Below are 72,089 nucleotides of genomic sequence, written 5' to 3' on the forward strand. Positions count from 1 at the left end.
TAGAAATAGTCCCAGAATAAAAGTACTAAACTGAGGGAATGGCAAATAGGGCAGTATTAGGCAGGAGCTAGGGAATGTACAAAGAACAAAGAAAAGAACAAAGAAAAGAACAAAGAAAATTACAGCACATGAACAGGCCCTTTGGCCCTCCAAGCCTGCACCGACCATATTGCCCATCTGAACTAAAACCCCCTACCCTTCTGGAGACCATATCCCTCTATGCCCATCCTATTCTTGTATTTGTCAAGGCGCCCCTTGAAAGTCACTGTTGTATCTGCTTGCACTATTTCCCCCGGCAGCGGGTTACAGGCACCCACCACCCACTGTGTAAAAAACTTGCCCCATACATCTCCTTTAAACCTTGCCCCTCACACATTAAACCTATGTCCCCGAGTCATTGACTCTTCCATGCTGGGAAAAAGCTTCTGACTATCCATTCATAACCTTGTAAACTTCTATCAGGTCGCCCCTCAACCTCTGTCGTTTCAGTGAGAACAAACCAAGTTTCTACAACCTCTCCTCATAGCTAATGTCCTCCATACCAGGCAACATCCTGGTAAATCTTTTCTGTACCCTCTCCAAAGCCTCCACATCCTTCTGGTAGTGTGGCGACCAGGATTGAACACTATATTCCAAGTGCCTAACTAAGGTTCTATAAAGCTGCAACATGACTTGCCAATTTTTAAACTCAATGTCCCGGCCAATGAAGGCAATCATGCCGTTTGCCTTCATGACTATCTTCTCCACTTGCATTGCCACTTTCAGTGATCTATGTACCTGTATGCCCAGATCCCTCTGTCTATCAATACTCTTAAGGGTTCTGCCATTTACTGTATATTTTGCATCTGCATTAGACATTCCAAAATGCATTACCTCACATTTGTCCAGATTAAACTCCATCTGCCATCTCTCCGCCCAAGTCTCCAACTGATCTATATCCTGCCGTATCCTCCGACGGTTCTCATCGCTATACACAATTCCACCAACCTTTGTGTCATCCGCAAACTTACTAATCAAACCAGTTACATTTTCCTCCAAATCATTTATCAATATTACAAACAGCAAAGGTCTCAGCACTGATTCCTGAGGAACGCCACTAATTACAGCCCTCCATTCAGAAATGCACCCTTCCACTGCTACCCTCTGTCTTCTATGACCGAGTCAGTTCTGTATCCACCTTGCCAGCTCACCACTGATCCCATGTGACTTCATCTTCTGTACCAGTCTGCCGTGAGGGACATTGTCAAAGGCCTTACTGAAGTCCATGTAAACAACATCCGCTGCCCTACCCTCATCAATCATCTTCATCACTTCCTTGAATATAGACAATGAGCGAATGTTTGAGGGTAAATCCACATCCGATATGTGGGAGTTTTTTAAAAGTCAGATGTTAACAATTCAGGACAAGTATGTTCCTATAAAATTGAAGGATAAAGATGGCAAGATTCGGGAACCTTGGATGACAAGAGAAATTGTGAGCTTAGTGAAAAACAAAAAGGAGGCATACATGAATTTCAGGAAATTGAAAACGGATAAGGCTCTTGAGGAATACAAAGATAGCAGAAAAGAACTTAAATAGGGGCTTAGGAGGACAAAAAGAGGCCTTGAAATGTCCTTGGCAGGCAGGATTAAGGAGAGTCCCAAGGCTTTTTATGTGTATATAAGTAGGAAGAGGGTAGCTAAGAAAAGGGTAGGTCCACTCAAGGACAGTGGGGGGAATTTGTGTGTGGAGCCAGATGGGGTGGGTGAGGTCCTTAATGAGCACTTTGCATCATTATTCACAAAGGAGAGGATGTGGTAGATGGTGAGTGTAGAAAGGGGAATGTTGATATTCTGGGACATGTTGAGATAAAAAGTGAGGAGGTATTGGAGGTTTTGAAAAACATTAAGGTGGACAAGTCCCCAGGGCCAGATAGCATCTATCCCAGAATACTGAGAGAGGAGAGGGAAAAAATTGCTGAGGCCTTGGCCATAAGACCATAAGACCATAAGACATAGGAGCGGAAGTAAGGCCATTCGGCCCATCGAGTCCACTCCACCATTCAATCATGGTTGATTTCAACTCCATTTACCCGCTCTCTCCCCATAGCCCTTAATTCCTCGAGAAATCAAGAATTTATCAATTTCTGTCTTGAAGACGCTCAACGTCTCGGCCTCCACAGCCCTCTGTGGCAATGAATTCCACAGACCTACCACTCTCTGGCTGAAGAAATTTCTCCTCATCTCTGTTCTAAAGTGACTCCCTTTTATTCTAAGGCTGTGCCCCCGCGTCCTAGTCTCCCCTGCTAATGGAAACAACTTCCCTACGTCCATCCTATCTAAGCCGTTCATTATCTTGTAAGTCTCTATCAGATCTCCCCTCAACCTCCTAAACTCCAATGAATATAATCCCACGATCCTCAGATGTTCATCTTATGTCAGGCCTACCATTCCTGGGATCATCCGTGTGAATCTCCGCTGGACCCGCTCCAGTGCCAGTATGTCCTTCCTGAGGTGTGGGGCCCAAAATTGCTCACAGTACTCCAAATGGGGCCTAACCAATGCTTTATAAAGCCTCAGAAGTACATCCCTGCTTTTGTATTCCAAGCCTCTTGAGATAAATGACAACATTACATTTGCTTTCTTAATTACGGACTCAACCTGCAAGTTTACCTTTAGAGAATCCTGGACTAGGACTCCCAAGTCCCTTTGCACTTTAGCATTATGAATTTTGTCACCGTTTAGAAAATAGTCCATGCCTCTATTCTTTTTTCCAAAGTGCACGACCTCGCACTTGCCCACGTTGAATTTCATCAGCCACTTCTTGGACCACTCTCCTAAGATCTTTGTACCCTCTTTAGCCACAGGTGAGGTAACAGAGGATTGGAGAGTAGCTAACATTGTTCCTCTGTTTAAGAAGGGCAGAAGAGACAATTCAGGAAATTACAGGCCTATGAGCCTTACATCAGTGGTGGGGAAATTATTGGAGAAGATTCTTAGGGACAGGATGTACTCACATCTGGAAGAGAATAGGCTTATTAGCGATAGGCAGCATGATTTTCTGAAGGGAGGTCGTATCTCACAAATTTGATTGAGTTCTTTAAGGAAGTGACAAGAAAAATTGACTAGGGCAGGGCAATGGATGTTGTATACGTGGACTTTGGTAAAACCTTCGCTAAGCTTCCTCATGGCAGGCTGATTCAGAAGATGAAGTCATATGGGATCTGAAGTGAGCTGGTAAGATGGATATAAAACTGGTTTGGGCCTAGAAAGCAGAGAGTAGCAGTGGAAGGGTACTTTTCCAACTGGAGGTCTGTGACAAGTAGAGTTCCACAAGGATCAGTGCTGGGGCTTCTGTTGTTTGTAATATATATAAATGATTTGGAGGAAAATGTATGTGGCCTGTTTAGTAAATTTGCAGATGATACAAAAATTGAGGGAATAGCGCATAGTGAGGAGGATTGTCAGAGGATACAGCAGGATATAAATCGGCTGGAGAACTGGGCCAAAAGATGGCAGATGGAATTTAACCTGGATGTGATTTGGAAGGTCTATTGCAGAATGAAAGTATACAGTAAATGGTAGAGCCTTAGAAATATTAGCATACAGAGGAATAAGATGTATAGAACCACCCCTGAAGGTGACAACTCAGGTAGACAAGGTGGTCAAGAAGGAGTATGGCATGCTGGCCTTCATCAGTCGGGGTATTGAGTCTCAGAATTGGAAAATCATGTTGCAGCTGTATAAGATTTTGGTTAGACCACATTTGGAGTGTTGTGTATAATTCTGGTTGCCACACTACTGGAAACCATTGGAAAGCCTGCAGAAAAGATTTACCAGGACATTGCCTGGTTTGAAGGATATGGACTTTGAAGAAAGGTTGAACAAACTTAGATTGTTTTCATTGGAGCATCGGAGGATGAGGGGTTTCCTGATAGAAGTTTACAAGATTATGATAGGCTTGGATAGATTGAATAGTCAGAGCCTTTTCTCCAGGGTCGAAGGAGCAATTATTCAGGGGCATAGGTTGAAAGTGAGAAGGGAAAAGTTTAAAAGAGATGTAAGGGACAAATTTTTCACACAGAGGGTGGTGAATGCTTGGAATATGCTACCGGAGGAGTTGGTGGAAGCAGTTTCTATAACAGCGTTCAAGAGGCATCTGGATAGATGCGTGAATAGAAATAGTAGGAGTAGGCCAGTTGGCCCTTCAAGCCTGCTCTGCCATTCATTTTGATCATGGCTGATGATCTAATTCAATTTCCTGATTCCCCCCCTATCCCTTGATCACTTTAGCCCCAAGAGCTAGATCTAATTTCTTCTTTAAATCAGACAATGTTTTGGCCTCAATGTTTTGGCCTGGTCGTGAATTCCACACATCGCCACCCTCTGGGTGAAGAAATTTCTCCTCACCTCAATCTTAAAAGTTTTACCCCTTATCCTCAAACTATGACCCCTAGTTCTGGACTTTCCTACCATTGGGAACACCCTTTCTGAATCTACCCTGTCGAACCCGGTTAGAATTTTATATAATTCTATAGGATTCCCTTTCACTCTTCTAAACTCCAGTGAATATAATCCTAACTGACTTTGTTACTCTGCATATGATAGATGTGCCATCCCAGGAATCAGCTTGGTAAACCTTTGCTGTACTCCCTCTATAGCAAAGACATCCTTCCTCAGATAAGGACACCAAAACTGCACACAATACTCCAGATGTGGCCTCACCAACACTGTATACAATTGCAGCAAAACATCCCTATCCCTATACTCAAATCTTCTCTTGATGAAGGCCAACATATCATTCGCCTTTTTTACTGCCTGCTGTACCTGCACGTTTACTTTCAGCAACTGATGCACGAAGACTCCAAGGTCTCATTGAGTATCCACCTCTCTCAATTTACACCAATTCAAGCAATAATCTGTCTTCCTATTATTGCTACCAAGGTGAATAATCTCACATTTATCCACATTATATTGCATCTGCCATGCAAATGCCCACACACTCAGCCTGTCCAAATCACACTGAGGCGTCTCTGCATTCTCCTCACAGCTCACACTCCCACCCAGGCAGGGAATAGAGGGATATGGACCACATAGAGATAAGAAAATACTAGATTAGAGAGGCATGTGTGTAGGCACAGACTTGGTGGACCAAAGGGCTTGTTCCTGTGCCATACTGTTCTTTGTTCTTTGTTCTCAGAGGAGGTGGATGTCACAGAGTCAACATGGTCACATTATCCAAGCTCATCCTCTAACCAGTGCAGATGCATTTTCATTTTGGATCCTTAAGCATGATTGGAAAGGATGACACTGGGTGAAGAGTATGTCATGGTGAGCAGGGGGAGGTGAAAGAGGCAGACGTAGCTGTGGGCAGTCCCTCCTAGAGGACTGAGAATGAACACAGCCACGCTCAGCTTGGTGCAGATACAAATCTTTGGGAGTCACAAGCAAGACAGCTCTACTTTGATTCGCAATGTATGATGTATGTCCACATGTCAGAACTCCTTCTGACAGTATGGAGCCATGGAGTAAGAATGGAAGACTTCATTTGACTCATGTGCGTGGCTATTGCTCAGCATTTCAAATTGTTGAGGTCCCCCATTGAGAGAATAGCCAATTTCATGGAGAACTATATGCAGCAGATTTCTGAGTGGATGCAGGAGCAGCATATTGACAGGCACAGAACTCATGCTGCATGTAGCCTTTTCCACTCAGTGGTACTGATGGCATGTAGATGCATGGAATTGATGCAATTGTGCACCCCAGCTGATGGTCCTTTCCAGCCGTCTGGGTGCTATCAAAAAGCTGAGGCAGTCACCGATGAGGATGAGGATGCCACCCCTCACCTGGCACTATCATCATCATTGGCCTCGATGGCCCACTGACTGAGGAACGAGCAAGCTGCCTCCGCCTCATCTGATGCAAAAAGAGGAGCAGCAACTAAAAGTGGCCAAAAGGAAAAGCTACTGTATCATTCTGAATGGTTCTCTTGGGTGACTGTCATCTACGCTTGTGAGATTTGTTAATTCATTAATAACATTGGAAATGTTCAGCCCATTTCCCACAACAGTGTGCGTCTATGTTTGATGCAAGGGAAGCAATGTTTTGAGAATGGGGACACTGGAATTCCTGGAGAGATGTGTACCATCCACTATGGATATGTTGGCATAATCAGATCACAATTCAGAACATGCAGTCCTGCTGGGTGAGTAGCACTGGGTTAAAAGTGCCTGGGTCAGATGTCCCAACTGATTCCATCCTAATGATTTGTGAGCTGGCCCCAGTAACATCTCTGCTCAGCTCGGGCAACTTTCTGCTCTGCATATTCATCATCCTCCTCTTTCTCCTCCTCCTCAGGTGAACTGTGTTGAACTAATACTTCACCCTCTTCAAGCTCCACAATTTCTCTGGAGGGTCATGTTATGGAGAGTGTAGCAGACCATCACAATGTACAATGACTTTATAGGATTGTATTCCAGGATGCCATTACAATCAAGACAATGGAATAGCATCTTTAGCAGCCTAATGATCTGATTGTTGCTGATCAGTGTGAGCAGATGAGTTTGGTTATAGTGCCACTGCATCCCTGTTACAGTAGGAGGAGGACTAATTTAAACCACATTAATTTTTCATCTTACCGCCCATCTGTGAACAGAAAGATGTTTTTGATTTGCTTCTCCCTTTAAAAGTGGTGGCATATCTCCCAACCCCTCATTTTTGGTGTGATCAATTTTTTATTAGTAACTCCACAGTAAACTTGAGATGGAATGAACCTAAAGGGTTAGTTCATCTGCACATGCTCAAAAACATCGGAGTTGGATTGCAATGTTTCCTCCTTTGCATTCATGCAGTAAAAGAAGGATAAGGAAAAGAAAGGTATATTATTTCACATGGGTCCAGAGTCCAGAATCCAGAATAAAATCCAATGAGATATTCCTTCATGGAGACTGGCTGGCTGGAAACAGATGTAATGTAATTCACTATTCCAGTGGTGTTGACTTCACTCAGTGAGATAGGCTTGCAGAGATAAATCAATCTTGTTGGCAATGGTACAGAAGTTCCAACAGAAACAGATTAGGCCAGGTATTCAATCTGGGCAAAGTTCCTTTTCGGTGACTCTGCTGGTTCGGTGGTAAAATGGCAAACTGTGTTTGCAGTATACCAAATCAATGTAGCTGGTTCTACCAGCTAGACACCCATGTCACATGACCCCTACCTCTCCACATTATCTTTAATAAGGGGTGTGTATCCCTCATCAGGGTCCCCAAGATAATCAAATGTCTCAATCTTTAAGACTTGAAAAGAATGCTGCGTGACCCTTCTTCCAAGCAGATGAGTAAACTAATTAGGGGGTTTTCAGTAACTTCATTGCAGTGCTAATGTAAGCCAATTTGTGACACGAATAAATAAACTTTAAACTCCGATTGGCCAGCCTTGGTTTTGAAATGCAGATGCATATCTCTGTTAGGAAATCATGATAAAATTAAAATAAGGAATCAAAGTAATTGGGGATATGTTCTGGTGGTTATATGATTAAAGAAGAGCAAGCTATTTTCGAATGGAAATTGTAGAAAGACAGGTTGGCTGAGTTGATGGAACTAAGGTTTTAGATAGGTTCAGTCTTGCAACACTATAAACAAATGTTTACCAGAGGCAAGTTGGTCACAATGGAGAATAGATTAAGTAAAGTTTTTTAATTAATCTCATTACATTTACTCTGCAATGAAGTTCCTGGGAAAATCCCCGAGATTCAGACTGCCAAAAGTGAAAGAAAAGTTGGTAAAATTTCAAAGAGAAGATGGGGTGAATTTTGCCCATCCATTCTGAAAGTTGAACTCGCATAATAAAAGTGGTTAAGAGTGACTTCTGAGAAGGTTAGTTCAGATCAGGGAAGATCAAAAGGAAAAACAGCCCATCAGAGGCAAGTTCACCCGATGCAGGGCAGCTAATTTGAGACAGCAGCAAGCTATTTCCACGTCCATCAAGATATACCTGGAGAAAGGCTATTTGGGAAGCTAGTTGTCTCTACCTTAAATCAGAAACAACCCCAACAGATATAGGTGCTTGGTGTGGTTACGATTGCTGAATTTGGCTTATAGTTTTAAAACATATGCAATAGTGTTTGGGGAAGTTTAGCTCTGAGGTGAGGAAAGCAGAGGAATTTGGAATTGGGTAAATTTTAAAAAGATTAATGTAGTTAAATATGTTTTTAGTTGAATTTCTTGTGTGTTTTATGGTTCAATAACCTTGTTTAAAAAGCACAGAAATGCCTGTGACATCTTTCACTGACCTTTATATCTTTCCCCAATTTACACCAAGTCGCAAAATACAGTTGAGAGCAGGCATTCCGAATTTTCCTTTAGGGATTTGGAATACCCTAGCATTTAACATTAGCTGTGATCTTAACAGCTCTCTTTGAATTTGGGTTGTGCAGCCAACATGGGGGGCGCAATTCTCCCCCAAAAATTCTAAGTGTCAAATTTACCTGAAAACTGAAGTAATTCACACTTTTCTTTCAATGGGAGTTCAGGTGGAAGTGGGGGCGGCGGAGTTGCTAGCGATCCCAGAGTCTTCAGTCCCGGGCCCGCTAATCACATTTAAATCATATGCAAATGAACATTTAAATAGTCTTGTGCCTCCCCGCTGATTTCTGGCGTGGATCTGACGCCACCAGAATTCCGGCACTGGGAGGTGCTACCGGGGTGTGAACGAGTGTGCAAATCACGCAAATCGGCTGATGCGAGAATCTCCCGGCAGTGAAAAATTAGCATGGTGGGATGGGAGAATTGCAGCCAGAGTGTTCGTGTCTCTTTAGGGATAATGAGGTGCAAGTTTCTTTAACATTGCCATGGTAACTCCTTTTGTTCAAGGGTCACAGACAGACATATCTTCAGCCATCTTAAAAGATCTTTGCCCAATATTTAAAATTTTAGAAGTAGTCATGAGGATATCTAAATATAAAAGTATGCAATGTGAGGTCTTAGTTCTCTCAGTCTCTATCTTGGGGTCACATGAAGGTGCAAACAGCCATTTCTTCAAGGAATATCCTACGTCCCTTCAAATCATAGGATCATAGAATCTCTACAGTGCAGAAGGAGGCCATTCAGCCCATCGAGCCTGCATCGACAACAATCCAACTCAGGCCCTATCCCCATAGCCCCACATATTTACCTTGCTTATCCCCTGACACTAAGGAGTAATTCAGCATGGCCATTCAACTTAACCCACATGTCATTTGACTGTGGGAGGAAACCAAAGCATCCAGAAGAAAACACTGCAGACATGAGGAGAATGTGCAAACTCCACACAGACAGTTTCCTGAGGCCGGAATTGAACACAGGTCACTGGTGCGGTGAGGCAGCAGTGCTAACCACTTGCCACCGTGCTGCCTATCAATCCATGGACTTTCGGTTGTGTTATGATATCCTTGACCGTTAGATGATGAAGGCATCATGACAATGGCCATAGCAAGTGCACACATCCATAAACACTTATGGTCACATGACAGCTGAGTATTTAGTGAGTGAAAGCCCTTCCTGTTGATGAATATCACTGGCCACTCACTCGCTGCCATGATAGCCACTGGGTTCACTCAATGATGCCCTGCATCTGTGAGAATCCAGTTCTGGAGGTGACCCCACTGTGTTTTGTGCCTGAAAGGCCCCATTTATTTGAAATTGCATGTTCTACCCAGTTCTCACAAACAAAGTGCAAGTGTCCAGTGAGATGCCGCTTGAGACACACCATCAGGTTTCGCTGCCAATGCTTGGAATGAACCAGAGGTAAAGATATTCAATGCCACAGTGAATTAAATGGCTACTAGCAAGGCATGATAATCAGTACAATACAGTGGTATGATCCCCATAGAGAGCGATAACTTCTAGAAAGAAATTCAAACTTCTAGTGAATGCTTGAAAGGATAACATGACAAGATTTCAAGTTTTAAGAATTTTACTGCAACACAAAAGCTACAAGCAACATTAACTAAATACTGTTTCAGTCAGCAATGTTTTCTCAAAATTACAAGAGAGGTTCCATGCCTCACATTTAAAATGACTGAAAATCTCCCTCCATGGTCATGGCAGGAAGTCCTGTCTTCCCTTCGTCACAAAAAAACTGCTGACTCTCAGAATGGCATCAGATAATAAGCACAGCACCGCTATCAGGAAGTTACATGCCCACTTGACTCAGTCCCCACCCACATTTTCCCCACTCCTGCCCCAGGAGTCCCAAATAAATTTTCTTCCTGAAGGTTAACGTGAGAAGGCACAATGGTTAGCATGGCTGCTTCACAACGCCAGGGACCCAGGTTCAATTCAGGCCTCAGGTCACAGTCTGTGTGGAGTTTGCACATCCTCCCTGTGTCTGCATGGATTTCCTCTGGGTGCTCCGGTTTCCTCCCACAGTCCAAAGATGTGCGGGTTAGGTTGATTAGCCATTCTAAATTGACCCTCGTGTCAGGGGATTAGCAGGGTAAAATATGTGGGGTTTTGGGGATAGAGCCTGGGTAGGATTGTGTCTGGTGCAGACTCGATGATCCGAAGGGCTTCCTTCTGCACTGTAGGGATTTTATGATTCTATGATTCACTGAGCGCAACGAATAGTCTATACAGACTTGAAAATCTGACAGGTTTGTGAATTGAAGGGTGCAAGATTGTGGCAGAGATTAATTCAAATTGGGGCACAAATGCCAAGGGAAATGTTGAATTGCACATGAACAACTGGGTAGAAATGACTGGTTACAGAGAGCAAGATAAAATTGAGTGGGATGTATTAACTCAAAGCGTCTCTTCTCATTCTACAGTTTGTGTCCTGATACTTCCCTTTCACAACAAGCATATCATCTACCTTACATCATGACAATGTTCCCTCCCAGCCAGAATTATATGACAACTAGAGTGAACTTGAGGTTATGTAGAATGGTTTCTTGAAATGGATCTCACAAAGCTTGGGTTTAGTAGACTTCGGAGTGAGATAACTTTCACATCAATGTGCAGCTGAAAAGATTATGTGCAGATATGAAAGTGACAACATAATGTGCCCAGAGGGGACATTATTGCAAATCTCAGACCATCACTATTGCCATGGAAATAAAGCCCTTTATGTGCTCTGAATTTAAATCACTCTTGGAACTATAGGCATTTCAAATACACTAAATATTAAAGGAAAGGAAACATTTTTTCCAGGCAGTTCTAGTCCACACATGCCTCAGCTGTAAATAATATTGCTGAGGGACACTGACTTATTGTTTCCACATGAAACAGTTTTTTTTCTTGAGGTCAATGCCTCAGGCTAAGAGTCCTGAATCAGAGATAGATCTTGGAATCTGCCTTTCTCCTACCTGTTCTTCAATATAGCAGTGGTCTTTCCTAAAGGTGAAGAGAAAGAAAATCTATTTCCAATGTCCAAACTTCAGTAGAATTGAAGTATTTTTTTTGCTTCATTTGACAGCTCCCTAATGGTTTCACTTGCATCGCTTTGAGTGAATCTCTTAGTAAATTCAAATCTGTTCAAATGATGCACTATTAATCACTTTTGCCTTGCCTCCAGAAAACTCTGTCACTTGCGGAGAGATCATTCTTCTGAAATCTTATTCCTTAATAACTTCAAAGTAACTGCAGCATGAGTGAAGAATGCACATGCACTGTGGATGTTTTTTCAAGAGAGAATTGACATATACATAGAAATTAGAATTCATATGAACGTGTAGGGTTCTCAAAGGTTAAGGTGAAATTCTGGGTTCCATTTGTCAGCTAACCTTCGATTAGGATGATGTCTACTCAGGGCTGTGGTTTTCTGCCTTGGGTCTTTATTTAAGTGACTGAACTGGCAGATTCATGATACGAAGATCTTTAAGCAAATGGAGCAGGATGTCCCACAAGGTAGTGGGATCCGGAATGCAGGATTTACTTCCTTTCCTTTGCTCCTCTGGCAACAACACTGTGGTCATTCACAATTGTAGACCATGTATATTTATGGAGGCCAGTTTAGTTTCAGCACAGAAGCAACTGAGGGTAAAGAATTTTCTATCTATATCTTATTTAATGCTGAAACCAAAGGGCAGTTGATCTTTGATGAGATGAATAGTGAACGTCAGATAAATTGTAAATTATAGGGGCTTTGGCAAAGGCTTGTTTGATCCCAGTCCAGATTTAAAAGCCATCTGTTTCATGTTTCCCACTCGTGATACTTGTAGTCATATCATCATGAAACAATTGCATGATTGTGATGAAGTTCTTTAAGCATCCAAATCGTTGGAGCACCTTTCACAGAGCCTCATGATTTATTGGATCTGATGCTTTGGTCCGGATGATGAATGAAATGGAGAGTTTCTGTTGTTGGTTCTCAACATTTTTCTTGGATATGTCCAGCAACAAAGACAAGGACAGAAGTTCCTCTGGAAATTCTAAAGCCACACTATGTTTCCAGGAGGATTTCCTTGGACTGGGGAGGGCACAGAGGAGATTCGCCAGGATGCTGCCTGGGATGGAACATTTAAGTTATAAAGAGAGATTGGGTAGGCTTGGGTTGTTTTCGTTGGAGAAGAAAAGGCTCAAGGGTGACCTAATCGAGGTATACAAGATTATGAGGGGCACAGGGCAGGGTGGATAGGGAGCAACTGTTCCCCTGAATTGATTGTGTTCAAGGTGAGAGGCACAAAGTTTAGGGGGAGATGTGAGGAAAAACCTTTTTACCCAGAGAGTGGTGATGGTCTGGAATGCACTACCTGCGAGGGTGGTAGAGGCGTGTTGCTTCACATTCTTTAAAATGTACCTGGATGAACACTTGGCACGTCATGGCATTCAAGGCTATGGGCCAAGTGCAGGTAAATGGGATCAGGTAGGTCAGGTGTTTCTCACGTGTCGGTGCACACTTGATGGGCCGAAGGGTTGCTTCTGCTCTGTGTGATTCTGTGATTCTGTGTGACACTGAAAGTGGGTAATTCAGGAGAATGTGCTTCAGCAATTTCCCTGCATTAACAAGTGGGAAATACTTCAACAGTTTGCATGGCATAATCTATCACCATTCCTGAAGTTGGGTGGGAATTCTTCTTCTCCCAAATCCACAGAATGGATATGGATTCTTGTTGCGAGCAAACATCAGCCAGCTTTGAAGACCTCAGCTGGAATACCATCAGAGCCGCAGGACTTTTGATTTTTCATCTGTTTTATTGCTCATTGCAGCTCTCCCATCGATGTTGGTTCAGCAATGAATTTTACCACAGGGCATTGCCCTTTAATCTGGGGAGTATCAGCTGTCACTGGAGTTGTTCAAAAAGTTTTCTTTTCTAAATTAATGGATGACATTGTCATTCTCAAGAAGGGAAACACCATGCTGTGAGTGAAGGAGAATATGCCCATGTGACCTAAATCAATCAATAGCCCTAATGGCTTCAAAAAAGCTTTGCATGTCATGATGATAAGCATATTGTTGGATCCCTTGGGCTTTCTCTTCCCACCCACTTGTGCTTTCTCTTTTGGCTTTGTCTTTGAGCATCGGCCTTGAGACCTTGGAATCCTGCCTTCTTAAGTTGTGACCTTGGATTGTCCTGCTGGGCTGTGTGTTCTTGTTCTAGGAGGTCAGATAGTTGATCAAATATCACCGATCAAACATGTTGATGATCTGCCCAACAGAGAGGCTGCATGGATTGAGTGATACAGACATCACTTAGATCTCTAACCCAAAGACATAATCCAGGAGGTGCCAATGCTTTATCTCAGATGCCGAATAAAATAAGTGATTTTTTATTTGTCCTTCTGGGGAAAGAGGGTGTTTGTTATAACTAGGCCATGCTATACACACTTTGTCAGCAGGAGAATGCCATTTGCATGGACTTTTCCAATACTGTTTTTCCCAATGGTTCTGCTCAAGATACCAGAGTCACCACCACCCCGGCATTAAAGTACCCAGAGAATGATTATTTGTTTGTTTGAGATGGCAGTGAGGAGGCCAGAAAAGAACTTTATCCTAGCAATTTCATTGGAGTCAAGGGTTGGAGCATAAGCACTGATGACAGGAGCATATTAGTTACGGCTGAGTTGTAGCTGAGTTGCCATGAGTCTTTCATTTATACATTTGGGAGCTCTGGCAGTACATCCAAGATCCTATTTGGAATGGCAAAACCAACTATGTGAACATGAGGGTTGCTATTAGCCTTTCCTTTCTTGTTGAAGGTGTATCCTCTACTTGTTCCTTCGGCTGCACCTCCCCAAAAAGGGCGGGTCTCAATGAGGGCAACAGTGTCAATTTGGAGTCTTTATAGTTCATGTTCTTGCAGTTCTTCTTTCTGGATGATCATTCTTGATCTATGAATGTTCTAACATTCTAAGTTGCAAATTTTAGGGTTGCCTTTATTTGACTAGGGGCTCCCAGGTTCACAGCCCTGTCCCTGTTGCCAATCTTCAATTGCCAAAGCAGTTGGCAGCTGCATCATGGTAAAAGCCTACATGTGATTTTGTTAAACGTGGGACCTTGGAGTATGTTCATTGTCTATATGACCTTGCTGGGTTGGTGGTCACGATTTAAGTGACAATGTCAAACTACGAGACTGGCACCACCTTGACACTGATGTTTTCTTCTAGCTTTGCACACAATGAGATAGAGTCTTCCTTTGTCTGTTCTGCCTTTGAGTAACAGGCCAGATCTTGCTATCCACCAAGAGGTCAAGTATACTTCTCACCTTATACTGCTGTGTTGAGTACATGGTAATTGGCACAATATTAAGTAAAGTATAATGAAGAATTGTGAATGCAGGTTCAGCATTTCTGTACGTTAACAAGAGCTAAAATCACATGGAATGCAAAATGGTTTCGGGCAATTCAGACTATCATAAATTTTGCAAGAATTCTACATTCAAAGTTTATCAAAGATATTAGAATATATTAGATATTTTTCTGAAGCTATTTTTAAAAATTTATGCAAATTATGAATGCCAGTTGTAAGTTATCAATCCTGATAACATTAACCTCTGTTTACTTAAAGGGCTTTGTGATGTTACAGATTGTTTATGTGGATCCATTAAACTCTAATATCAACTTATGAAACTCCAAACTCTTAATGAGCTGTGCACCATTTACTGACGAACTCAGGGATTGAAGGTTGGGATTCAGTAATGGAATTACTCCACACAACAAGCTTGCATTTATGATTCAACTCTATTCCTGTCAGTCTTCATTATTAGTAACTATATTAATTTGGATTTGGAGAGAAATAGTATTCCTTTTGAAACAAAAAAATCAAAAGACATATGAGCCCTGTGCCTGTGAGGCAATGCTTCCAGTGTTTTGCAAATTAACAACTGATTGCACCCAAAATGAAGGGATATCTTCAGAAACGCTTGGGGCAGAGAATTGATTGAAAGCAGTAATTCTTTCTATCTGAGATCATTCAAAAAGGATAGGATGCTTCATCAAATGGCCTCTTCTGTTTCCTAAAGCAAGTCTGCTTAGCTTTGATGATAACTGTCGTGCATCTGGGTTGTAGAAGTTGATCCTCACATGAAGACTTGAATGCATAATCTTCGATAATCGTCCAGAGCAATGCAGAGCGGTGTTAATGGAGTTGCAGCCCTTTGAAGGAGATAATGAAACAAATACCCTGTCAGCCTATTCAGGAGGATGCTGAAAATCCTGTGGTACCATTTGAAAACAGCAAGGAGATTTCTAAATGCCATAGTCAACCTTCTTCACCCAACCAAAGCAACCTAACTATAGATTAACTGAACATTCAATGTTTTGCAGTTTGAGGCAATGCTTGCACATAATAGTTTTTGTGTTTGCCTACTTATAAATATTCACTGTATTCCAAAAAATAATTAAATGTGTGAAAGTGCCATGAGCTGTTGGGAAACTGTGAAATACTACATAAATACAAAACACCTAAACTTGCATTCGCTCCTAAAAATATTGATTTAAAATTGTCAAAAAAAGAAAGAAACCTTTTGATTTAATGGAGCATGGATGCAATGCTTTGATATACAATAGAAGCATGATTATAATCCACTATGTTTTAATGCATTATAAAGAGGACATATATCAACACTTGGTAATTTTCCAAATACAAGCCTCTGAATGTCACTGCGATGGTAACTCATGTGGCTGAAGGGTGTGTTAAAAACACCACAAATTGGTCGTTAAGTTCTTATTGAAGTATTAAGTTCTCTGTGAAAGGAAAACTTGGATAACTCGCACTGGGGTCCTGATGCACAATTAACCCATGTCTATGAACTAATTAACCCATGTTACCTGTTAATTTAAATTATAATATTGAGCAGCCCAGTTCAAAGCATGCTGTTGAATGATTGCGTGGCTTAGCAGGGTATCCAAGTTCATATGAGGCCAGCACCACTTAAAGTTAGCCTGCATGACATAAAGATAGCCTGCTTCTCTTAAAGGGCAAGTAGATTCTAGTTGCACCAGTGTGGCTGGCGTTGGGAGAATGTTGGTTACAGAATGGTGTCTTTTTAAAAAGTTTTCAAAATCTCCAACAGGTTAACTTTAAGGACCTGATTTTACCATTTTCATTCTAAGTGCTGAATCTGGGCGCAATTCAGATCTGACTTGGAAATCTGCTTTCAGGCGCTCCCATATGCACTCAGCCTGAAAAAAAAATTGCAGGTCTGAATCGCGCTGTGGACAGGGCTTGGCGTGCTCGAAACGATCGAAGCTCTAAACAGCCGATGCGTAGTTAGGGAAAAAATTGAAAAAACGTGCCCGTGTCAGATCGCTCCCGGGCTGCAGAAAGCAGAGAAAGTGGCCTGAGAGCGAAAAGCGGGAGCGATGGCCCCTACAGACATCACTGTCCCCCTTATCCACCCCTCCCCCACTACCCAGACCGACCACAACCCCCTGCTCCCTTCCCCTCCCAACCACCGATCGCCCGCAGAGCGGCAGTGGACCCCCCTGCACCCCACTCCCTCCTCCACCAGAGATCCATCTGCCCCCCACCCCCACCAGTGAGCAATCAGGCCTCCCCCCTCACTCCCGAGATACATCTTACCCGCTTCCCTCCTCCTCCCTCCCCCAGAACGATCTGGCCTCACTCCCCCCCTCCCCCAGAGGAATATCTAACCCGCCTCCTCCTCCCTCCCCACCCCCTCACCAGACAACGATTGGCCCTCCTCCCTCCCCCAACCAAACAACGATCGGCCCTCCCCCCCCAAACCCCAGCACCAGAAAACGATTGGCGCTCCCCCCCCCACCCCCCACCACCAGACAACAATCGGCCCTCCCCCCCCACTACCAGACAATGATCGCCCTCCCCTCCCCCCCCCACCAGACAACGATCTGGCCTCAATCCCCCCCCCCTCTCCAGAGAATGATCTGGCCTCACTCCCCACCCCCGATGATGATCTGGCCTCATTCCCCTCCCCCCCCAACCAGAGACTGATCTAGCCTCCCTCCCCCACCTCCCCAACCAGAGAATGATCTGACCCGCCTCCGTCCTCCCCCCCACCACTGTTCTGAGTCAGAGAGCCGTTGGAAACACTGAACTCGCCTCTTCAGCCGCTGGAGCACTCGATTCAGACTTTTATTCAGCAGGTCCATTTCGGAGCGATTCCGGATCGGCTAACGCGGTGGTAAAGGGGGAAATGCTGATAAAGTTGGGCGGGCAGTTCATTAATTCAATTTAAATGCATGCAAATGCATTTAAATCGCCGTTGCACCCGTTTCGGGTGCGAATCGGATCGTGGCCATTCCCGGGTCTCAGTAAAGTGGCCACCTGCGCGGACATGGGCGCGGATCGCGTTAATAGCCTCACACCCGACTTGACCACGTTTTCACACCCAAAAATGGGTGCGACGCAATGGTAAAATAGGGCCCTAAGTCTTTATGAACAAGTAGAACTATTTACACACATACAGTAAAGAACATAAGACCATAAGATATAGGGGCAGAATTAGGCCATTTGGCACATTGAGTCTGTTCCGCCATGGATGATATGATTCTCATCCCCATTCTGCTGCCTTTTCCCCGTAACCCTTGATCTCCTTATTGATCAAGAATCTATCTATCTATCTTAAAGACACTCAATGGCCTGGCCTCCACAGCCCTCTGTGGCAATGAGTTCCACAGATTCACCACACTCTAGCTGAAGAAATTCCTCCTCATCTCAGTTTTAAAGGAGTGTCCCTTCACTCTGAGGTTGTGCCCTCGAGTTCTAGTCTCTCCCACTAGTGGAAACATCCTCTCCATGTCCACTCTATCGAGGTCTCTCAGTATTCTGTAAGTTTCAATTAGATCCTCCCTCATCCTTCTAAACTCTCCTGACAGTATAAACCTAGACTCCTCAACCGCTCCTCATATGACAAACAAAAGGCTACAGGTGAGGAGCTTTCTCCATGTTTATGTCATTACCTGTCCCGGCTCAGCACCATGCTAACCCCGGGTCTGGATCATGAGTCTTGTTACATCACTGTGTGGGTGGTACTGTACTCAATCCCACATTAACCCTGGATGTATGAGACCCTTATATTACAGCTAGGATAGACATTCTGAGCAGAAAGAACACTGAATAACGATGCAAAGAGCAGAAAGCTGGCATGTTTCAAGATTCTCAGATGCGACACAGGAAATATTAGGGTGGGTCAAGGACGGGAGGGGAAATGACCTCTAAACATAGGTGACCAGAAGGCTCTGCACACAGACATTGCAAAGGCAGTGAAAGTAGATAGTCATCACTGAGAATGCCAGCGGTGTAGCATGGAGGACAGTGCTACAAGATATTTAAAGTCCTCTCATGATTGGTCAAAGATGGGTGAATGAACATTCAAAAGCATACATTCTTAAAACTGAACCACTCCCATCACACACCGCTCACAATTCACCAACACATCTTCCATCAACTACAGCTGAAACCTGAAATTTATAGTTCTTCCTCACATTTATGTACCTTTGTTCTGTTTGAACAGGTCTCTCTCTGCATTCCTGCTGCTGACCTGTGGTTGACTTGTGGCGCAACGTTAAGTGGATAGCTCTTTCCATCCAGCCGCGACCTTCTGGTTTAATGATGTGGCTCAAAAACTAAGGGAACAGCGAGCATACTGGTGTAAAATGCAGGCATTTTGACTGCAGTTAGGATAGTGAGAATTCACCTGCATGATGTGCTGAGTGCAACCACACATCAGCGACACATTCAAAATGTGGGAGAGTTACATCCTTGAATTTAAGGGCTTATGGAAAGCTTCATGCGCTTGATCGATGGTACCTTGCACCATGAGGAATTGTGCCATCCTGGTAAAGGATACCCATGTTCTGCCTGCTTCTCCTGAACAGACAAAACATTATATACTAGGGTTTGGTAAACTCTTTGAGCCACAGAAGTCCGAGTGACCTTCCAAGTACATTGGAGAACCCCAAACATTCTCATAATGTCAATGTCCTTTTTTTCCATAAAATAGGCGTGAACATAGAAATCAAATGTAAACAAGTTTTTTCGAGCTATATGTGTGTATGTATCAGGAATTAGGAAAAGGCACACAGTCACAAGTATATTCACCAGGGAGGAGTGATGCTGGAAAGCATCACACATCATTCTTCATTTCTCACACACATTCAGCCCTCACACACACACACACACACACACATGCACACCCCCTCTCTCTGACACACATGCTCACCCCCCTCTCACACACACCACCTCCCCCCCTCACACACACCCCTCTTTCTCACACACACTCTTTCACAAACACACAACCCCTGTCACACACACACCCCTTCCCATGCGTGCACACACACACACCCTCTCTCTCACACACACACACACACACACACACACACACCCTCTCTCTCACACGCACACACACATACCTTCTCACAAATATACACCCCCTGTCACACTCACACACATCCTCTCACAGACAAACACACACCCTGTCACACACACACACATACACATCCTCTCACACACACACACACACACACACACACACACACACACACACACACATTCCCTGTCACACACACTCCCCTCTCACACACACTCACCCCCTCTCTCACACACACACACTCCCCTCTCACACACACTCACCCTCTCTCTCACACACACTCACCCCCTCTCACACACACTCACCCCCTCTCACACACACTCACCCCCTCTCTCACACACACTTGCCCCCTCACACACATACACACCCTGTCTCACACACACACACACATCCCCTGTCACACACACACAGACCCCCTGTCACACACACTCCCCTCTCACACCCACACACACACCCACACACACACATCCCCTGTCACACACACACAGACCCCCTGTCACACACACACACACTCCCCTCTCACACACACTCACCCCCTCTCTCACACACGCACAACCCCCTCTCTCACATACACACTGCAGTCTCACATACACCCCCCCCCCTCACACACATCACCCCGCCGCCCCCCCTCACACATATAGAATCATACAGTGCAGAAGGAGGCCATTCTGCACTGACCATAATCCCACCCAGGCCCTATCCCATAACCCCATGCATTTACTCTAGTCCCCCTGACACAAAGGGGCAATTTAGCATGGCCAATCCACCTAACCCGTACATCTTTGGACTGTGGGAGGAAACCACGCAGATACGGGGAGGATGTGCAAATTCCACACAGTGTCTCAAGCTGGGAATTGAGTCCGGATCCCTGGCACTGCTAAATTGACCCTAGTTTCAGCTTAGCAGCGCCAGGCAGTGAGGCAGCAGTACTAACCATTGTGCCACCATGCCGCCCACACCCCCTCTCTCACACATTCACCCCCTTTCCCATGTTCAAGGTTCGGTCTAGTTCCCCAGTGTAAGGACCACTCTAAGGCCCACCTGAACCCCCCACTCCAAGACCCGCTTTGCCACAGCCCCACCCCCACTGCCAGTCCAGTGTGTATTCTGAGTTCTGTTCCAAGACCCTCCCTTCCCATCACTCCGCTATCCACGCTCAGACAATCAGAGACTGGCTTCTCTAGAAGCCAGCCTCTGATTGGACAAACAGCACTGATGCATTTTTCAAATTTTACAAATATTCCTGCCTTGTCACGGACACGCTGGGACTCACGGACCCCCTGGGTTCCGGAGACCCCAATTTGGGAAACCCTGCTATCTACCATACTCTCTCCTGGCATAAAAAGTGTCAATCGCCCCTCTTATACAGCAACACACAGCGACTGTAGAAGATGCTTTCTCTCGTCTGGGAGGATTCTGACGTGGCTAGGTTCATGATCACTGTATAAGGTCATTGGCAGCACCATCCTTGCCCTGCTCCAGGGCTACAGGTCGCCCTGCAAAGAGGTAGCAGATTTCAATGTGTGTCTCTTTCATCAAATGGAGACTTTGCGTAAAATATTTCTAGTTTAGGTCAAGGTAAGAGAAATGCTCCCTGAAGACCCTGAGTGGATAAGTCTACCTGCTGAGAGTCCTCCACCCACTTCTCCCAGTCCCTCTTCAAGCAACTTGCTATCTTCTGTGTTGCCTCTGCTCAATTGCCTGTCATACTGCAAGCCAAGAGGGATGATAATGACACCATCCATGCCAGGGATCATGTGGTTTATTCAAACAAAGGCCTTCATCACATGTGTGCAATAATCCTTGCCCACTTCACCAAATTTAAACAGCTCTTCTCCTAACTCAGAATCATAGAATCCCTACAGTGCAGAATGAGGCCATTCAGCCCATCAAGTCTGCACCAACCACAATCCCACAGAGGCTCTATCCCCATAACCCCAAATATTTACCCTGCTAATCCCCCTGACACTCGGGTCAATTTAGCATGGCTAATCAACCTAACCCGCACATCTTTGGACTTTGGGAGGCACTCGGAGGAAACCTACGCAGACACAGGGAAAAAGTACAAACTCCACACAGACAGTGACCCAAGGCCAGAATTGAACCAGGGTCCCTAGCGCTGTGAGACAGCAGTGCTAACCACTGTGCCACCATGCTGCCCAAACCTGATGCCAGACCTGATTGGGGAGGGGTGTCTTTAACCTCAATTTGAGATCAGGCGCCCTTAAAAAACTCAGCAAGGTCACTAAAAATGTATTAGAGACTCATTTGAAAGTAGTTGGTGATCCTTTTAAATAGCATTGTTGTGGGGTTACTTTCTGCTGTTGTATACATGTTTTCAGCTGTATGAGGTTAAGAGAGGGTGTTATTAGGAACAGTGAAATTGAAAATGGCAGTACTGTTGTCAATCCAGTGTTACACGCAAACGTCAAAGTTTGCTTGCTGTGCACACATCAAGAATGCTCTTTCAATGCCCTCGCTAATATTCTTACTAAAATACCACCTGACATGGGCTGCATAGAAAGTGTGCATGCACAATGCAGGCATAATTTTGGAATTAAGGCATTGAGAGTGGAATTTGCCAAAAAAAAGCAACTGAAAATTGACATGTTTCTCCCCAGAGAATCAGGCAGATTTTCTTCACAAATCTTCTGACACTCTGTCAGAAAAAGAAGGGGGTGTGTTTTGCACCATCATTCCTGAGAAGCGGGGCCTAAAGACACCGTCAAGCTTTGTTCCACAGAGATCAAGGTTTTTTTTTAAGGGCACCCGGGTCTCAAATTGAGGTTGAAGACACCCCTTCCCCATCAGGTCTCGCATCAGGGCATCAGAGTCCCCTCCTCACCGCCCCCCCCCCCCCCTTTGCAATACAAACATGCCCCCACACCCCACAACGCAGGCATCTCCCCTCTCCTCTCTGTAATGCAGCCCCCCCCCCCACACCCCCTCCAACCATCCATCACCGCCACCCCCACACAGCATAATGAGAAACACCCAATGAGGTTCCATAGAGGCTCTGCCCCAGCACACTGGCAGTGTCAAAAGTGCCAACATGGCAGTGCCAACATAGCAGTGCCAACCATACTGGCACTGCCAGGTTGGCACTGCCAGGGTGTCAGGGCTCAGTGCCCATTTCCCTCACCATCAGGGGGTTATACTCACCTCTGTGCCCCAGTGTGTTCATTAAGACTGGTTTCTGTTTTTGGAAACCAGTAGTGATTCCCCATGGCCCGACATCAGGCCAGCAAGGGGGGTGGGGGTGGAATACATCTGAAAAACCTGGAAATTACAGTATAAAGCCACTTATGCATATTTACATGTATTTAAGTTGATGGAAATCAGGTTCACAGCCTTGGTGGGCTTGAATCTGATTACGTCACTGATGGATGGTGGGGAGGATCTCACTCTGAGGTTTCTCTGGTGCAAATCCCGTGATGGCCCTCTCATGAGAGTTAATGGCCATAACGGGATTGACACCCATGTCAAGCTAGCCCAGGAAATCCCAGCCTAAAAATACTGGAATTATAAATATTAACTGAATAATATGCAAATCTTTGCTGAGTTAGCTGCTCTCAGCCTGGGGACTGAATATCTATGATAATTGGCCACAACACTTCTGAACCAATAAAAGGGGAGCATAGTATGCCAACTGTGAAGGCCCATGCATTTTTAAGGGAAATATAGATCTTATGTTGTGGTCTTTAAGGATGACCTTTCTCTGAATGTATACTTGTAAACAGCAGCTTGCAGCCAGTAAATGATTGTGTAACCAAGTTGGGAGGTAAACAACAGTGGAAAAGTTAATCAAGAATATAATTATAGGGGTGAGTCAATTATGTGTGTGCTTCTGTTTCATGTAGGTATTTTTGGAGTTTAGGATAATCCAGCTGTAGAACAAGAAAAATCTCATTCGGATAAAGTTCAGTTGAAATTCTATGTGTGCTGGCTAAAAGTATGGAAGATAAGCGCTGACATAGAATGATTGGGCAAAATGGCCGTTTCTGTGTTTTGACTATTATCTATTTCAATGCACGTATAAAAAGAAATAAAATAGAATGAGGTATTAGATTCGAGTAAAATTGGGAATGATTTAGAGAGGAGAAGCAGGAGGCAGTTTATCATAGAAACAAACCAGGAACAAATTACAAAATAGGAACAACATGGATGAAAAGGAAAGAGAAGAGAAATAAAACAGAAAGACAGAAAGCAACAGAGAAAGAAGCAATAAGAAAGAAAGGAAGAAAAGCAGATAATGAGATAAACAGTAAAGCAAAGACAACAAAGGCAGACAAAAGGGTGACTATAGTCTCTGATTGACTTGTCATGTGTTGATAGTCTTACATGTAGGTTGCAATTCCCATAACAGTTCCTTCTTCTTAATTGTTTCTGTCAGGCTTATCCCATTATGATTTTTCCAGGACACTCTTTTTCAAATTTTCTTGAAGCCCTTAGACCGATGGACTCCTCTATGCCTAATTCTTGTTCTGCACCCTGACTCTGCTAATATAATTTACTCCATAATCAGCACAATCAGTTGCTCAACCCCAGTGGCCCATTCCCAATATGATTAATGAGCCAATCCCAGCCATTCAGAATCTAGATTGTACAGTTGACAGGAAACAAGCTAAAAAGATGAATGTGGTTTATTATGAATACCAAGAAAATAAGTGCAGGAAACAGAAGAGACCTCGTTGTTGATTCCAAAGTCCTAAAGTGTTCTGTTTTCAAGTTATTTCCTGTGTAATTATTTATCACATTTTCACTTGAATTTTCTATTTTCTCTTCTTCACTCTATTACATTATATTCAGATGTACCATCAAATTAGGAACAATCAACAGCTCACACAGTCAACATATAGGAAGAGATGCTGTATTCACAGCCTTCACTGGCAAACATACCTTAACTTTCTGAGTTTGCATGCTGTTTATGCCTACCTTTGAAAATGGCAGCCCAGTCAGCGGTAGAAGGATAATTCTGTGATCACATAACAATCAATGAGCAGCCAGGCTCACAGAGAGTGCAAGTTGAAGATAGAGCCACAGCATTGATGATGAATGAACAAGAAAAATCATTTAGACAACTGTAGCTTGACATTTTCACCCAGTTAGTGAAGAGAGCTTATTTTCTGGTCAGCAGTAGCATTAATAAAACCTCAAAATATCACGATCATGAATAAGCCAGGATGTGATTTTAATTACTGTTTTACCATCAAAAATTCCACTGCACACTTCTCTACTCTCAACCATATCTACACAACACAGTAAAATAATAAGCATTTTAATTACATTGAATTGTGGCAATTTCCACTGTCAAGAATACTGATGACACTTTAACTCATACATCATTTCCTAATCATTACATCTTTAACCCACTGCCATTTTGAAAAGAGGAGAGAGCACAATACCATAACCCTTTAATCTGCAGCATGTTTGCTTAATGCAGCAAACCAATTGACAAAGTCACATTCCCACCAGAGGAAAGTAAATCAGTAACTGTTATGGTGCACAGAAAAGTGTTGCAAATAGATAATATTAAAGGACAGAAAATAAGTGATACCAGGATGAAGAGATAGAAGAAAGGATATAACCGATTAATAGAATGTTGGACGGAGAAAGAGGCATGTAAGGAAATGTAGCAAGAGGCACAAATGGAGAAAATGGGATAGATAGACACAGTCAAAGTAGAGTTAAAGACAACAAAAGACAAAACAAAATGGAAACAGTGGGAGAGAAGAAATGGGCATGCAGAAACATGACAGAGAAAAAGATAAAGACAACACACAAAAAAAAAATCACATTTACGGAAGGAGAAATGAAGATGAAGAAAGAATGTCAAAAATGAAGCAGAAAGATTAAATAGACATGCAATGAAAGTAAAATAAAGTTTATTTATTAGTCACAAGTAAGGCTTACATGATCACGACAATGAAGTAAAGTGGGGAAGACTTCAGGTAAAAGATGAGAGAAGGACTAAGACAGATAGAGGAAAATAGAAAGAGTAAGAGACAAGATAGGTAGAAATAAGAGAGGGAAATAGACACAGGGATAGAAATAGTATCATGTTGACTTTGCAATAGTGTAATTGAGATGAGTGAATCTGCAGCCAATTTTTCATCTCTTCCAATTTTCATTTCCTGTCTCTTCAGTAACTGGGTGAAAATGTCAAGCTACAGTTGTAGCGAATAAAATTCAGAAATGTAAAATGGACTATCGATTTGCCAGCACTTATTTTTCCTCATTACATAAATGTTTGGCACCTTTGCGACTCCTCAGAAATTGAATAGCCCATGATCATATGCAACTGGAGCTGGACAGCATATAGGCTCAGACTGATAAGTGGCAAACAACATTCATGCCACACAAGTGCGAGGCAAGGATCATCTCTGGCAAGAATCCAATCATCTCCTCTTGACATTGAATAGTATTACCATTGCTGAATCCCCAACTAACATTCTGGGGGTAACATTTGACCAGAAACTGAACTGAATCAGCGATATAAATACTGTCCTTACACGAGCAGATCAGAGGCTGGGAATTCTGTGACAACTACCTCACCTCCTGACTCCCCAAAGCCTGTCCACCATTTACAAGGCAAAAGTCGGAAGTAGTTCATAGAATAGTTCATAGAATCCCTACAGTGCAGAAGGAGGCCATTTGGCCCATCGAGTCTGCACCGACCACAATCCCACCCAGGCCCTACCCCCACATATTTTACCCGCTAATCCCTCTAACCTACGCATTCCAGGACACTAAGGGCAATTTTTAGCATGGCCAATCAACCTAACCCGCACATCTTTGGACTGTGGGAGGAAACCGGAGCACCCGGAGGAAACCCACGCAGACACGAGGAGAATGTGCAAACTCCACACAGACAGTGACCCAAGCCGGGAATCGAACCCAGGTCCCTGGAGCTGTGAAGCAGCAGTGCTAACCACTGTGCTACCGTGCCGCCCGTATGATGAAAGTATGATGAAAGCAAAATACTGGAATCTGAAACAAAAACAGAAATTGCTGGAAAATCTCAGCAAGTCTGATAGCATCTGTGGCGAGAGAATAGAGCCAATGTTTCGAGTCAGGATGACCTAGCTCTGACGAAGGGTCATCCTGACTCGACATTGGTCCGATTTCCTCTGCTGAGACCTGCTGAGATTTTCCAGCATTTTCTGTATGATAGAATACTCTCTACTAGCCTGGATGAACACAGCTCCAAGAACACTAAAGAAGCTCAAAACCATGCAGGACAAGGCAACTTGCTTGATTGGCACCTCATCCACCACCTTCAATATCCAATCCCTCCATCACTAACACACAGCGGCAGCAGTGTGTACCATCCGCAAGATGCACCACTGCAACTCACCAAGGTTCCTTCGAAAGCGCCATCCAAACCCGCTTTACCTAGAAAGGCAAGTGCAGGAGATACAAGGGAATATCACCAGCTACAAGTTCTTCTGCAAGCCATATACTGTCCTGACTTGGAACTCATCATTCCTTCACTGTCGCTGGGTCAAAGTCCTGGAACTCACTTCCTCATGGCACTGTGGGTGTACCTACACCATATGGACTGCAGCAGTTCAAGAAGGTACCGATCACCACCACCTTCTCAAGGGCTACTAGAGATGGGCAATCAAAATGATGGCCCTAGTTAGTGATGCCCTTATCCCGTGAAAGTTTTAAAAAATTACATAACATCAAAATTCCCACCAGAGATTTTCAAACAAAACATCTCCCAAATGATTTCAGTGAAATAACTAACTGCAAGCTAGTATGGGCACTGTGCATTTCAGGCCTCTACCTTGGATGACTATTATGTTTAACACCAAGTATGCCAGCTAATAACTGGGACTACAATGCATCAGGGCCATATAAGTATGTCATATGGCACCAAATGGCACAGAGCATGAAGCTTCCGCCTGCCTGTTCCAGTGAGGGAACTGGCTGCCCAAATCAAAGCTTGCTCAAAACGAGCTTGATGTGGAGATGCCGGCGTTGGACTGGGGTAAACACAGTAAGAAGTTTAACAACACCAGGTTAAAGTCCAACAGGTTTATTTGGTAGCAAAAGCCACACAAGCTTTCGAGGCTCTAAGCCCCTTCTTCAGGTGAGTGGGAATTCTGTTCACAAACAGAATTTATAAAGACACAGACTCAATTTACATGAATAATGGTTGGAATGCGAATACTTACAACTAATCCAGTCTTTAAGAAACAAAACAATGGGAGTGGAGAGAGCATCAAGACAGGCTAAAAAGACGTGTATTGTCTCCAGACAAGACAGCCAGTGAAACTCTGCAGGTCCACACAACTGTGGGAGTTACAAATATTGTGACATGAACCCAATATCCCGGTTGAGGCTGTCCTTGTGTGTGCGGAACTTGGCTATCAGTTTCTGCTCAGCGACTCTGCGCTGTCGTGTGTCGCGAAGGCCGCCTTGGAGAACGCTTACCCGAATATCAGAGGCCGAATGCCCGTGACCGCTAAAACGAGCTTGACAGGGAGGTGGTGTTAAGTTTACTTTTTATAATGTTTTGTCAATCACCACGCTCACTGGGAAATGATGCAGTGGAAAGATCAAAATTGGCCTACGGACTAGTTAAGTCCAGAATTAAACATAGAAATATAGAAACATAGAAGATAGGAGTAGGAGGAGGCCATTTGGCGTTCAAGCCTGCTCCACCACTCACCACGATCATGGCTGATCATCCAACTCAATAGCCTAATCCTGCTTTCTCCCCATAACCTTTGATCCCATTTACCCCAAGTGCTATATCTAGCCGCCTCTTGAATACATTCAATATTTTGGTATCAAACTACTTCCTGTGGTAATGAATTCCACAGGCTCATCACTCTTTGGGTGAAGAAATGTCTCCTCATCTCCGTCCTAAATGGTCTACCCCGAATCCTCAGACTGTGACCCCTGGTGCTGGACACGCCCACCATTGGGAATATCCTCCCTACATCTATCCTGTCTAGTCCTGTTAGAATTTTATAAGTCTCTATGAGATCCCCCCTCATTCATCTGAACTCCAGCGAAAACAATCCTAACCAAGTCAATCTCTCCTCATAGATTGATGAATGTGTGTGTAATTGGAACTCCTAATGGGGTGGTAAGATTTTTAAACCATTGGACATTAAGGCACTGACAGAACTAGCAGCATTCAGTTAAGAAACCTTTAAAATAAGTTTATGAACTAACAAGAAGCAATTTACACATATAAGATACAGTAGTTGATTCACACGAGTGATTATGGTTGTAAAACACATATGCTGATACGTTGCATGTATTAATATTGATTTTAAGGAATATTGTTTGCTTTGGGCAAGAGCAATTTAGCGCTAGGAATCACGGTACAAAGACATTAGGATGAAGCCATATTTCGAGAGAATAATTGAACCTTGAAAATATGCAAGCTTTATCAGTTAAAGTTTTGGTTGGAAAGAACATTTAGAACATTTAATCATATTTCATGAATACGGTTTATTCACTGTCCAGACGAGATGGACTGGTGCCCAGACATGGTGTCACAAGTTAGTCTGGTTGGACAGTGACTTTGAAGGGAACCCATGAGAATGTTTATTTGAACTCTGGGCTGAGCATCTTCTATTCCGGGGAGTGGTGTCAGCCAAGACAGGCGTTAGCTTCCGGATTTCACAGACTAATAAAGTACCATTATGCTGGGAAGTGAGTTGCGATTGGCTAAAGTATTTGACAGGTATTATTGTTGATTTGTGTATCCTGAAGGTGGTTAATTTAAAGTTACTGAAAGGCGGGAATGATTGACAAGATAACCTATAATTGATCTGTTTTGAATTGTACACATCAGATTTCATCAGAGAGATCTGGCAGCTCTATCTCGGAGCTGTTCTGACCCTTTGATGGTCTCCTGATGCTGCTGGTTTAAATAAAGTTATGTTTTTATACAGAGGTACCTGCCTTGTGAGTCTTGTATTGTCTAAACTTTAGGCAGTACCACAGAAAGTAGTTGAGGCCAAAATGTTTGGTGATTTCAAGATGAAATTGGATACAGCTCTTGGGGCTAAAGGAATCAAGGGATACGGGGGGAAGGGGGGACCAGGACATTGAATTTGATGATCAGCTATGATTATAATGAATGGCAGGGCAGGCTTGAAGAGTTGAATGCCTCCTCCTGCTTCTATTTGCTATGTTACTATATTTCTATTCATGTATCTATCCAGATGCCTCTTGAATATTGTCATAGAATCTTCTTCCATTATGAATCCCGTGACGGGTGGGACGGCAAACTTCTGCCCTTAGACTGACATTGCACAATGCACCACGCACTCAGTGGCAACACCGACCAATGTTTACAATCAGGATCTTTAACTAATCTTCATGGGTGTACCTCTCCTCACAGAATTAGTGCTGGCAAGTCTTACACCTACATTTCATAGGTTGCACAATTTGCACCAAAACACATTTTAGCGAGCAGAGTATAAGAGACTGTCAATTCCCTAAGACCTATTTTGTATGGGTTTGTGGGACAGAGCATAAGAAAAAACTCTGTTGGCAAACACTTTGAACATTAAAATGTTTGCAGTATCAACTGTTACAAGCTATTTTCTCAGTGGTTTCTTTACCAATATCTCAACTGTGCATTATATTTGTTGAATCATTTGTGTATTTGGTGTCATTTTTGTTTTTCATCAGTTGAGTGTTTGGCTTGCCCTTTCTGTCCCTGAGGCACTGAGCTCGACTTTAGTACAACAATTGTTTTCCCAGCTGAGATTACCGACTCAGCATTGAGTGGAAACCAATCCTGGGCTCTTTTGATTCACATAGTCAAGTGCTGGACAGGGATTAGAACCACTGAGTGACCAGGGGAACTAGAAGTATTTTCTTTTTGCTGACAATTTACACAGCACAGTACAGAAATTATTTTTAATACTTGTGGTACATAGCACCCACATATCTCAATATTTGAACAGTCAAATCTACAGTTAACCCAAGTCACTGTTGATGTTTGAACAGGCCATTTGGTCCACTGGTAGGCAGGTCACTTATTGGGACTGGGATTTTTCTGGTCATCTCCAGGTAACCTGCAAGACCATGTTAATGGATAAATGAAAATCAGCTGGATAATGAGCAGAAAGCAGTTTAGTTCTTTGTGTTAGTAAGTTGCACAGTTCTATTTGGGTAAACTTCAGTAGTGTATGTTGCGTGTGTCATCTCTCACACAAATGAAAACACCAGAGAAATATTCAAACAGTCATCTCAAGATGTGATGAAACTGAGGTATCAGATACACATGGATTTCAGATGATGCTATGAATTGTAAAACAGGAATACATTTAGTGCACCGCTAGCTCATAGAATCATAGAATCCCTACAGTGCAGAAGGAGGCCATTTAGCCCATTGAATCTGCACCAACCACAGTCCCACTCAGGCCCTATTTCCGTAACCCCACATATTTATCCTGCTCGTTCCTCTGACACCAGGGTCAATTTAGCATGGCCAATCAACCTAATCCGCACATCTTTGGACTGTGGGAGGAAACCGGAGCACCCGGAGAAAACCCACGTAGACATGTGGAGAATATGCAGACTCCACACAGACAGTGACCCAAGGCCAGAATTGAACCCGGATCCCTGGCCCTGTGAGGCAGCAGTGCTAACCACTGTGCCACTGTGCCGCCAACTGTTGTATAAATGCAACAAAACATACTTGGAAAGTTGACAGCAGCTTAGTGAATAACTAACCCATTTTTGGTCATTATCTATCATCTCCTGCTGCAATTACACACCCATACAAAAGGGTCAAGGGCAGAATTGTGGAAAACTCTGATTCCCCCATATTGTCCAACCAAGTGAAACTCATGGGTTGCATAGGAGCAATAGCGATGCTGTAGGGTTTCCAGAGGATGAGAAGCTTTTACCATTAGTTTAAAATTTTTAAAAGTTTAAAGGTTTAAACGTTTAACTTTATTTATTATTAGTCACAAGTAAGGCTTACATTAACACTGCAATGTAGTTACTGTGAAATCCTCCTAGTCGCCACAGTCCAGTGCCTGTTCGAGTTAATGCACATAACCAGCATGCCTTTCAGAATGTGGGAGAAAACAGGAGCACCCAGAGGAAACACGCAGACACTGGGAGAACATGCAAGCTCCACACTGTGGTGGACCTCAGTTGTGCCTTTGTCCTATATGGGCCACCGTTGTGTGTGTTTGTCATACCTGGACACATCCCCTTCCAGTTTGGTTCCTCCCCTCGGCACCTAGTATAAAGGTGGCTGTCTCCTCCCCCTTGTTCAGTCCAGGTTGGTTATTTGTTGGGATCTGCTCCTGATTCTGTTGTGAATAAAAGCCTACACTTATATTGGCATATCGATAGTCTTTCGCCTTATTGATAGCGCATCACACACAGACAGTGACCCAAGTCGGGAATCGAACCCAGGTCCCTGGTGCTGTAAACCAGCAATGCTAACCAGGAAAGGAGAGGAAAAAGGTGGAGAAAATTGTTAATAATTAAGTAATATTCTTATGAGAACCTCCGACCTCGCCCACAACTGGGATTCTCCAGTGCCACTGCAGTGAATGGAGTTTTGGCTGAGCGCCAAATTCTCCATTCTCACTGGCAACGAGGCAGGAATGAAGGAGATCGGAAAATCCCTCCTTTCCACTCAACTGAAAAAAAGATGGAAAAGCAACAGGTTTTGAGCAGGTGAAAGTGGGGAATAGCAACTAATATTCACGAGACACCCACTGATTTCCACACTTATTTTGATTAGATTTCCTCTCACCAAAACTGTTCCTCCATTCCTTGAAGGATTCTATTCCATTTTCCCAGTTTCTCATCTCTCTCATATCCATTTGGATGATCCAACTTTTGAGACTGGCACTAATGACGTGTCTTCCTTTTCCTTTTTCCTCAGTTGAGTATATCTCCCCACCAACGTTCTGGATGAAAGGGCTATTGATTATTCCCATTCTATTTCATGATGTTTTGGTTTCACGCCTCCCACTCAAAACCATGATGGGGTTCCCATTGTCCTCAGCTTCCACACCAGCAGCGTCTGCATTCAACATATCATCATCTGCCATTGCTACCACCTACAGTTTGTTTCTACCTCCCCTGTCAGCATTCTGAAGAAATCATTCCCTCCTTGATTCACTGGTTCACTTCTCAATAGCCCCCAACAATTTCTCCCCTTCCTCCAGCACCTTTCCATGAAAGAACAGTAGATGTAATATCGGCCCTTTTACCTTCTCTCTCGTCACTGTCCAAGGTCATAAACATTCCTTCCAAGTGAAACAGTGATTCACATGGAGTAATGTACTTCTTTCAATGTCATGTGCTGCGTGCATTACTCACAATATGGTTTCCTGCAGACTGGGAAGATTAAACACAGACCAGATGAACACTTTGCAGAACACCTCACTTGAGTTTGAATGCATTACCCTGAACTTCTTGTAATTTCATATCTCCATCATATCTCCCACACTGACTTTTCTGATTTTAGCCTGCTACAGTGTTCCAATGAAATGGAAGGGAGGGAGGAACTCAGGAAAATTACAATGATCAGGGAAGTGGTATTGAGCAAATGGTTGGGTCTGCGAGCTGACAAATTATTTGGTCCAGATGGACTTCACCCTAAGATGTTGAAAGAAGCAGATAGTGAGATAGTTGCTACATTGGTTTTAATTTTCTAAAGTTTTCTAGATTCAGGGAAAGTTCTATTGGTTTGGGAGTTAGTAAATGTAATTCTTTTATTCAAAAGGGAGGGAGGCAGAAAGCAGCAAATAAAAGGCCAGTTAGCCTAACATCTGCCACAGGGAAAATGTTAGGAGTCATTATTAATGATGCTATAATAGGGCACTTGGAAAGATTCAAGGCAATCTGGCAGAGTCAACATGGTTTTGTGAAAGGAAAATCATGATTAACCATTTTATTGGAGTTCTTTGAAGATGTCACATGTGCTGTGGATAAATGAAACCAGTGGATGTATCATACTTAGATTACCAGAAGGCATTTCATAAGGTGCCACATCAAAGTTTCTTGTGGAAAATGAAAGCTCATGTGTAGGGGGTAACATATTGGCATGGACTGAAGATTGGTTAGCTAACGGGAAATAGAGGTGGCATAAATGGGTCTTTTTGTGGTTTGCAGCATATGATGAGTAGTGTGCCACAGGGATCAGTGTTAGGGTCTCAACTTTTTACAATTTATGTAAATAACTTGGATGAAGGGACTGAAGGTATAGTTGCTAAATTTGCTGATGACACAGTGATTTATAGGAAAGTAAATTGTGAAAAGGATGTAGGGAGGCATATAAAAGGGACATGGATAGGTTAAGTGAGTGGACAGATTTCTGGCAAATGGTGTATAATGGGAGAAAATGTAAAATTGTCGATTTTGGCAGGAAGACTAAAAAAAGCTTCTTGTCTAAATGATGAGAGGTTGCTAAACTCTGAATTAGAGGATATGGGTGTCCTAGTACATGAATCACAAAAAGCTATTGTACAGGTTCAGCAAATAATTAGGGAAGCTAATAAAATGTTATTGTTATTGTGAGGGGAATTGATTACAAATGTTCGGAGATTATGCTTCAGTTGTACAGGGCATTGGTGAGACCACATCAGGAGTATTGGTCGCCTTATTTAAGGGAAGATGTAAATACACTGGAAGCACTTCAGAGAAGCTTTACTAGACTAACCCCAGAAATAGGCGGGTTGTCTAACAAGGAAAGATTGGAGAGGTTAGACTTGTATCCACTAGAGTTTAGAAGAATAAGAGGTGGCCTGGTCAAAGCCTTTAAGATCCTGAGGGGTATTCATGGGACGAATGTAGAGAGGAACCAGAACTAGGTGTCAGTGTTTAAAAATAAGGGGTTACTTTTTTAAAACAGAGATGAGGAGATTATTTTTCTCTCAGAGTGTCATGAGTCTCTGGAACTCTTTTTCTCAAAAGGCAGTGGAAGCAGAATCTTTGAATATTTTTAAGGCAGAGCTAGATGGTTCATTGTGAAAGGTAGTGAGGGGTAAGCAGGAATGTGGGGTTGAGGTTACAATATCTGCCATGATCTTATTGGATGGCAGAGCAGGTTCAGGGGCTTACTCCTGTTCTGTGTGTAAGGTCAGTTTCATGGTTACCTTTGCTGAGATGTGCTTTCTGATTCAGATTTTATTCATTGAATTTAAATACCACCAGTGAAATTTGAACTCACTACTCAGAGAATAAGCCTGGGTCTCTGGATTAGTACTTCACTGACATTATCACTGCACCACCTTCTTCCTCCATCTGGTACTAGTATCCTTAACTTACGATTCATATATAGAATAAAAATCTAAACAAAAGCTGCAGTTACCATTTTGTCTAATTATCCATTTAGATCTTCAGCCTGGCTTCAGTGACAATTCTCATTCCAAAATATAAAAATGCCCACATCTTATTTTAAGACATTTGGAAGCACCTTTGTGTAACATGGGGATTTATAAACAGGATTTGGTGATTCGGTGTCTTGAGTCTATTTCGCAATTCAATTAGATCAAGATTGCTCTTCCACCTCAATGCCTTCACTATCCTGCAAGTAAGCTAGTCAAACAACCCTGAAATATGACAAAAGTGAGTCACTTAGGTTTAATTTTCTACACATGATACCATCAGCTCATTGGTTAACCCAATCCCATTCATAACATTTTAAAGCAATGCTAACCTTTGTGTTTTAACAGTTGTGTTAAAAATATGGAATAGGAATTTCTTACAAAATGTAAAGTTTAAAAGTTGATTTATTAGTGTTACAAGTAGGCTTGCATTAACACTGCAATTAAGTTACTGTGAAAATCCGCTGGTCACTGCACTCTGGCACCTGTTTGGGTACACTGAGGGAGAATTTAGTATGATCAATGCACCTAACCAGCACATCTTTCAGACTGGGGGAGGAAACTGGAGTACCCGGAGAAAACCCACACAGACACGGGGAGACCATGCAGACTCTGCACAGACAGTGACCCAAGCTGGGAATCAAACCCGGGTCCCTGGTGCTGTGTGGCAGCAGTGCTAGCCACTGTCCCACCGTGCCACACTAAGCCTAAGCTAAGGATAACACGGAGGAAATTTCTCAGTTGTTAAAAATTGTTTGTAGATTACCTTCTTTGTCTTCATTAACTATTCATGACTAACATTTATTTTGCACAATATTGCTAATGTACTGTGTATAGCCATATGGTTATGCTGCAAATAGACACTGGAATTATTGCACCAATGAGACATGCCATTCCTTTCAAAAAATATAATTGCCCTGCGTAGTTACTGTAACAATGTGTTTTATTTGGAAGCGGTAGATATATGCTTTATTGCTTCAATGTTTCTTGTAAAGCAGATGGAAAGAATTATTTACTGCTTGGGCATGCTTTCTTTTAATGATAGTCATGGTCTTCTGTGGCCATTTGTTCAGAATAAGCAGAGCTTACGGAATCTCGAGCACAGCTGGAGCTGGTACCTCTGGTTATACTTGAGGTGACGGAGTTAAAACAGTGTCTGTCCTTTGTCTAATCTCTGAGGTCTTATACAAACAAATGCAACAGCTGTTTTCTCACCTTTGCTGGTTGCATGTTTATGTTTTGCTCCACTGAATGGATTTTATAGCAGACTAATGAGGTGATTTGAAGAATATTCACTCAAATCCCAATAGAGGGATTTAAAAAAAAACATATAAAGTTGCTATCGTTTATCCTGCATGGGTAATGAAGGGAAACTGAGGTATGCAACTTTTCTTCCCTAATAAACAACACAAAACACATATCCAGCAAATCGCAAGTCTTTCTTGGAGCAGCTTACTCACTGAGAAACTTTACAAATAATAGCCGAATGAAAAGAAATGGTCTGAACATGGAAAGATTTATGCTTCACAGGTAGGTGTGTCAACCAGTGTCGTGGAGCAGTGGAATCATTATCAGAAAGAACGTAAACAGGATTTTTAAAAATTCATTCGTGGAACATGGGCGTCGCTGGCTGACCAGCATTTATTCCCCATCACTAGTTTCCCCTGGTGGCAGTTGAGAATCAACCACATTGCTGTGGTTCTAGAACATAGAACATAGAAGATAGAACATTACAGCACAGTACATGGCCTTCGGCCCTCGATGTTGCGCCGACCAGTGAAACCAATCTAAAGCCCCTCTAATCTACACTATTCCAATATCATCCATATGTTTATCCAATAACCATTTGAATGCTCTTAATGTTGACGAGTCCACTACTGCTGCAGGCAGGGCATTCCACGCCCTTACTACTCTCTGAGTAAAGAACCTACCTCTAACATCGGTCCTATATCTCTCACCCCTCAATTTAAAGTTATGTCCCCTCGTGTTAGCCATCACCATCCGAGGAAAAAGGTTCTCACTATCCACCCTATCTAATCCTCTGATCATCTTGCATGCCTCTATTAAGTCACCTCTTAACCTTCTTCTCTCTAACGAAAACAACTTCAAGTCCCGCAGCCTTTCCTCATACGATTTTGGTAAATCTCCTCTGCACCCTTTCCAACACTTCCACATCTTTCCTATAATACGGCGACCAGAACTGTACGCAATACTCCAAGTGCGGCCGCACCAGAGTTTTGTACAGTTGCAGCATGACCTCCTGGCTCCGAAACTCAATCCCTCTACCAATAAAGGCTAACACACCGTACGCCTTCTTAACAACCCTATCAACCTGGGTGCCAACTTTCAGGGATCTATGCATATGGACACCCAGATCCCTCCGTTCATCCACACTACCAAGTATCTTACCATTAGCCCAGTACTCTGTATTCCTGTTACTCCTTCCAAAGTGAATCACCTCACACTTTTCCGCATTAAACTCCATTTGCCACCTCTCAGCCCAGCTCTGCAGCTTATCTATGTCCCTCTGTAACCTGCCACTTCCCTCCGCACTGTCTACAACTCCACCGACTTTAGTGTCATCCGCAAATTTACTAATCCATCCTTCTACGCCCTCATCCAGGTCATTAATAAAAATGACAAACAGCAGTGGCCCCAAAACAGATCCTTGCGGTACACCACTAGTAACTGAACTCCAGGATGAATATTTCCCATCAACCACCACCCTCTGTTTTCTTACAGCTAGCCAATTCCTGATCCAAACCACTAAATCACCCTCAATCCCATGTGTCCGTATTTTCTGCAAAAGCTTACCATGGGGAACCTTATCAAATGCTTTGTTGAAATCCATATATACCACATCAACTGCTTTACCCTCATCCACCTCTTTGGTCACCTTCTCAAAGAACTCAATAAGGTTTGTGAGGCACGACCTACCCTTCACAAAACCGTGCTGACTATCCCTAATCAAATTATTCCTTTCTAGATGATTATAAATCCTATCTCCTATAATCCTTTCCAAAACTTTGCCCACAACAGAAGTAAGGCTCACCGGTCTATAATTACCAGGGTTGTCCCTACTCCCCTTCTTGAACAAGGGGACAACATTTGCTATCCTCGTCTTCTGGCACTGTTCCTGTAGACAATGACGACACAAAGATCAAAGCCAAAGGCTCTGCAATCTCCTCTCTAGCCTCCCAGAGAAACCTAGGATAAATCCCATCCGGCCCAGGAGACTTATCTATTTTTACCCTTTCCAGAATTGCTAACACCTCCTCCTTGTGAACCTCAATCCTGTCCAGTCCAACAGCCTGCATCTCAGTACTCCCCTCGACAACACTGTCCCTCTCCTGTGTGAATACCGATGAAAAATATTCATTTAGTGCCTCTCCTATCTTTTCAGACTCCACGCACAACTTCCCACTACTGTCCTTGACTGGCCCTAATCTTACCCTAGTTATTCTTTTACTCCTGACATACCTATAGAAAGCTTTAGGGTTTTCCTTGATCCTACCTGCCAAAGACTTCTCATGTCACCTCCTGGCTCTTCTTAACTCTTTCTTTAGGTCCTTCCTGGCTAACTTGTAACTCTCAAGCTCCCTAACTGAGCCTTCACGTCTCATCTTAACATAAGTCACCTTCTTCCTCTTCACAAGGGATTCAACCTCCTTAGTAAACCACGGTTCCCTCACACGTCTGCTTCCTCCCTGCCTGACAGGTACATATTTATCAAGGACGCGTAGTGGCCGTTCCTTGAACAAGCTCCACTTTACAATGGTGCCCATTCCCTGCAGTTTCCTTCCCCAACCTATGCCAGCTAAACCTCGCCTAATCGCATCATAATTTCCTTTCCCCCAGCTATAACTCTTGCCCTTTGGTATATACCTATCCCTTTCCATTGCTAAGGTAAACGTAATCAAATTGTGGTCACTGTCACCAAAGTGCTCACCTACCTCCAAATCTAACACCTGGCCTGGTTCATTACCCAGTACCAAATCCAATGTGGCCTCGCCTCTTGTTGGTCTATTTACATAAAGTAGTCACATGTAGACCAGACCAGGTAAGGATGGCAGATTTCCTTCCCTAAAGGGCATTAGTGAACCAGATGGGGTTTCCAACAATCGACAATGGTTTCATAGTCACGAGAAGATTCTTAATTCCAGATATTTGTTACTGAAATTAAATTCCACCCCCTGTCATGATGGGATTCGAACTGAGATCCCCAGAACATTAGCTATGTTTCTGGATCACCCCCATAATCTAACGATAATACACTCGGCCATCGCCTCCCCTAATTAATTCCACTCCATTGTCATACTGAAGCTGCAGAATCGGTTTTCCAACAAGATACTTGCCAAAATGTGGTCAATTCATTAAATTCAAAATCAAACAACTACATTTCTGAATGCTCAAATTGGTTAAGAAGGAGATCCGTCATTATTATTGCAATGAAATCCATTTCAAAAGCAAAATTATGAAAGAATTATTAAAGGTTTTGCAAATTTTGAAGAAAATTTCTGCCCTTTGTTACCAATTTCAAGCTAGATCACATTGCAGGAGGGTGGATATGGAGGACAAAGCAAGAGAAGGATTGAGCAACATAACCAAGGTAAAGTTTCAAAACCCAGGCATTAATAGTCTTGCTCTTCATATGCAATCAAACAAAAAGGGTGTGAAAGACCATCACTGCTTGCAGCATTCAATTACACCCAATAAGACAAATATGGAGGACAAATATGGACTGCCCAGCAAACCTGGATGGAAATATTCCCTGACCCTAGAAGGGCATTGATAATTGGTCTGCTTTAATTGTTTTGCTTTATTGAGCTCTGCTGAGACTGAGTGGCAACAGCACTAAGCAATGCAAAGCAGAAGGTCCAATGTTTGATTCCTAGTCCATGTGAAGTTAGGTCTCATTAGCCAGTGGTTAGAATTGATGGAAATAGCCTCTGGATCTCCAAAATAGGAGAAATTAGGAAAAAGGATAAATCTATTGGAATTGTTTGAAGATGTAACTAGTAGAGTTGATATGGGGAGCCAGTCGACGTGGTATATTTGGACTTTCAGAAAGCGTTTGATAAAGTCCCGCATAAGAGGTTATCGTGCAAGATTAAAGCGCATGGGATTGGGGGAAGTGTATTGAGATGAATAGAAAACTGGTTGGCAGAAAGGAAACAAAGAGTAGGAATTAATGGTTGCTTTTCAAATTGGCAGGCAGTAACTAGTGGGGTGCCACAGGGATCAGTGCTGGGACCCCAGCTATTCACAACATATATTAATGATTTGGATGAGGGAACAAAATGTAAAATCTCAAAGTTTGCAGATGATACCAAGTTGGGTGAGAGGGTGAACTGTAATGAGGATGCAGAGGTCCTTCAGCATGACCTGGACAGGTTGGGTGAGTGGTCAAATTAATGGCAGATGCCGTATCATTTGGATAAATGTGAGATTATTCATTTTGGAAGCAAAAATAAGAGGGCAGATTATTACCTGAATGGTTGTAAGATGGGAGAGAGGATTGTGCAGTGGGACCTGGGTATCCTTGTGCACCAGTTGTTGAAGCTAAGCATGCAGGTGCAGCAGATGGTAAAGAAGGCAAATGGCAAATTGGCCTTCATTGCGAGAGGTTTCAAGTACAGGAGCAGGGATACGTTGCTGCAATTCTACAGGGCCTTGGTGAGTCCACACCAAGAGTATTGTGTGCAGTTTTGGTCTCCTTTTCTGAGGAAGGATGTTCTTGCTCTCGAGGGAGTATAGTAAAGGTTTACTAGGCTGATTCCGGGGTTGGCAGGAGTGATGTATGAGGACAGATAGACTAGGTTAGGATTGTTTTTGCTGGTGTTCAGGTGAATGAGGGGGGATCTCATAGAGACTTAAAAAATTCCAACAGGACTAAACAGGGTAGATGCAAGGAGGATATTCCCGATGGTGAGGGACTCTAGAACCAGGGGTCACAATCTGAGGATTTGGGGTAGACCATTTAGGACGTTGGTGAGGAGACATTTCTTCACCCAAAGCCTGTAGAATTCATTACCACAGGAAGTAGTTGATGCTAAAACATTGCATGTATTCAAGAGGTGGCTGGATATAGCACTTGGGGTGAATGGGATCAAAGGTTATGGGCAGAAAGCAGGATTAGGCTATTGAGTTGAATGATCAGCCATGATCATAATGAATGGCGGAGCAGACTGGAAGGGCCAAATGGCCTCTTCCTGCTCCTATCTTCTATGTTTCTATGTTTCGAAATGCAATCCAATCAGCTTGTCTAATTTGATGTCTTCCAAATCTCTGCTGCCCATGTTTTAACTCATTTCAAGTCCCTTTCCTCTCTAATCCCTGTGTCCATTGACCTACATTGGCTCTCAATTAAGCACTGAAATTCTCACTCATCTTTTCAAACGCCTCCATTATGTTGTCCGGTGGCACAGTAGTTAGCACTGTTACCTCACAGTTCCAGGGATCCGGGTTCAATTCCACCTTGGGTGACTGTCTGTATGGAGTTTGCACGTTCTCCCCATGTCAGCATGGGTTTCTTCCGGGTGCTCCAGTGTCCAAAGATGTTCAACTTAGGTAGGTTGGTTGGCCATGCTAAATTACCCCTTATTGTTCCAAGATGTGTAGGTTAGGGGGATCAGTGGGATAAATGCGTGGGGTTATGGGAATAGGGCCTGGGTAGGAGGCTCTGTCAGAGAGTCGGTGCAGGCTCAATGGGCCAAATGGCCTCCTTCTGCTCTGTAGAGATTCTACGATTCTATGATCTTGCCCCTCCCTGTCTCTACTCTCTTCCAGTCCCACAAGATATCTGCACTCCTCTAATTCTGGCCTCTTGAACATTCCTGACTTTAATTGCTCCAGCGTTTTGTGGCCATGGCTTAGGCCCCAGGCTCTGGAATTCCCCTCCTCAAACATTTCTACTTTCTCCTTTCAAGATGGTCCCTACAATCTACCTCTTTGACTGAATTATTGGCCACCTGCCTACTTTTGGCTGTGTGGTTTCGATTTGCTTCTAACACTCCTGTGAAACACTTTTTTATTATGATAAAGGCGCCAAAAAATAAATGTTGTCTCTGTTGTTGGAAATGCAAATGTTTAACTTTTTGGCTCAAGTAGGATTCTACTAAACTGGAGAGTTACTTGTGAGCAGATACTTTACTGCAATTGCCATCCAGACTACAAATAAAAAATGGTCACTTGGGAAAGGAGCTCAGAGGACTATGAGCATACTTGGAACTGTACACCAGCATTGCTTTTTGGGAAATAAAGGAAAGGAATTGGAAGATTTCCACACATATTTTCAACTCTTTTCATTCCTTGATGTGCACATAATGAGGCAAGACTTGTTTCTCTGTACAGACATTGAGGCAACAGCATTGTGAATTTTTTTCCACTTTTACATTGTCATCAGCTTTCAAGGTGCATTACTTACTATGCAAGATCCATAATGGACAGTAATCTCCATTCCAGATCCTTGCTCAAACCCCAGGCTCCCCAGTGCTGAGGTTGCCAATATGAAACCATTTTGTATATGGGCTTTGGTCCATTGAGTGCTGGACTGAAAACAAGGAACAAGCACATTTCTGCACGTGATCCGCAATAACATCAGTACAAGGTGACCTTGATTGCTCAGCACTAAACTGCAACAAAAGGAAAAAATGTGCTATATTATTTGAAAGGCATAACCTGAAGTTTTACATCTGGTTCTTTTATACCTTTTGCTTAAGTGGACCATCTTACTGGGGTAAAATGAGGCATCTGGGGCTTCATTTTGTATTAAATGGTTAATTGCCCTTCTCCTTCATGTCATTTTCATTTAATCTGGGAATCACAGTGTTAAGAATTACAACCCCACAAAGGAAAATAACAAATTGCATGATCAATGAAGGAAAGGACAATAATAATTACACAATCAATGAGACAGGAAATAGATAATAATTTTGTATTAGTTTTGGAGAAAGACGTCAAATTATTTAGTCATCAGTTAGAAGGCTATTTAAAGGCTGGATGCATATAAGGCACTTTGAATGGTAGGTGAGTTTTACAGCTGAAAACCTGGAAGTGCTGTGATCAGTTCAACAATCAAATTCCGTGCATACTCTGAACCTGGAACAGAATTTAGACACAAGTTTGGCTGAAATAGTTTGTCTAATTTGAAACCTTTCTATGGAACCTCATCATTTCTGGCAAAAGGTAAATGAGAAAAGTTAACCAAAACTTGCTGAATTCAGAGTAGAATTAAGTTTTTTATAAGTTAAAGCTTATTTATTAATGTCACAAGTAGGCTTACATAGCAATGAAGCTACTGTGAAAATCCCCTAATCATCACACTCAGACGCCTGTTCGGGTATACTGAAGGAACAATTTAGCCCGGCCAATGCACCTAACCAGCACATCCTTCAGACTGTGGGAGGAAACCGGGGCACGTGGATGAAACTCACTCAGAGATGGGGAGAATGTGCAGACTCCGCACAGGCAGTGACCCAAACCGGGAATCAAATCCGGGTCCTTGGCACTCTGAGGCACACCACTGTGCCACCATGTTGCTCCTTTTTTTCATCTTGATGACTGTACTACCTACAGGTCAAGGGGACAGCCATGGGCAGAAAATTTGCACCAGCATATGCAAACATCTACATGGCAGAATGGGAAAACAGTGCATTTTAAAAATGTCCCAATACACCACTACATTATTAAAATACCAAGAGGATATCTGGGGAGTATGGACACGCACCAAGGTGGAGATGAAAGACTTCACCAATACACTAAACAACCACCACCTGTCAATTCAAATCAAAACGACAATACATAAGGACCAAATAGACTTCCTGGACATGACAGTATTTAAATCACCACACAATAATGTAGGCATTTGCAAACTGGCCACTAGAGTATTCTTCAAGCCCACAGATACACACACTCCTACATACACACAGCCACCACCCACAACATACATTTAGGAGATTGGTAAAATCAAACTTTCCCGCTCCTACCGCATATGCATCAAACAAATAGACTTTGAAAATACAACAACAAGACTTTTCCAAGCAATTAAATGGAGAGGGTACACCACGAGATTCCTGAAACACTTCAAATCAAACTTCCTATGATCAAAAGAGGAATCATCATAGAGAAAAGAAGGGAAACCTATCATACCACCAATCATCACATACAGTCCACAGGATAGAGAAATAAGAGTCAAAGAAAAATTTGTAAACTTTAGGAACAGCAAAACGTGAGAGAACTACAACATAGTGGCAGCTTATAAACAAAACTTTGAGGGACATGTTAGCCAGAAGCAGGATAAAACTGCATAAGGAGGGGAAATGCAGCTGTAAAAACTGCAAGACCTGCAAACACCTGGTAACACCAGAGAAAATTTAAAAATCCATAGTAACACCAGTGTAATGCTAAAATCAAAAATCAGATGTGGCCAACACATTGTGGTGTATGCCATCCAATGTAAGATATGCAAGATAATATACATAGGATAAACAGGCAACACACTAAGGGAAAGACTCTCAGGGCACCTAAATGGGAGATTATGACAAAAAAGGAAAACAAGGCCATAAACAGACATTTCATGCAACATGGCATTGAATCCCTAACTATCATGGGACTGGATACAAATATGGGGCGGCACGGGAGCACAGTGGTTAGCACTGCTGCTTCACAGCTCCAGGGTCCCGGGTTCGATTCCCGGCTCGGGTCACTGTCTGTGTGGAGTTTGCACATTCTCCTCGTGTCTGCGTGGGTTTCCTCCAGGTGCTCCGGTTTCCTCCCACAGTCCAAAGATGTGCGGGTTAGGTTGATTGGCCAGGTTAAAAATTTCCCCTTAGAGTCCTGGGATGTGTAGGTTAGAGGGATTAGCGGGTAAATATGTGGGGATAGGGCCTGGGTGGGATTGTGGTCGGTGCAGACTCGATGGGCTGAATGGCCTCCTTCTGCACTGTAGGGTTTCTATTCATTGGACCAGAGCAGAAAGAAAATGAGCAGAGAAGATGTGGATCTATAAAATGAAAACTTTAGCACCTGATTGCCTAAACCTAGAACATGGGAACACACAAACCACATAGGAACTGGGAAAGATACGGATCTAAAAGGTTAACTATCAGGACCACAGAGCTCCAAAATCACAGTGAGCGATAAACGATAAACGGAAAACAATAACACTTCCAAGCAGACACGACTGAATGGAGTAAAGGAACAATTGGGAAACCATAACAAGCACGAGTCACATGATAAGAGGGGACATAATAATAACCATTTACAAACTACTGAAACCCCCCAAAGTCTGGGGATTCCCTCACACACAGGAGAAAAAGCCAAGTAGAGTAGACCGAAACCAGAACTTCAAGGCTAAATAACTGCATCCCAAGGACAACTCTCCCGTAACACCCCTAAATACATACTGTTAAACGAAAATTGAATACCCAGTTCCCACCATGGACCCACCTCCTCACCATACTCCCACATATCTACCCTAAAACAGAAAGAAAGGCCCATAGCTGGCTCACTGCCCTACCAAGACCATCCCCATAACATCACCAATGACAGAGGCCGGGACATCCCACAACAAAAAGGAAGACTCACTCTAGGAACACAAAACAAAGAACCCCTCAGATATCCCTCTCCTTTTTCCTTCCCCCAGAAAAAAACTTCAGACATGAATCAGCCCTGCAAAAACCTCTCCTCCCCCTCATTTTCTTTCACCAAAAACCCTTCTCTTGCAAACAAATGTCAACAAGGGAGCCAGGAGAGCAGCGGAATGACACAGGGGAACCACAACAAGGAGGGGATGTGATGGAGCAACAAGGTGGCACGCGAGACCAATCCTGAAGACACAAGGCAAACGGGCAAGGAAGAACAAGGAAGAAATGGCAGTAAAAGGGGAGGCAGACAACAGAGAAGATAGAAAGATAACATTGAAGACAGGAAGACAGCATAGTGAGAAGACAGACGTGTAAACCAAATATGTGAAATCATTCATTTATGGGCGGCACAGGGGAACAGTTGTTAGCTCTGCTGCCTCACAGGGCCAAAGACCCGGGTTGGATTCCTGACTTGGATCACTACCTGTGCAGAGTCTGCACATTCTCCCTGTGTGTGTGTGGATTTCCCTTGCATGCTCCCGGTTTCCTCCCACACTCCAAAGATGTGCTGGTTAGGTGTACTGGCCATACTAAATTCTCCCTCAGTGTACCTTTCCACAGTAACTTCATTGCAGTGTTAATGTAAACCTACTTGGGACTAATAAACAAATAAATAATTTGTCAAAGAAGTAATTTTGTACTGCCAACAAACATTCTTGTCTGATGTCCTACACCCCCTTGCTCCGTCAACTAATGCTCCCACACCGGTCAGATAACCCACTACCCCGATCCACACCAATCCATCCTACTCACCACAACATAAAACACCCACAAACAAAAAGTCACTCCATTCCACTAGCTTTCATAGCCCGCCCACCCCAACAGACACATACACAGGATGCAAAAGAGCCAGGATACAGGAAGACAACAAACCATCCTTCAATGCACTACCCATCCAGCAACATTCCTATCAGGGAACCCTCAAGAATCTTCTCTCCACAACCCACCTACTACCCCCAGAAAAAGCCTCCCCAGCCCAGAGATTCAACTCAGCACATGCACACAAAACCTCCCCAGCCAGGAAATCCTGAAAAACTCTCCAACACACATACCACCTTGATATCCACCCCCAACCCCCAGAAACACAACAAAAGTCCCCTACCTAACAACCCCCTCATCCTAATACGTACCACCTTAACAATCACCTCACCCCAACCACGTAAAATACAGCAGCACCCATGCAGCTACTACCCTCTTCCTCCAGGGATCCCGACCATCTTCCTTCGCCCCCCTCTTATTCCCCCCCACACAAATATTCCACCCATCCACCACCCCGCACAAGAAGAAACTAACATAAGTAACAAGAAGACAACAGGCCACAATATAAGGGCAAGGAATCACAAGAGGCAACAAGGGGTGGACATGTGCTGAATGAAAAGAGACAAAAAAGTAAAGGGGACATATCCTCTCTCTGCCTAACCCCAAAACCTCACCCACTTGCTGTGGGAATTTTGTATCAAGGCTTCACCCTCGGGGATCACACATGGATGAGTGGATACTGGGATTAGTAACAGAGAGCTGCTGATGTCCATGGGATTGTACCCATTTTGAATAAAAGCTTCGAGTGGAAGGAGGGCAGAAAGATATTTAAAAACATCTTATGCCAGCACTTTAAACAATTCTTGCATTCTATTTGTGTCAGCACTGCAAGGAACTTTCTCATTTATAGTAGAAAGCGAACTAACATTTGAACAAAGTGATTAAATCAGCACCTTAAGTGTCGGCATGGACAATATGATTTGCTGTGCATTGTAAAAACGTTTCCTTTCTTGATTAAGGCTGTTATTACTGCACAAAAGACCCAAAAGATTTATAAGTAAGACACATTTCATAAAGACTAAAAAAAAATCAATGGCAACTCGTTTTCAATTCTGCCGAATTAAAGATCATTTGAAACAAATGGAATGTCTTCCTCACTCTGATGGAATATCACAAAATTTCCAAACTTTTGAAGATTCAAAATAGGATATTTTTCTTTTAATGCAAAGAAAAATTGCCATTTCCTTCATACTTAACAACTTACAAACAAAATCACGTGAATTCATTATTTCTGAGAATGCAATTACATTGGTCGGTCATTAAATAAACAACAAAACAAATAGGTTTCCATCCCTCTCATAAAAACTGCACCATCTGGCATTAAAAAAAACCTAATCACTATTGCATTGCTGTTTGTGGGAGCCTGCTTTGTGTGAATTTAGCTGCTGCATTCTCTCCTGTTATATAACAGCAACTGCAATTCAAAAGCAGGCGGCACAGTGGCACAGTCGTTAGCACTGCTGCCTCACAGCGCCAGGGCCAAGGTTCTATTCCCAGCTTGGGTCACTGTCTGTGTGGAGTCTGCATGTTCTCTCCGTGTCTGCATGGGTTTCCTCCAGGTGCTCTGGTTTCCTCCCACAGCCTGAAAGACTGGTTAGGTGCATTGACCCGAACAGGCGTCAGAGTGTGGTGACTGGGGGAATTTCACAGTAACTTCATTGCAGTGTTAATGTAAGCCTTACTTGTGACTAACAAATAAACTTTAACTTTTAATGCATTTGGGATATGCTACAGCTGTGACAGAGAAATGTCAGCCTTTCTCTTTTTATAACTAAATTACAAACTGAATCTGAAAAGTAAGTTTCAAACTGAAGGGATTTCTAAGTTATAATTTATTGTGTAAACACGGTTGTAACAGAAGCAAAGTGTACCATAAAATTGCCTTGAACTATATTTCATATGCCGACCAGGGAGAAGTGTGCTCGATCTACTTTATGAATTAGATCAGGTGAGTTAAATGTCAGTGGTCATCTCATCATAGAAAGCATTCTGTCTGGTTGTATCACAGCTTGATGTGGCTTCTGCTCTGGACAAGACCACAAGAAACTACAAAGGGTCATGAATGAAGCCCTGTCCATCATGCAAATCAGCCTCCCATCCATTGACTCTGTTTACACTTCCTGCTGCCTCGGAAAAGCAGCCAGCATAATCAAGCTAGCCCACATACTCTGGACATGGGCCGAATTTTGCCACCCCGTCTGCCAAGGGAATTGGAGCAGGCGAGGGGTGGACAATGGGAAAATCCGTTGACCTCGGGCAGGATTTTCCGGTTTTGGGATGAGCGAGGCAGTAAAATCCCGCCCATATTCTCTTCCATCTCCTTTGGTTGGGAAAAAGATGCAAAAATCTGAGGTCACATATCAACCGACTCAAGAACAGCTTCTTCCCTGCTGCCATCAGACTTTTGAATGGACCTACCTTATATTAAGTTGATCTTTCTCTACACCCTAGCTATGAATATAACATTACCTTCTGCAGCCTCCTTTCCTTCTCTATGTCAGGTATGCTCTATCTGTATAGCGTGCAAGGAACAATACATTTCACTCTATACTAATACATGACAATAATAAATCAAATCAAATCAGGAGTGGAGGCCAATGTTCCCTTAAATTTGGCAAATTATTCCTGAAAGTAAATTCATTCTCCACACCGTCCCTTGAACTTCAGTGGCAATTGCCTCGTGCTCCAACTGGGGAGAAGGAAAAATCTGAAACACAACCTGAAATCTGAAAAATCTGAAAAAAAAGGGGAGACCACCACTAAATAGATGATATTAGAAGAACAATCCAAGTTAATCTTATTTGTTTATAATGAGAAAGCAGAAGACGCCTCCAGTCCAATCACGTATTGGGATACAGTCAAAAGTATTGTTTCTTGCGTGCTATACAAAGGGCCCGATTTTACCATTTTCATTCTAAGTGCTGAATCTGGGCGCAATTCAGATCCAACTTGGAAATCTGCTTTCAGGCGCCGCCATTAGCACTTAGCCTGAAAAAAAAGCACGAGTCCGAATCGCACTGTGGGCGGGGCTTATCGCGCCCGAAACAATCGGAGCTCTGAACTGCGCATGCGCAGTTAGAAAAAAAAATTAAAATTGCGCCGCTGTCACATCGCTCCCGGACAGTAGAAAGCGAAAAGTGGGAGTGATGGTCCCCACAGACATCACCCCACCCCTATAAAATAACTATCCCCCATATCCACCCACCCTCCCCCCCACTACCCAGACCGATCGCGACCCCCTCTTTTCCCCCCCCCACCGATTGCCCGCAGAGTGGCAGCAGAACCCCCTGCCCCCCACCTACCAGAGATCCATCTGGCCTCGCTTCCAGTATATTTCACATGCTCACAGCTGCGTACTTTGACAATGTCACTCATTAAGTGCACGTGCACTATTATAGCTGTGGAACCCCTTTTCTCTGCTGCCTGTACTTGCAAAATCCACTGAGATACATATCCAGGCCTTTATTGAAGCTGTGTAATGAAACATATAGGTGCGCTTACAAATAACCGTTGGTTGATTCAACAACCTTTCCAATTGTGTTTAGCAACAGCCAACTTGCAGTAAATTCTAAGAGCTGCATTTCCAAGTTTAGAAGATAAATTGGGAAATGGTAATAAAATAATTTCTACTCCTTCTGAACTTGCTGGTGTAGGGGAAAAAAACTACATTCATAGCAAGTGAAATATAATCTAAGTACCATTTATAACAGGAATGATCAGAATTAGAAATGTGATGGGATAGAATTAACTCCCCCACCAGAGAATGATCGGGACTCTCCCCGCCCCCCCCCCCCCCCCCCCCCCCCCGAGAGTGATCGGGCCTCCCCAGCTCCCACTAGAAAATGATCTGACCTCCCTTCTCCCCGCCCCCCCCACCCCCCCGTCATTAGAGAATGAATGACCCACCTCCCCCCCTCACCCCTCCGCGCCCCCCCCCCCATCAGACAATGATCTGGCCTCCCTCCACCCTCCCCTCCACCAGAGAATGATCGGGCCCACCTCCCCTTCCCCCCCCCACCAGAGAGTGATCTGTCCTCTCTCCACCCCCACCAGAAATACATCTGACCTGCCTCCTCCTCCCTCCCCACTCCTCACCAGAGAATGATCTGATCTGCCTCGCCCTCCCTCCCCCCCCCACCACCGATCTGAGTCAGAGAGCTGTTGGAAGCTCTAACTCACCTCTTCAGAAACTGGAGCGCCCGAAACAGACCTTTTGCCGAGCATGTTTGTTTCGCGCCCAATCTGGACGCGCGAACGCGGTGGTAAAGGGGGAAATGCTGATAAAGGTGGGCGGGCAGTTCATTCATTCAATTTAAATGCATGCAAATGCATTTAAATCGCCGTTGCACCCATTTCGGGCGCGAATCAGATCGCGGCCATTCCCAGGTCTCAGTAAAATGGGCATCTGCACAGATGCGGGCACGGTTCGCGTTAATGGCCTCACGCCCAACTTTACCACGTTTTCGGGCCCAAAAACGGGCGCGACGCAATGGTAAAATCGGGCTCAAAATGTTTCATTCATAGAGGGAGAAGGAAAGGAGAGAGTGAAGAATATAGAGTAACAATCACAGCTGTTACTCTATATTACTCTATAGGAGAAAGATTAGATTAATATATGGTAGGTTCATTCAAAAATCTGATGGCAGCAGGGAAAAAGCTGTCAGGCCTTTTCTTTTAAATAAAGGAGGCACTTATAGCCAGGGAGTCAACAGAGGAAGTTTGGGTTCTGTGTGATCTTTGAAGGGATAAGCACAGACAAAGGTCCATGTATAGTAATTGACTGGATGGATGTGTGAAGAATGACTGCTACAGACAAGTATCCAAGGGCATCCGGCGTTTGCTCATAAAACTGCATTCCAGCAACAATGACTACCTCCAGTAAAAGATGGGAAAATTGTGATTGTCTTCTAAAGAACTGGCACAGGCATGATGGGCTGACTGGCCTCCTGTGCTGTATAATTCTGTGATTCTAAAGCATTTGATAGAATACTGAGCCAGATATAATTGAGGCACAAAGTAACATGAACACATAGTAGCACATATCAATGTCACAGAATAATTTTGTTGCATGTTTCTGATTGAGAGACAAGTCCAGTTTTTTATTGTCTTTTATATAATACCTCCTCTGATTTATTTACCCCCCCCCTTCCATCTTGGTAATCTTTGTCTTTCTTTTGTCAGGCCTTTCATTTTTTTTCCATCTCAGTCTTTATGCTTCTCTTTACTGGACTTATTTTCTGACATTTGTTTCTCTTCATTCAGATGCACTTGAACCGCAAAGCATTGTAAGATCAGTGCAAATGCTGGCAGCGAGGGATAAACCACTAGTGCCAATTGATCACTAACCTAGCAGCAGGCTATCAGAGTGCTTGGGAAAACTAGGATGGAGCACTTAAAGTCCTTTAGGCAAAATTCATTAAGGATGAAAAGACCAAACCCCAGGGCAGAGCTGAGGTAGGAATCAGGGGTAACATAAGAGAGCCAGGACATAAAACCGAAGATCTAGGATGAATTTAGACAGGACAAGGTCAGAATGAGCCACAGCAGAACGGAGATTAAAAGACTTGTACAGGGAAAAGTTAGAACAGAAATGAGACACAGCCAGAGGTCAAGAGAGTTGAAATAGATTGACAGAGAAATGGCACAAAGCTTAAAACAACTGGAAAATATATCCAAGAGTGAGGTAGACCAACACCAACATGAAAACACAACAAAGGCAACCACATATATATGGAATTACACATAAATTATATTCAAAATTACTTTCATTTCCTTTTGCCAACAAGACAACAATCCAAAAATCAGCTCTTTATATAGGTGCTGCATCCAAAGTTATATTGGTGACAATCTAGCTTACATTTTATTAACATGGACAGAAATACACTTCATATTATGAATGAATATTTCAAATATTTAGCCTTCTGAGTGAGACTGGAAGTCAGAAATTAATTAGCATACAGGATATTATCTGCCTTTTTCTCAAACTTTTTGACAAGGCTGCACAGTTTCAATTTTTGAGTGTGACTTAAAAAACAGCGAATCAATCTCATTTAAAATTTTAGCGTTGCTTCTTTATCTTTCAACTCATCTTAGAACTGTTGAATTTCATCAAATCGAGACAAGCAAGTGACTGATAAGCAGCCCCAGAATTCAAACCTGCCTTTCAGTCAACAATACACACGCTCTCTTATAAGGTCACAGATTTGAATGGAATTTAATGCCCGAGGCAAATTTAAAGGGGGGGGGGGTGGTAGGGGGGAATGGCAGGGCTCTGATGCCTCTCCAGAGGACAGGCGAGATCACCATCACCTCTATCAAACACCACCCATTGATTTTGTTTTTCTCTCTACAGATCCTGCCTGATCTGGTCAGTACTTTAAGGATTTTCTGTTTTTATTTCAGCCAAATTTCCATTCAATCAACATCATCGTTTTTCCCCCCTGTGCATCCTATAGTTTAATCTTGGCCCGGATTTGTATCGCCAGTGAACATAACTAGGAAAGGAAAATATTGCAAAATTGAGGAGGGGCAATTTTTTTCACACAGAGGGTGGGGAGTGTCTGGAACGAGCTGCCAGAGGTAGTAGTAGAGGCGGTTACAATTTTGTCTTTTAAAAAGCATTTAAACAGTTACATGGGTAACATGCGTATAGAGGGATATGGGCCAAATGTGGGCAATTGAGACTAGCTTAGTGGTAAAAACTGGGCGGCATGGACAAGTTGGGCCGAAGGGCCTGTCCCCATGCTGTAAATCTCCATGACTCTATGTGGGACTGGTTCCAACACACTAATGGCTGGACATAATAGTTTTTAACATTTAAATTTTAAAATATTTTATGCTGTCCCTAAAGTACATAAATGATGATTCGATGGGTTCAAACTTTCCTTTCATGCATAAAGAGGGCCTGGAGGAATAAACATTCCACAAGTTTGGAGCTTTCTTTAGATGCTACTTATTGCTTACTGGAACGATTATCCTTCATTTATGAATGTCGGACACATCAGGTTATTCAACTTAAGGAGCAGGAGTACCAGCACAATACTTTGCTCATTCAGCATCCAGGCATTCCTCCAGCTAGGTATTCCAATGTAACTGTCAAGAGTTTGAACCCTAGTTGAACATTTCCCTCTCTTCACAGACTCTTCCAAGTTCAAAATTACTTTGCTACTGCTTTTTTTGAAATCAGGTTGAATCCATCTCAGCTTCCTTAGACATCAGCAATCAACAGAGATTAATGAGGGGGCACCTTTGAGAAGTGCGGAAAATGGAACAATGAAAGTCCATCCTGAACATATATTCAAATTAAATTCTGACAGTAAAACAAAGGGTTTTGTATAAACCCAATGAAAGGCAAGATTGGGACTAATGTCAGGATGCCATTCTACACACAGCAGATACACTTTTGGGAACGATCTTCGCGACAGGGGGATCAATGCCCTGATTGGTGACTTCAATCATTATGAATCCAAGCCTGCTCTAAATATCTTCTCGAGGCTCAGAGTCATTCGGCTCAGCAGATTCTGAATCTAACAGAGTCATAGGTTAGGATTTTCCGGCCACACTCACCCCAAAACTGGAAAGTTCCGCCCGAGGTCAATAGACCGTTCCGTGTCTGACCCTCGCCTGCTACAATTCCCATGGTGGGCGAAACGGGAAAGTTCAACCCCCTAGAATAGTACAGGTCAGAAGGAAGCCATTCAGCCCATCTAGTCCAACCCCAGTCTTTTGAAAAGCAATCTGGATAGTCCCACTCTCTTGTTTTTCTCTGCAATATTTTCTCCTTCAGATATACTTACAATCCCCTTTTGAAGGTTGTTATTGGATTTGTGCCCACCACCTGACCGGGGAGTGCATTGCAAATCTTAACCACTCATTGCATAAAGTAATATTTCCTCATGTTGCCTCTGATTCTTTTGTCAATTTTCTTAAATCAATGTCCTCTGGTTATTGACACTTTAGCCTTTGGAAACAGTTTCCCTTTATTTGTTAGAATTAATCCCTTCCTTTTATGAAAGTTGACTTGCATTGCCCTATACCTACTTCTACAATAGTGTAGCCTATAGTAACATTAGCATCCCCTTGTGATCTCGACTGCCTCCTCATGTCTTTCTTTGATCTTTCTGCAGGTGGATCAAGTTAATACTAATTGAGGAATTGAGGCCAGGCTTGAATAATGATGTTGCTTTATTAAGATTAATGTGCATGAATAATTATGATTAGATACATTTATTTCAATCAGGACGACTTATCTCCATGTAAAGGAGACATCGGTTTTCAACTTCAGTTGGTTATTTTACTTGACTTACAAGTCTTCTAATTGACTTCCACAATTCCTCATCACTGCTTCAGGAAGTCAACTGAGGGCCCTCACAACATCATCTCTAACAAAATAAACTTTCTTCACAGCCAACCCCAAAAAACCATTGTTGTTTTCTCTTTCAAGGAAAGACAGGTTCCATGGTCACCTTTTTATCAAAATTGGCTATAGATGGGATTTTCCTGCCTTACTTATCCCAAGACGGGAAAATCCCGCCCAAAGTCAACGAACATTTGCATGGTGTGCCCGTGTCTGCTTCGGTTCCCCTGGCGAGTAGGATGTGAACATCCACTCCATGACTTTACCACTTTCTAAGGGGATATGGTGGAAAAATGAAAATTTCACTCCACGAGAAGCCCAAGCAGATGCTTTGGGTACATGGATTCAAATCCCACAACTGCAGCTGGTGGAATTTAAACTTAATGGCTGGAATTTTGCCGTCCTGCTCGCCGCGGGAATCGTAGCAGGTGGGACAAGGGCCATGGAAAGATCCGTTGACCTCAGGTGCGATTTTCCAGTTTCAATTTTTCTGGCCTTGGGCAAGGCCAGAAATGTCTTTTATTAAGCATTTAGACAGTTACATGGGTGAGAGAGGTATAGAGGGATATGGGCCAAATGTGGGCAATTGGGACTAGCTTAGTGGTAAAAACTGGGCGGCATGGACAAATTGGGCTGAAGGGCCTGTTTCCATGTTGTATCCCTCTCTGACTCTATGACTCAATGAATCTGAAATATAAAGCTCGTCTCAGTGATGGTGACCATAAAAACACATCTGGTTCACTACTGCCCTTTAGGGAAGGGAATCTGTCACCCTTATCTGGTCTGGACTACATGTGACGCAAGACCCACAGCAATGTGGTTGAAACTTCACTGTCCTCTGAATGGCCACCTAGGTCAAAAGCAATAAATGCTGCCCTTGACAGCAACCCCCACATCCCATGAAAGATTTATTTTTTTAAATCCCAAGCAAGAGCCAAATCTACTAGACTGTGTGCTGGGTCCACTGTTCTTTGTCATTTATATTAATGATTTGGAAGAGAATTTAGGAGGCATGGTTAGTAAATTTGTAAATGACACCACGATCAGTGACATAGTGGACAGTGAAGAAGGTTATATAGGATTGCAATGGGATCTTGATCAATTGGGCCAGTGGGCTGATGAATGGCAGATGGAGTTTAAATTAGATGAATGCGAGGTAATGCATTTGGTCAATTGAACCAGGGCAGGACTTAGTCAGTTAATGGTAGGACGTTGGGGAGAGTTACTGAACAAAGAAGTCTAGGGGTACATGTTCATAGCTCCTTGAAAGTGGAGTTGCAGGTGGACAGGGTGGTGAAGAAAGCATTTGGTTTGATTGGTTTCATTGATCAGAACATTGAATTGCAGATGTCAGAGCAGCTTTCTTGAAGGTCAACTCACGGAAAGCAACTGGCCTGGATGGAGTACCCGGACGAGAACTCAGATCCTGCACGGATCAGCTGGCGGAGGTATTCACAGACATCTTCATCATCTCCTTACAGCAATCTGAGGTCCCTATCTGCTTCAAGAAGATGACCATCATCCCCGTACCAAAGAAAAGCCAAGCAGCGTGCCTTAATGACTATTGTCCAGTGGCGCTGACATCTATCATTATGAAGTACTTCGAAACGTTAGTCGTGGCATGAATCAGTTCCAGCCTCCCGGACTACCTGGATCCACTCCAGTTTGCCTACCGCCACAACAGATCCACAGCAGACGCCATTTCCCTGGTCCTGCACTCAACCCTGGAACACCTAGATAACAAAGACACCTCTGTCAGACTCCTATTTATTGACTACAGCTCAGCCTTCAACACCATTATTCCTAGAGAATCCAGTGAACTGGTGCGGCGACGATAATCTCTTCCTCAATGTCAACAAGATGAAGGAGATTGTCATCGACTTCAGGAAGCGTAGTGAAGAACATGTCCTTGCCTACATCAATGGGGATGAAATAGAAATAGAGAGCTTCAAGTTTTTAGGTGTCTGGATCACCAACAACCTGTCCTGGTCCCCCCATGCCGACACCATAGTTAAGAAAGCCTCTACTTTCTCAGAAGACTAAGGGAATTTGGCATGTCAGCTACGACTCTCACCAACTTTTACAGATGCATCATAGAAAGCATTCTTTCTGGTTGTATCACAGCTTGGTATGGCTCCTGCTCTGCCCAAGACCGCAAGAAACTACAAAAGGTCATGAATGTAGCCCAACCCATCACACAAACCAGCCTTCCATCCATTGACTCTGTCTACACTTCCCGCTGATTCAGCAAAGCAGCCAGTATAATTAAGGACTCCATGCACCCCGGACATTCTCTCTTCCACCTTCTTCCGTCGGGAAAATGATACAAAAGTCTGAGGTCATGTACCAAATGACACAAGAACAGCTTCTTCCCTGCTGCCATCAGACTTTGGAATGGACCTACCTCACATTAAGTTGATCTTTCTCTACACCCTAGCTATGATTGGCACACTACATTCTGCACTCTCTCGTTTCCTTCTCTATGAAAGGTATGCTTTGTGACAATAATAAATCAAATCAAATGAATACAGGAGTTGGGACGTCTTGTTGAAGCTGTACAAGATATTGGTACAGCCATACTTGTACAGTTATGGTCACCCTATTATAGAAAGGATATCATTAAACTCGAAAGAGTACAGAAACGATTTACTAGGATGCTACCAGGACTTGATGGTTTGAGTGATAAGGAGAGGCCGGATAGTCTGGAACTTTTTTCCTTGGAGCGTAGGAGGCTCAGGGATGATCTTATAGAGGTCTATAAAATAATGAGAGGCATAGATAAGGTAGATAGTCGACATCTTTTCCCAAAGGTAGGGGAATCAAAAATGAGAGGGCATGGGTTTAAGGTGTAAACATTACATGAAGGCAGGCATCTCGCAGCATAACCTGAAATCCCAAACCATCAAATAATTAGGTTTCTATGGAAGGATGAGGTAGATTGGTCAAGTGATTTCCCTCATCACTATTTCATCATCTTGTCATCTCGTTCATTGCCTCTCAGATTTGCCAACCCAGCATTTGCAACAAAAGGAGTAGGCCATTCAGTCCCTCAAGCTTGTTGCACCATTCAGTCTGTACCTCGACTCTATTTTATCCACATTTCTTTGCTATCACTACCCACAAAAAAACTCACATCACAAAAAACTTCAAATTCTCCAGTAGCACAGTGGTTGGCACTACTGCCTCGCAGCGCCAGGGACCCAGGTTCAATTCCTGGCTAGGGTCACTGTCTGTGCAGAATCTGCATGTTCTCCCCGTGTCTGAGTGCATTTCCTCTGGGAGCTGCTGTTTCCTCCCACAGTCTGAAAGATGTTCTGGTTAGGTGGATTGGCCATGCTAAATTCTCCCTCAGTGTGCCCGAACAAGCGACAGAATGTGGCGACTAGGGAATTTTAAATAAATTAACAGCCATTCAAGAGGAATTTCAATGGCCCTATGTTTGATAGACAGTTTTATGAGATTCTAAGAGGGGATTTCTTTAAAGTTCCTGAGCATTTTAAAGACTCCCAGTGTTATTATATAGCTCATGAGTTATATATATATAAATGATACTGGGTGAGTGGGCATAGGGGTGGCATGGGGTCATGGAGGGGGCCTGGGAGGTGTGAGAGGGTATTGAGATGGTCTGGGGCAACAGAGGGGGCATGGAGGTGAATTGGGGGGGAGGTGGGGAGCTATTGCCTGGATGGCATAACAACCATTAATAGAACAGGGTTGATGTCCCAAAGAATGGACCAAAATTTGGGAGAGTGAGCTGATATTTCTGAAGTCGGGGACCCGACATTGGGAAATGACCTGATGCATGTTTCCTGAACTGAAGATGAAAATTCAGCCCAGAGACTTCTCATGGGACAATATTTATTCAGTGGAAAACAAACTGAATAACATACAAGGGCTGATGCTGCTTAATTGGTTAGCTTTGGCCTCTCATTTCTGAGTGACAGTGTGGCTGCTGGATTTCCATCTCACTTGATTTTGACCAGCACACAGGGGGTGGGAAAACTACTGTCAGAGTTTATAGTTTATTGATTAGTGTCACAAGTAGGCTTACATTCACACTGCAATTAAGTTACTGTGAAAATCCCCTAGTCGCCACACTCTGGCATCTGTTCAAGTACACTGAGGGAGAATTCACCGAACCTGCACATCTTTGGACTGTGGGAGGAAATCGGAGCACCCAGAGGAAACCCATGCAGACACGGGGAGAAACTCCACACAGACAGTAAGCCGAGGCCGGAATTGAACTTGGATCCCTGGCACTGTGAGACAGCAGTGCTAACCACTGTGCCACTGTGCTGCCAGGGAGAATGTTGCTATTTGCCAAAGTTGATATAGTTCTGTAAAATTGCAATTGCTAGATATTATCTCACATTGAATAAAACAGTTCTATGTATAAACACAAATGATTTTATAATGATGCAGACTGTTCCTCTACGCAGACAACTTCATTGCTCTGAGTATGGAATTGGCAACAGCTTTTCCAGTTTGCAGTGGTAATGATGGAAAAGCTGTCAGCGTTCGCTGTCATTATTCCATTGAAACTGACAGCAATTTCTAGACTTCAGACATACCTGGAATAATGCAGAAATCCAGAAGCTGCTGTCAGTGAGTCTTTGATAAGGTGTGCTGTACAAGTTTCCAAAGGCTGCAGTCTTCCTTCGAATCATGAATCGACAAGAACTTACACTAGGCAACACGGTGCATAATAGGTAGCACTGCTGCCTCACAGCATCAGGGTCCCGGGTTCAGTTCCCAGCTTGGGTCGCTGTCTGTCTGGAGGTTGCACATTCTCCCCGTTTCTGCATGGGTTTCCTCTGGGTGCTCCAGTTTCCTCCCACAGTTCAAAGATATGCGGGTAAGGTGGATTGGCCATGCTAAATATTCCTTAGAGTCAGGGGGACTAGCTAAGGTAAATGCAATGGATTATGGAGACTCAATGGGCCGAATGGCCTCTATCTGCGTTATAGATTCTATGACTCAATTTACACTGGATGGCATGGTCGCACAGTGGTTAGCACTACTGCCTCACAGCACCAGGGACCAGGGTCAATTCCCGGCTTGGGTTACTGTCCGTGCTGTGTCGCAGACATCAGAGCAGCCTTCTCAAAAGTAAACTGGAAAGCCACCGTCCCGGATGGGGTACGCAGACGAGCATTCAGATTCTACTTGGACCAGCTGGTGAGAGTATGCGCAGACATCTTTAACCTCTCTTTACACCAATCTGAGGTCCATATCTGCTTCAAGAAGATGAACATTATCCTGATACTAAAGTGAGGCCAGGCAGTGTGCTTTAATGACTATCATCTGGTGGCTCTGACATCCAATATTATGAAGTGCTTCAAAAGGCTAGTCAAGGCACGAATCAATTCCGGCCTCCCAGATTTGCCTCGATCCATTACGGTTCGCCTATTGCCACAACAGGTCCACAGCAGACACCATCTCCCTGGCCCTACACGCAACCCTGGAACGCCTAATTAACAAAGACACCTATGTCAGACTCCTATTTATTGACTGCAGCTCAGCCTTCAACACTCATTATTCCTACAAAACTCATCCCCAAATTCCATGGCCTGGGGCTCGGCTTCTCCCTCTGCAACTGGATCCTCGACTTTCTAACCTACAGACCGCAATCAGTAAGGATAGGCAACAACACCTTCTCCACGATCATCCACAACACCGGTGCCCCACAAGGCTATGTCCTCAGCCCTCTGCTATACTCCTTATACACCTAAGACTGTGTGGCCAAATTCCCCTCAAACTCAATTTTCAAGTTTGCTGATGACATCAAAGTAGGCCAGATCTCAAACAATGATGACACAGAGTACAGGAAAGAGATAGAGAATCAGGTGAGCTGGTGCAACGACAATAATCTCTCCCTCAGCGTCAACAAAATGAAGGAGGTAGTCATCGACTTCAGGAAGTGTATTGGGCTTGGCACGATGGCACAGTGGTTAGCATTGCTGCCTCACAGCGCCAGAGACCCGGGTTTGATTCCCGGCTTGGGTCACTGTCTGTGTGGAGTTTGCACGTTCTTCCCGTGTCTGTGTGGGTTTCCTGCCACAGTCTGAAAGATGTGCTGGTTAGGTGCATTGACCCGAACAGGCACCGGAGTGTGACAACTAGAGGAATTTCACAGTAACTTCATTGCATTGTTAATGTAAGCCAAGTTGTGACTAATAAATAAACTTTCAGACATGCCTATCTACATCAATGGGGACGAAGTGGAAGTGGTTGAGAGGTTCAAGTTTCTAGCTATCCAGATCACCAACAACCTGTCCTGACCCCTCCATGCTGACGCTATAGTTCAGAAAGCCCACAAAGCCTCTAATTTCTCAACAGGCTAAGGAAATTTGGCATGTCCGCTACGACTCTCACCAACATTTACAGATGCACCATAGAAAGCATTCTTTCTGGTTGTATCACAGCTTGGTATGGCTCCTACTCTGTCCAAGACCGCAAAAAACTACAAAAGGCCGTAAACAAAGCTCAGTCTGTCACACAAACCAGCCTCCCATCCATTGACTCTGTCTACATGTTCCGCTGCCTTGGAAAAGCAACCAGCATAATCAAGGACCCCATGCACCCAGATATACTCTCTTCCACCTTCTTCTGTTGGGAAAAAGATACAGAAGTCTGAGATCAAGTGTTGACTGACTCAAGAACATCTTCCCTGCTGCCATCAGACTTTTGAATGGACCCACCTCGTATTAAGTTGATCTTTCTCTACACCCCAGCTATGACTGTAACACTACATTCTACATTTCCTTCTCTAAATACGGTATGCTTTGTCTGTACAGCACGCAAGAAACAATACTTTTCGCTGTATACTAATACACGTGACAATAATAAATCAGATCAAAACATTCTCCTCATATCTGCATGGGGTTCCTTCAGGTGCTCCGGTTTCATCCCACACTCTGAAAGACGTGCTAATGTCTGTGCAGACTCTGCAAGTTCTCCCTGTGTCAGCATGTATATCTTCTAGGTGCTCCGGTTTCCTCCGAAAGACATGCTGGTTAGGTGCATTAGCCATGCTAAATTCTCCCTCAGTGTACCTGAACAGGCGCCAGAGTGTGGCGACTGAGGGATTTTCACAGTAACTTCATTGCAGTGATAATGTAAGCCTACTTGTGACATTAATAAACTTTAAACTTTAGCTTAAACTCTAACATTAGCCTCTCTGTAAAAAACCCTCTTGAAAAATGTTACATATTGTTGAATGAGGCATAACTGGGATTTTAATAGCATTTTAGCTTCATAATTACCGCTAAACACCTGTATTTGTGGAAGATGAAATTTCTCCATGATGAATACTTTCATTCATACAGAACGTCATCACATCAAAACATCTCACAAAAGTGTTTTGCATGATCGAATGCATTGGCGTGCTATAGCCAAAGACATCAGCTTCCCTCCACCAGCAGTTCCCCACTCAGATGAACTGAATGACTAATTTGTTTTCGCTGGTATTTAATGAGAGATAAATTGCCCAGGATACTGAGAAAATTATCCGCACTTCCATTGGGATCTTCAACATTCTAAGAGTTTTAACAACACCAGGTTAAAGTCCAACAGGTTTATTTGGTAGCAAATGCCATTAGCTTTTGGAGCCCTGCTCCTTCCTGAGATGGAGTGGATATCTGCTCACAAATAAGGCGCACAGAGACACAAACTCAAGTTACAGAATACTGATTAGAATGCAAATCTTTACAGCGGATCTTCAACAAACACCAGAACCAAAAGAGCAGGCAAGGTGGAGTATTGTTGTGTGTGTATCGTGTCTCTCTAATTCTAGTGTTCAAGCTGAGGGATCTTATTTTGGGGGAATTGAAGTCTTACAATTTCAGGCAGGTAATATTTTTGCTCTTGCTCTGACCCCTCTGTCCATGATATCTGATGCGCATCAATTTGACACGAGGCACAAAGCTTCGGTAAAAGAAGGCTTTTATTAACTAACAATGGAACTATCAGAACTTTAACACACTATCCCAGACTGAAGAGGTCCCGCCCGAGCAGGGGGTCTTATACCTCTCCCAGGAGGCGGAGCCCGACTGGGATGTGCCACAACAGTTACAACCACAGGTGTATCAATCCCACCCTAGCCCAACAACAACATTAGAACAATCCCACAGTGGGAACCAACGATGGTTCACCACATTCACCCCTCCTTTGAGAACAAAGGCCGGCGGGGTACGAAAACAGACTAAAATGTCAACAGATTATAAGTTCAGACGGTCTGGAGGACCGCACCGTCGTTGTGACCTCCTCAATACCGGCGGTGACACCGGAGTAGGTGCTTGCGGTGGCGTTCTCCCCAAAACAGCGTCCAGCTGTTCTCCCACGGACTCACAGGCCGGTTGACCCTGATGAAACGGTAGTGCAGGGGATCCTGATACATTCTGCGATGGCGACGATCTTCGGGGCTCAGGCAAGCTGTGCATTGGAGTAAAACTGTTAAGCATTGGTCCCGATGCTGTCCGCGCCACGTCCGGGGGAGAAAAAAGGGATAAGGGATTCGTCACTGGGGGTATGGGAGCGACAGGGGTTGCTACGTCTCCTGCGGGCGCCAGGTCTCGGATCGAGACTGTGTCCTCTCGCCCGTCAGGATATGCCACATAGGCATACTGAGGGTTGGCGTGGAGGAGGTGGACCTGTTCGACCAAGGGGTCGGACTTGCGGGCCCTTACATGTCGCCGCAGGAGGACGGGTCCTGGGTACGTCAACCAGGCTGGTAAAGATATCCCCGAGGATGACTTCCGAGGGAATGAGAACATCCTCTCGTGGGGAGTAGCATTGGTTGCCGTACACAGGAGGGAGCGAATGGAGTGAAGCGCATTTGGGAGGACCTCCTGCCAATGGGAGACTGGAAGGCCTTTGGACTTCAGCGCCAATAGGACAGCCTTCCAGACTGTAGCATTCTCTCGTTCCACCTGTCCATTACCCCTAGGGTTGTAACTCGTGGTCCTACTAGAGGCAATCCCGTATGAGAGCAGGAATTGCCTCAAGTCATTACTCATGAACGACGAGCCCCTGTCGCTATGGATATAGCTGGGGTACCCGAACAGGGTAAAAAGATCACGGAATGCCTTGATCACCGTGGCAGCCGACGTGTCCGCGCAGGGGACAACAAACGGGAACCGGGAGTACTCATCTATTATGTTCAGAAAGTACACGTTCCGATCTGTTGAGGGAAGGGGGCCCTTAAAATCCACACTCAGCCTCTCGAAGGGGCGAGTGGCCTTGACCAAATGTGCCCGGTCAGGTCGGTAAAAGTGCGGTTTGCATTCCGCGTAAATCCGACAGCTCCTTGTCACCGACCTGACGTCCTCCACCGAGTGAGGCAGGTTGCGGGCTTTGACAAAGTGGTAGAGCCGAGTGACCCCAGGATGGCATAGGTCATTATGGAGGGCGTTCAAGCGATCCTCCTGCGTAGTAGCGCATGTTCCGCGCGAGAGGGCATCCGAGGGCTCATTGAGTTTCCCTGGACGATACATGATATCGTAGTTATAGGTGGAGAGTTCAATTCTCCACCGCAAGATCTTATCATTCTTGATCTTGCCCCTCAGCGTGTTGTTGAACATGAACGCCACGGACCGCTGGTCCGTGATCAGGGTGAACCGCTTTCCCGCCAGGTAATGGCGCCAGTGTCTGACGGCCTCCACAATGGCCTGGGCCTCCTTTTCCACCGCTGAATGCCGAATTTCGGGGCCTTGGAGGGTGCGGGAAAAAAACGCGACGGGCCTGCCCGCCTGGTTTAGTGTGGCGGCCAGGGCGAAATCAGATGCATCGCTTTCCACCTGAAAAGGGATGGATTCGTCTACCGCGTGCATCGTGGCTTTCGCAATGTCGTGTTTCAATTCCTTGAAGGCCAATTGGGCCTCTGGCGTGAGTGGAAAAGTCGTGGACTTGATAAGCGGACAGGCTTTGTCCGCGTAGTTGGGGACCCACTGCGCATAATAGGAGAAGAAGCCTAGGCATCTTCTCAGTGCTTTTGCGCTAGCGGGCAAGGGAAGTTCAGCAAGGGGGCGCATACGGTCTGGATCAGGGCCAATGACCCCGTTTTCCACCACGTATCCCAGGATGGCTAACCGGCACGTACGGAATACACACTTCTCCCTGTTGTAGGTCAAATTCAGGCGAGATGCAGTGCGTAAAAAGTTCTGGAGATTTGTGTCATAGTCCTGCTGATCACGTCCTCTGGGCGAATGGGGTGTTGGTGGTAGGCGGACTTAAGGTCTATGGTGGAGAACACCCGGTACTGCGCAATCTGATTGACCATATCAGATATGCGCGGGAGGGGATACGCATCCAGCTGCGTATATCGATTAATGGTCTGACTGTAATCAATGACCATCCGGGGTTTGTTCCCGCTCTTGACCACCACAACCTGTGCTCTCCACGGACTAACACTGGGCTGTATGATCCCTTCTTTGAGGAGTCACTGAACCTCAGATCTGATGAAGATCCGATCTTCAGTGCTGTAACGCCTACTTTTAGTAGCGATGGGCTTGCAGCCTGGTACCAGATTCTGAAATAAAGAGGGTGTGGTGATCTTTAACGTAGAAAGATTGCAGGCGGGGCGCTTTGGACAATTTGGAGACTGCAGCTGTTCCCCCACTGTCAGTGAAGGGAGTGGCCCACCGTACTGTAGGATCACACTCTTCATGTGGACCATAAAGTTTAGTCTGAGGAGAATTGGTGCGCAAAGATGCGGCAACACAAGGAGCCTGAATCGCTCGTAAATTGTGCCTTGCACTTTCAAAGTTACCACACAACGTCCTAGCACAGCGACAGACCGGGACTTTGATGCCATAGAGATTGTCTGTTTGGCAGGTTGAATCTGGAGTCCACACCTCTTCACAGTGTCAGGGCGAATAAAGCTCTCAGTGCTCCCGCTGTCAAACAGACAATAAATTGCACGAACATTTACCTGTATATCCATCATCGAACAATCAAGCCTGTGATGCTTAGCCTGGTCCAGGGTGATCGACGCCACCGTTGGCCCGTGAACGTCACTGCAGGCAGCTGAGGTCGATACTGAGGACCCCTGCTGGTCGCTCATGGTCATCGTCGACCAAAATGGCCGCCCCCATGAATCGCACATGGGTGAGGGCGCCAAACGTAGCGACTCCTGGTGGTCATCCTCCTCCGACTCCGTCGACCGCAATGGCGTCGTCCTGGACTCGCACATGGACGAACCCCGTGAGTACTTCGACGACGATGGTGATGATCCCTGTTCCGAAGGGTCACAGGCCGCACTGCCGTTCTTGGGCTTCGATCTGCACACCTTCGCATAATGCCCCTTTTTACCGCATGAGGTACAGACTACCGCTTTAGCGGGACACTTTTGTCGTGGATGTTTGGCTCCTCCGCAGAAGTAGCACCGCGGGCCGCATGGGGCTGCAGCCGTCGTCTGGTCCACATGGGAGCACGCCAGAACACTGCACTTCGAGCCCGTGGGGCGAGGAGGGATTTGCGACTGCTCCTGCCACGTTGTCTCCACGTGGTCCTCCGGATACAGGACCAAGCTCTTCGAAGCCGCCTCAAGCATTTCAGCTAATTCCATAGCTTGGGTCAGGTTGAGATTTCCCTTTTCTAGCAGCTTGAGACGGATGTATGAAGACCCGACCCCGGCCACAAACGCATCTCGGGCGAGGTCGTACATGTACTGCTCAGCCGACACAGCTTTGCAGTCACAGCCCCTGGCTCGCTGCAAGAGCTCATTGGCGTAGTCCTCCATGGTTTCGCCCGACTGCCGACGTCGTGTAGCGAGGAGGTGACGAGCGTGGATCTCGTTAGGAGGTTTCGTATAGCGCTTTTTTAAAAGCTCGAGGGCCCTCGTGTAAGTGGTGGCCGCACGGATCGCGAGGTAGACTGTGTCGCTTACCCTCGCATGGAGGACCCAGAGTCTGTCATCATCTGTGGTGACCGCTGCGGAGGCTGCTAGGTAATCTTCAAATCACTTCAGCCAGTGGTCGAAGGTGTTCGAAGCGCCCACTGCACGTGGATCTAGCGTCAGACGTTCTGGCTTTAGGATTTGCTCCATACTCTCCTTTCTTTTTTTTCTTCCGTCGAGAGTTTAATGTTAGTTAATAAAATTGATGCGCATCAATTGGACACGAGGCACAAAGCTTCGGTAAAAGAAGGCTTTTATTAACTAACAATGGAACTATCAGAACTTTAACACACTATCCCAGACTGAAGAGGTCCCGCCCGAGCAGGGGGTCTTATACCTCTCCCAAGAGGCGGAGCCCGACTGGGATGTGCCACAACAGTTACAACCACAGGTGTATCAATCCCACCCTAGCCCAACAACAACATTAGAACAATCCCACAGTGGGAACCAACGATGGTTCACCATAATATCCTGTGGAATTTCAATGAAATTCAATGCAAGGCCAAGGAACAGCACCTCAGCTTCCAATTAAACACTTCAGTCTTCCAGGCTCAACGTTGAGTTCAAATCAAACCATACGTAACCTCTGCTGCCATTAGTTGCCACACTTTTCGCTTGCACCATTCTTCTTTTTGTCATTTAATTTCTCCTGTCTTTCACCCTGCCACAAACCTTCCCTTCTGTTCTTCTCCCCACACTCCCTCTCACCCCGTTTCACTTTCCCATAACCTGTAATATTTCTTATCTTTCCCAGTTCTGATCAAAGATCAGCCATCCGAAATGTTGGGCTGAATTTTCCAACGACACTCACAGTCTGGCTGGTGGGACAGGAAGTGAAAACTGACCCTACTCCAGCAGGCAATGGGACCCTGCTCCAGCAGGGTAATGGGACCTTGCTCCTGCAGGCAATGGGACCCAGTTCCAGCAGGTAATGGGACCCTGCTCCAGCAGGGTAATGGGACCTTGCTCCAGCAGAGTAATGGGACCTTGCTCCAGCAGGTAATGGGACCTTGCTCCAGCGGGCAATGGGACCCTGCTCCAGCAGGTAATGGGACTCTGCTCCAGCAGGGTAATGGGACCCTGCTCCAGCAGGCAATGAGATCCTGCTCCAGCAGGCAATGGAATCCTGTTCCAGCAGGCAATGGGACCCTGCTCCAGCAGGGTAATGGAAAGTTGTTCCAGCAGGCATTGGGACCCTGCTCCAGCAGGCAATGGGACCCTGCTCCAGCAGGCAATGGGACCCTGCTCCAGCAGGCAATGGGACCCTGCTCCAGCAGGCAATGGGATCCTGCTCCAGCAGGCAATGGGATCCTGTTCCAGCAGGCAATGGGACCCTGCTCCAGCAGGCAATGGGACCCTGCTCCAGCAGGCAATGGGACCCTGCTCCAGCAGGCAATGGGATCCTGCTCCAGCAAGCAATGGGAACCCGTTCCAGCTGACAATGGGACCCTGCTCCAGCAGGCAATGGGGTTCTACTCTCGCAGGCAATGCGATCCTGCTCCAACAGGCAATGGGACCCTGCTCTAGCAGGCAATGGGATCTTGCTCCAGCAAGCAATGGGAACCTGTTCCAGCAGACAATGGGACCCTGCTCCAGTAGGCAATGGGATTCTACTCTAGCAGGCAATGGGATCCTGCTCCAGCAGGCAATGGAACCCTGCTCTAGCAGGCAATGGAATCTTGCTCCAGCAAGCAATCGGACCCTGTTCCAGCATTTTGCCAATAATGGCTAATTAACAGTCCATGCCAAGGTTGCCATCCCAATAAGGACAGTAGACCACCTTCAAGAGCTGCCAGCCTAATCAAAGGCCTGATAACTCAGCAGCGCCACCATGAACAGTGGCCAGTGCTGAGGCTGTATCACAGAGAAAGAGTGGCTCAATGTCAAGGCTCTCTCAAAGTTGCAAGTCATTTTGGGGAAGCGGAGGCCTGGCAAACAGTTCCCGGTAATTGGTGGAGGAGGCCGGTAGGTTAGTTATTGCAACAGCATGAGTCCAGTACGGGAATTCCTTTTGACTCCATTGACCCCCTCCCCTCCACCTTCGATCATGTATTGTCCACTGGGGAGGACTCCCCCCTGCCTGGAAACTCAATGGGAGGCTGCCTGGGATGATCTGGCAGTGTCCCAATATGGTGTTAAATAAACCTTTCCGTCAGAGGTAAAATACCCACAGAGATAGGAAGGGTCCCAATTGGGTGCCTGATGGACAGCCACATGCTATGTTTCCCGCTGTTAGCAACATGTGACACCCTCTCCTGCCTTCTTCTCCCTTCCACCTCATTGCTGAACTCCAAAGAGCGAGGAAAATTCATCCCTTTATCTCTCTTTCTTTTTCCAGATTTGATCTCCATATCTAAGCAACGATACACTTGCTTTGAACATAGAACAAAATAAAGTACAGCATAGGAACAGGCCCTTCGGCCCTCCAAGCCTGTGTCGATCATGATACCCTAATTAAACTAAAAAAAACCTTCTGCCCTTACTTGGTTCATATCCCTCTATTCCCTCCCTACTCATGTACCCATTCAACTGCCTGTTAAATGTTGCTAATGTGCCTGCTTCCACTGCCTCCTCTGGCAGCGCATTCCAGGCACTCACCACTCGTTGTGTGAAAAACGTCCCCCGCACATCTCTCTTAAACTTTCACCCTCTCACCTTGAACCTGTGCTCCCTTGTAATTGATACTTCCACGTTGGGAAAAAGCCTCAGACTATCCACCCTGTCTATGCCTCTCATAATTTTGTAGACTCCTATCAGGTCTCCCCTCAGCCTCCCTCTTTCCAGTGAAAACAATCCTAGTTTATTCAACCTCTCCTCATATCCAACACCCTCAAGACCAAACAACATCCTGGTGAACCTTCTTTGTACTCTCTGCAAAGCTTCCATGTCCTTCTGGTAGTGCGGTAACCCGAACTGCACGCAATACTCCAAATGCTGCCCAACCAAGGCTTTATATAGCTGCAACATAATTTCCCAGCTCTTGTACTCAATGCCCTGGCTGATAAAGGCAAGCATGGAATATGCCTTCTTAATCACCTTGGCCATCTGTGTTGCTACTTTTCGGGAACTCTGAACTTGCACGCCCAGATCCCTCTGTATGTTAATGTTCCTAAGGGTTCTGACATTTACTGGATAATTCACAACTGGATTTGATCCTCCAAAATGCATCCACCTTGCATTTGTCCGGATTAAACTCCATCTGCCATTTCTGTGCCCAAGTCTCCAATCGATCTACATCCTATTCTATCCTCTGACAATCCCCGGCACTATCAGCAACTCCACCAATCTTTGTGTCATCTGCAAACTTACCGATCAGTCCACCCACATTTTCCTCCAGACCATTTATATATACTACAAACAACAGAGCTTCCAGCACTGATCCCTGCGGAACACCACTAGCTACAGATCTCCATTCTGAAAAACACCCTTCCACCGCTACTCTCTATCTTCTATAACCGAGCCAGTTCTATATCCATCCAGCCAGCCCACCCCGAATCCCATGTGATTTTAGTTTTTGTACCGGTCTGCCATATGGAACCTTGTCAACCGCCTTACTAAAGTCCATATAAACTACATCCACAGCCCTTCCCTCATCAATCTTCTTTGTCATCTCTTCAAAAAATTCAGTAAAGTCGGTGAGACATGACACTGAGGCAATACACTGAAGGTTTAATAGATTGGTTCCTTGAATCAGGGTATTGTCCAAGGACAAGAGATTGAGTAAACTGGGCTTATTCTCTCTGGAATTTTGAAGAATGAGAGATAATCTTATAGAAACATACAAGATTCTGAAATGGCTTGATAGGATAGATGATGCAAAACTTGATCCACTTGCTGGAAAATCTAGAAAATGGGGGCAGCAGTCTCAGATAAGGGGTCAATACTTTAGGGCTGCGATAAGGAAAACCTTGTTCACCCACTCACTCTTTGGAATTCTCTACCCGATAGGGTTGCGGATGCACCATCATTGAACATATTTAAGACTGAGATAGACAGATTTTTGGTCTCTCAAGGAATCAATGGATATGGGGAGAAAGTGGAATAGAGAGGGTTGATCAGTCACAATTGCATCGAATAGCAGAGCAGGCATGAAAGCCCATATGGTCTACTGCTGCTATTGTTTCTTACATCATTACATTCTTAAAGCTGCCTGATCTGCTGATTATTACTGACATTTTCTGATTTTAGTTCAGATTATCAGCATCCGCAGTGTTTGATTTTGCACTCATTTCAGAAGCATGGGGCTTTTGTTGTTTCCCTTCCTATTCCCTAATTCTAAATACAATAATTCCACCTTAAAGAAATTCCCTGTGGCACCTTACATTCTCGGGCTGTGATGGAATTCTTTATTAATATTGTTACCCCATTCTCCTTTTTCCCTTTTACTCTTGAAAATGTTATCAAACGAAATATTGGCTGGGATTCTCCCAAAAAAATCATAAGTCCCCAGTGTGCAGGAAAATGGGAGTAAATCTCACTGTTTTCTTTCTAGTGTGGTATCGAGAATGAATCTCCCAGACTCTGTGCATCACAGAATGCCCTAGCGTGATTCACTCTGGAAATCAGTAGGCCGGGCCAATTCCCACCTGAGAGGACGGCAGCATAGCGCTGAGTGGGCCACTGCACATGCACCAATCTGTCAGTGCCAAGATCGGCGCATGCTCAGTGGCCCCTCATTGCCGACCTCCCGATCACTGGCCAGCTCTGCAACCCCTCAAGGTTAGCCTTCTGGACTTCCCCCACCACCACCCCTCCCCCCCCCACAATCACTGGCCTCCCAAACCTCTGCGGGCAAGCCCTGAATCCTCTCCCACCTCCCCCTCCCCAGCGCCAGCCCTGATCTACCCACCCCTCGCCCGGCCAGCCCCGACCACCCCCCACCCCCCCGACCAGCCCTGGCAGTCCCCACCCCCCAACCTGCACCCGATGGCCAGCCCTGATGTCCCTCATTTCATCCTTCTCCCTGTTATCCCAAGTGGCAGCAGGTTCCCCCCACCTTCACCGATCAGGCCCCCAATTGGCCCTGCTCCCCTCTGGCCCCACCACCTTGGCACTGCCTGATGCCAGTGGGCAGTGCCAAGGTACCTTTGAGCAGTGCCAGTTTGTCCCTTGGGCATTACCAGGGTGCCAGACTTACCCCCCAACCTCCTGAGAGTTGGTGGGGGGGGGACCTCAATGGCCTCTCTCCCCTCCAATGGGGTTGGGCTGCCTGTTTGGGTGGGAAGACACTAGTGGGCCCGGAGACTTCAGTCCCAGACCTGCTAATGAAATGCAAATCACAATTTCCATA

Source organism: Mustelus asterias, chromosome 4 (assembly GCF_964213995.1).
Source record: "Mustelus asterias chromosome 4, sMusAst1.hap1.1, whole genome shotgun sequence".
NCBI lineage: Eukaryota > Metazoa > Chordata > Chondrichthyes > Carcharhiniformes > Triakidae > Mustelus > Mustelus asterias.